A 72,089-nucleotide genomic window follows, 5' to 3' on the forward strand; every position below is an offset into this window, starting at 1 on the left:
CTGCTAGGAAGCCCTGTGGGGCGTTTCTTCCCAGCACGGGGCCCCTGGGCCTCTGCCCCTTCTCCCCGCAACTTGGTCCTGCTGAAGCTGGTTTGCACTGAGATTTTATGAAAGAGGTGGGTGAGGTCCAATCTGTGGCAACTGAACAGAGCCTCGGTAATGGACCAATCAGGGAAATAAATCTGTGAACCAACAGTACCTGCAAACTAAATAGCTAGGATGGATCTCCTACAGAAATCAGTAATGCATGTGTCTTTTCAATAAGAAATAAATATCGAACCCCTAACTTCACTGTTCTCATTCTTTGCAACCTATATAAAAATTCATTCTGCAAAAAGAATCTATTTTTGTACAACTCATGTATACAAAGGAGCTATTACTTTTTACTTTATCTCTCTACAAATTCAGGGAGTGAACTCCTATTTGCAATTAACAGAGTAGAGAAAAACTGCACTCACAAAATGGTTAGCTATTGTTAAATTTAGAATTTTAAATTAAAAGCATATCTTCACAGATAAAGCAATGTTTATTTGTGTATATTTTAATGGCCTAGTAGTTTTAATTGGAATTGTTTTTATTTAGTTTTAATTTTTAAAATTTTCAAAACAACCTTCCTACAACTGTACACTCCATGAAAATGCCTTACATGGAATAACATGCACACATTTATCAACACTTGAAGTCTTCCACATTTCTGTTCTACTAGTTTATTCAGTAAAATTCTCCTCTACGTTTTCATCTTTTGTAAAAGGTCAAGGTTGTGTGTCCCTAGTGGTTGCAAATTTGCACATTCATTTACTGATTCACCCGACATATCCTTACCGTCTGCTATGTCAGTCACTGTTACTAAATGCTGGAAACTCAATACTGAGCAAAACCAGAAATGGCCCCTGCCCTCCTGAAGCTATCAGTTTATTGAGGGAACGTGCAATAATCAAGTAATTAATGACACATGTGTAGAAACTGTAACTGTGACAAGTTCTGTGAAGGAGAGTTCAACATGCCAGGAGAATCTTCAGCAGGATGTTGGAGTGTTGGGGGAGGGGAGTGATCAGGGAAAGCTGCCCTGAGGACGTGATCTAGGGATTAACCAGAGGGAGGGAAGAGCTTTACAGACCAGGAACAGCCTGTGCAAAGTGCAGACGGGGATCAAAGCAAACTCGAGGGCAGAGGAGGAGTGTGGGGGAAGGAGGGAACCCATCCAACCAGGCTGCAGTGGTGGAAGGCAGCCAGACCTGCTGGGCTCTGCAGGGAGAAGTGTTTTGATATGTAGACCAACAGGAAATAATTGAAACTTCGGTAGGTTTTCAGTGTGGGTGGGGTGATAGGACCAGGTTTTGAAAAAAATTACTGGCTTTGCCCTAGGAGTGGATTAGAGGGCAGAGCCAGAATGTGAGGTTTATTGAGATAGATACTTCCTTGGACATATGCATGTAAACATAAACTTCTGAAAACAAATGTTTTAAAAGGATTGGAATTTTCTAAGAAAAGAAACAACTGGTATTTATCTTTTAAATCTTTTGTGTTTATTTGGGAGGGGTTAGGGCAAAACTGCTTCACAGTAAGCGGAGAAAAAGAATGCACTGTACTCCTTCCCAGAAGTCCTGGAAAAACATGTCATCAATGATCAAAGTTACACTTTCCCTCAAAAATGAAAATAGCTGTATTGGGGGTTTTTTGGATTATATTCAATATAAATTATATTCTGAATGTCAGACAGTACAGAAAGTGTATTAATAAAAATTTCTAAAAACTGCACTTCTACTCCAGAGACCATGATTGTCTGCATTCTGAGGAATGTCGCTGGGAAGCACCTTCAGTGCTTGTATTCACATATGCACCTATGCACATGCTCTCGGGACCACAGCTGTTTTGTTCAGCAGCCTATATATGCCCAGTGCTCAACGAAGTAGGTGCTCAATAAAAGTTAATTGGATGAATTAATTATTCCAATTATATATGTTAATATAATGAGCTTTTCACTCAACAGTTAAGTCTTGGACTTAGGTAATGCCACATCAACCTTCTTAATGACCAGTCAGTAATTTGTTATAGGCATGTGCCATGTATGTAAATAACTCCACATTGATGGGAGCCCAAGTGTTTTAGGCTTATAAACAGTGCTACAGTGAACATCCTTGTACAGACATCTTAACATACCTGTCTAGGATAAATTCCTAGAACTGAATGAAATTGCTGGGGGAGTATATATACAGGGTGTCCCCCCAAAGTGTACCGGTTAATAATGCGGATTTTGTAATCAAAGAAAACATGATAATTTCAAGAGAAACATCAAAAGTGCGTTATTCAAAGTAATGTCCATCGCTAGCTACACATTTCCCCCATCTTTCAGGTAATTTGTGGACACCGTCCCAATAGAACTTTTCTTGTTTTGAGGCAAACTATTCAGAGACCCAATTTTCCAATTCTTCGTATGTTTTGAAGTGCTGCTCAGAAAGTGCGTGTGCCATCAATCGGAACAAGTGGTAATCTGAAGGAGCAAGGTCTGGTGAATATGGTGGGTGGGTTAATACTTCCCAGGCAAGATTTTTTAACCTGTCTTTAACTGGTTTTGAAGTGTGTGATGGTGCATTATCATGAAGCAAAATTACTTTGCCATGTCTCCTGGCACATTCTGGTCGTTTCACCATCAAAGCATGGTTCAAATTGATTATTTGTTGTCAGTAGCAATCAGTATTAACAGTTTCACCTGGTTTTAGAAGCTCATAATACACCACACCTTCCTGATTCCACCAAACACATTGTCTTCTTTCTGAAGCGATTTGGCCTTGAAGTCGATGTTGATGGTTGACCTGGATCCACCCATGATTTTGTGCGATTGGATTCTCAAAAAATAAATCCACTTTCCATCACCAGTCACAATTCGATGCAAAAAATACTTTCTTTCGTGCCACTGAAGCAACATTTTATTGATGACTTTTCGGTTTTCCATTTGTCTTTCGTTCAGTTTATGTGGCACCCATTTTCCTTCCTTTAAAATCTTTCCCATTGCTTGTAAATGATCGGAAATTGTTTGCTGAGCAACGTTTAATCTTTCTGCAAGTTGTTTTTCAGTTTAACACACATCTTCATCCAATAATGCTTGTAATTGTTGGTCTTCAAACTTTTTTGGTTGACCTGGGTGTTCTTTGTCTTTCACATCGAAATCATCACTTTTAAAGCGTTTAAACCAGCGTTCACAAGTATCTTGAGATGGAGCATGTTCACCATAAGCTTCCCAAAGTATACAATAACTTTCAGCAGCAGTTTTCTTCAAAATAATGAATTAAAACTTCCCGCAAATGCTCTTTTTTTGGCACGAAATTCGACATTTTTAAGCGTAAAAATATCTATTATGTTAATACCTTCAGCAAATTTGACATATGAAGTTTTGAAGCTTGCTGTCAATACAACAAAATAGCATACATATCAAATTGCATATATATCAACATATGTGTAACTCCAGCTATTGAAAAAATCCGCATTATTAACCAGTATACCTGGTATACACACTTTAGCAGCTGATAGCTCAATTTTGAAAATGAAATGTATTTTAATAAACACCGCCTTTATAATTATTAAAAGTGTATATATACATTTTGGGGGAATATATATATGTATACACACACACACACACACACACACTCACACACACACACACTAGAGGCCCGATGCACAAAATTGGTGCAAGGAGCTTGGCCCTTGCAGCCCGGCTTCGTCGGGAAGGTCATCAGGCCATCCAGTCTAATTAGCATATTATGCTTTTATTATGTGTGTGTGTGTATACAAAATTTCAAATTTTGATGCATATAGCCAGTCTGCCAGAAAAGTTATTCCCATCTGCATTCCCAATTATGTTCATTTTCATATGTTTAACAGTCACTTGTATTCTTTTTATGTGATTTTTCTAATGCATGTCCTTCATGTTTCTCTCCTACCAGGCATGTTTGTCTTGCTGATTTATAGGAGCCCTCTGTACATTGGTGATACTAAACCTTGTCCATTCTATAGATCTGACTTCTTTCTCCTACTTCACTTTAAAAAAACCTTTGTTGCCATAGCTGGTTTGTCTCAGTGGATAGAGCGTTGGGCTGCAGACTGAAGCATCCTGGGTTCAATTCTGGTCAAGGGCACATCCCTGGGTTGCCGGCTCAATCCCCAGTAGGGAGCATGCAGGAGGCAGCCTATCAATGATTCTCTCTCATCATTGATGTTTCTATCTCTCTCTCCCTCTCCCTTCCTCCCTGAAATCAATAAAAAATGTTTTTTTTTAAAAAAAAACACTATTTCAATAAATAAATAAATAAATAAATAAATAAATAAATAAACCTTTGTTGATTCTGTCCTTGAAAAACAAAGTTTTATCATTTATATAATCAGTTCTGTCAACCTTCTCCTTTAAGGTTTCTGGCTTTTGTGTTCTCCGTGGAACTAGGTCTTTCTCTCTCCAGGATAAAAACACCTCCCCAGTAGTATTCTCTTTGGATAGCTTTGACACTTTTTAAAAATTTTGTTGTTGTTGTTAATCCTCACCCAAGGATATTTTTCCATTGATTTTTAGAGAGAGTGGAAGGGAGAGGGAGAGACAGAGAGAGAGAAGCATCAATGTGAGAGACAACTTGATTGGTTGGGGGCCGGAGATTGAACCTGCAGCTGAGTTATGTGCCCTTGACCAGAGTCGAACCCAGGACCCTTCAGTCTGCGGGCCAATGCTCTATCCACTGAGCCAAACCAGCTAGGGTGCTTTGACATGTTTGAAAGTGTTTCTGGAGGGCGATCAGGAAAAACAATTTTTAAAAATATTCATTCCCTTTGCCAGAAATTCCCCTTTTAGAATTTATCCCAAGGAAATAATAGACACAAAGTTTTAGTTTCAAGGATATTCACTAAAGAGTTGTTTATAATGGCAAAAAAAAAAAAAAAAAAAAAAAACCCGCACAAAAAAACCCACCAACCAACCGTTAACAATGAAAAGTTCAAAATGGAATGAAAATTGGTTAAATCAGTTATGGTACATCCACAGCCATTAACATACTAAAAAGACTTAATCATATTAAAACATTAATTACTAAAAACACAAATATGCTTTTAGCACAAATATTCGTAAGATCCAACTTGTGAATACCAAAAAATTTTAACTCGGCACAGAAAGAGAAAAGTGTATTTACTTGATAGTGGTTAGTTCTGGGCATTGGAAATATGGGTGATCTTCTTTTCCTTTTCTTTTACGAGCGTGTTTGAATAATAAAAAGTTTAAAATTTAGTGTAGCCCATAATTATGCAGATATAACATGGTTAAGTGTATCACGCATGTTTTAGTAGCTAGATTAGAGTATTACCTTTGTCTTCAACCTTATAACTTGTGCTTCATCCAATAACCAAGTCAGTTCACCCTTTGTACTTGGCTTTCCTCAGACGTTAAATGAAAATAATAATATCTACTTTGATTTCACTCACAGGAAGATTGCGTTACTGTTTGTAATACACTGTAAGCTACATAGAAAATGGTGCTAATAATATATTATTTACACTCAACTATGACATCATTACTTTTTTTGCTTAAACCCCTTTACTGAGTATGACCGACATACAAAAAGCTGTACGTATTTATTGTGTACAACTAGATGAGTTTGGAGATAAGCATACACCCATGAAACCATCGCTACAGTCTTTGCCATAAACATACCTGTTAGCTTTCAAGGTTTCCTGCTGCCCCTTTATTATTATTTTTTTGTGATAAAGACACTTAAGATCGCCGAAACCGGTTTGGCTCAGTGGATAGAGCGTCGGCCTGCGGACTGAAGGGTCCCGGGTTCGGTTCCGGTCAAGGGCATGTACCTTGGCTGCAGGCACATCCCCAGTGGGGAGTGTGCAGGAGGCAGCTGATCGATATTTCTCTCTCATCGATGTTTCTAACTCTCTGTCCCTCTTCCTTCCTCTCTGTAAAAAAATCAATAAAATATATTAAAAAAAAAAAAAGACACTTAAGATCTACCCTCTTAGCAAAACCGAAGTACACAGGGAGTACTGCTCGCTCCGGGCACTGCTGCGGCGCAGACGCTAGGACTGTGTCTTGCTAACTGAAACTCTGTGCCTTCGACTAATGCCTCCGGCTTCCCTCTCCCCAGCCCCTGGCAACCACCATTGCACTTGCTGCTTCTCTGAGTCTGACAAATTCCTCACATAAGTGGTATCAGGGAGTCTTTTTCCTTTGGTGCTTACACTCCCTTCACACAGCACAAGCCCTCCAGGTGCTGCATGTTGTTACAAATGGCAGGATTTCCTTCTCTTTTTTTAGTTGCTTTCAATGTAAATGCAATGAAAACATTAGCTCAATACCTTAAAAAATATTTTTTAAATTAGCTAAGGAAAATTAAAAAAAGAAAAGTTGCCTACCAAAATAGATTGTAAGAGAAGAGAAAATAGTCAGCAAGCGTTTACTAACTGCCTACTGTGTGCCAGGCTGGGGCTGGGATGCTGTAAGAATGACTAACACACAGTCTGTTCTCAGGTCCTTCACCGTGGAGATGGCACAGGCAGAAGCACAGGCCAGGCTCCCGAGACCCTCGAGAGGCAGAGAGCGAGCCTCTACCAAGGAAGTCAACAACAGGCAAGTGTGACCACCATGGCCAGGGAGCCAGATACAGGAGCTCAGCCTCACCACTGAGGGACGGTGGGACAGGATCAGGGTGGCCTGCAGTAGTTTTACAGCCTACAGTGAAATTAGGGGACAAACTGGTTGGGGATGCACCATTCTTGAGGGGTTCCCCTGGTAAGCATAAGGGGAAATCCCCCTGAATATGGTGTAACCCCAACAGTAAATATAGGGGCCAGAGGGGAGAACAGATCCCTGCTCGCTAGTAGAAGACTGGAAGGGGTGGGGGAATTCTTAAAAACTCCATTTACAGAATAGGAGATCCCCTTCTGGTACTCTAAGTTCCCTCATGTGGGGTACTCCGACACAGCTGTGGTGACTAGCCTCCTGAACTTTATTTCTGAGTCCATCTTCGTTCAGGGTTAGAGGAAGACATGTGAATATATATTAATACATCTAGAATGATAGAAGTAGAAATACACACTCACCACACAAGCACACTGCTTGGCTGCTAGGAGTTCAGTAGTCCCAGAATTTAAGTCATTTATTTGTACCACTGGAATCTAATTGTTGTTCATTTAAATGTAATTCCAAACAGAAGATATGCGTGTGAGAAAAATTCACTCCTGACACAAATGCCATTATGGATTCCAACATTTTGGGTGATTCTGGCGTCAGCAGAAAACAAATATAATAATATTAGTATAAACTTATTTAGTGCCTATCATGTACTAGACACAGATGAAAAGAAGCAGAGATATGGATTTAACAGTTTTGGAATGAAATTAAAATTCTCAAGTCCATTTTCATTTCCCATCACCTTAACCCTAGAGAAGCAATTAACTTCAGGAACTCTTCCTTCTTTATACGGGGGAGGCAGTGCTGGTTAAAATATAATAAACAATGCATTCATTTGCAAAGTGCCTGGAATTTTAAAAATGCATTAAGGACCAAGCACAGTATTATTATTACACTAGAGGCTCGATGCACGAAATTTGTGCAAGGGGCTCGGCCCCTCCCCCGCCCCGCCCCCCCCCCCCCCCAGCCCAGGCTTCCTCCGGAAGGACTCCGGTATAATTAGCATATTACGCTTTTATTATTATAGATTCTCCCATATATTCCATGGAAGCACATACTGAATGCATCCTGACAGGTGGAATTTTCTCATTTCTCCAAGGTACAAAGTAGGTCAACGTCAGAGATTCTACTGCCCTAAGCGTCCCAACTACTAACAGAACAGGACAAATCTTTTTTTTAAACCCACAAACTGCACCAATCTGACCTACATTGGAATTTCGAGCTGGTGATCACTGGTGGCCAGGTGACAATATGATCATTACGGAAAAATAACCCAAAGCCAAAATCTTTTTGTGGCAGGTTGGTAGGATCATTCTTTACATTAAAATTACATTTTGTCTATTATATAGATACTAAAATTTCAGTGAATGAAGTGCAACTTGCTTTGAGTAAATCTATACAATCAATAGTAGTCTGGCTATGCCTGCATGTGTAGCTTGTTTAAAAACACTAAGATAAGTAGCATTTTTAATACCAATGTCCTCCCAAAAATCTGTTTTCTAAAGTTAATCTAAAAAAACATACCATATTCCATATTATATATTCAAAGCTTTACATACTGTTATTTTAAAAATAGAAACTTAACAGAATCATAAAACTAGAGGGCCTAAATATTGTAACACATGCTCTTTATAGAACATATGTAACTTTCCATTAATATATAATATAGAAGATTAAACCCTCTAACAGCCCAGCTGGCATGGCTCAGTGGTTGAGCATCGACCCATGAACCGGGAGGTCACGGTTGGATTCCTGGTCAGGGCATATGCCAGGCTTGCTGGCTCGATCCCAGTGTGGGGCTTGCAGGAGGCAGCCAATCAATGATTCTCTTTCATCATTGATGTTTCTATCTCTTTCTCCCTCTCCCTTCCTCTCTGAAATCAATAAAAATATATTAAAAACAAATAAAACCTCTAACACTAGGTAAACCATACCTGCAAAGAGCCTTTATATATGTCTCATTTTTTTCTGTGCACATCCTAGTACACATATATTAATGTAACAATGTAAATCAACACCCATTTTCCACCCAATAATTATCTTGAATATATTTTATATGTTTGTAAACTTTTAATATATTTCTTAAGAGTAAAAAGCCCCTGTTCATAGTTTGAGAACATCATTTTACCTGAAAGAGGTTTGAATAAAAGTAATTTGAGACTTACTTCACATTTAAAATTACTAAAATGAGTCTATACACTTTAGAATTGGCTAAATTTAGCATACTAAAAATAAATCAGTATGAGGGCTTTAAGCTGGAAAATTTTTTCCTGAATAACTCGACTAAGATTATGAGTTTCATTTCCAGCTCCATCTATTCCTCTGATCATTCTAAATTCCATAGGCAATGTCAACAGTTCAAAAAGCAGTCTTAGAAATGGAGTCTTGTGTCTGAACAGACAGTGATGGGAGCCCCGCACGACGTCCGTGCGAGCAGGCTCCTCCCCACTCCTGGGGAAAACCCTGCCTAATATTTATAACGTTATGACATCGTGTAATACTCACAAGGTGGTTGTAGAAGTATAAACACCACTGCAGTTATCTGATTGGCTGGTGGTGATGTAACACCCATGTCAATACTTCCCAGTGAACGCACGTGTTCGACCTTTTATTTAAATTTCCATTTCATCACAGCAATAAGACACGGGGGCGGTGCGTTTTCAGTGAAACGACTTTCGCCCGGGGCCCGAGGTGCCACCCGGCACCCGCAAGGCGTCGCAGCGGGAGGTGTCCGTGGTCGGAGCCTCCTCGCGCGAAAGGCACCGCCCGGGCCGGCCTTTGTCAAGGAGCAAAATAAAATAAGTTCACTTCCTCGGGCGCCGCCGCCAGCCCCCAGCAAACGGCACGGCCGGAGCGCCGCTCCCACAGTCATTTCAAAGTCCCAGTGCACGCGCGGCGAGGGAAGGAAAATGCGCGTCCCGGGCGCTGGTAGGTGCGAGCGGGCAGCGGGAGGCGGCCACCCCCTGACACTCCAGCTGCCCGTCCCCGCGGAGCCCGGCCGGCCGCACGCGCCCGCCCCTCCCGAGACCCCGGCCCGCCGTCCGGCCCCCGCCCCCCCGCCGGCCGCCGCCGCCGCCGCCGCCGCCGCCGCCGCCGCCGTCCCCGCCCGCCCGGGTCCCGGCGCCCCCACCCCAGCGGCCCGGCCCCAAGCCCAGCCCCCTCCCCGCCCGGCCCCCACCCTTTCCCCTCCAGCGGTGGCTGCTACCCCGGTGCATTGTGGGCGCACGGTCCGTTGTTCATTTGCCATTCGACCTCCGCCGGGGCCTGGTCGGACGGAAGCGCTCCGCCCGCTTCATTGTCGGGCGTTATGTGGCGGGGCCCGGCGCCGTGACCAGCCTCGCGCCCCAGCGCCTCGCACCGGCTGCGACAGGCTCGGCGCTCGGCGGGCGGCGCGGCGGCCGGAGGGCAGCGAGGGGCGCCCGCACTCCGCCCAACTTCCCAGGCCGCACGCGCCCGCCGCGCCTCGCTCCCCGCCGCCCCTTCACCGCGCGGGACGCGGCCCGGAGCGCGGCGGGGCGGGGGCGCAGGGCGCGCAGGCGGCCGGCGGCGGCGGCGGCGGCGGCCCGGGTGGCGAGCGCGGCCGGCGGGAGGGCGAGGCCGGGCCCCGCGAGAGCGCAGCGGGGAGCGCGGGACGCGGCCCGAGGCAGGCCGAGCCGAGCCGGGCGGCGGCGGCGCGCGCCATGTCGTTCAGTGAGATGAACCGCAGGACGCTGGCGTTCCGGGGCGGCGGGCTGCTCGCCGGCGGCGGCTCCGCGAACAATAACGCCGGCGGGGAGGCCTCGGCTTGGCCCCAGCAGCCCCCGCCGCGCCAGCCCCGGCCGCCCGCGCCGCCGCAGCCCAACGGGCGGGGGGCAGACGAGGAAGCGGACCCGGAGGGCCCGGAGTCCCAGGACCCCGAGGCCGCGGCCGCAGAGGAGGCGCCGGAGCCGCCGCTGCCCCCGGACGCGGGCGGCCCCGGCTCATTGGGCGGCGGCGCGGGGGGCCCCCTGCTCGCTGAGAGGAACCGTCGGACTCTGGCCTTCCGCGGCGGCGGCGGCGGCGGGGGTCTCGGCAACAATGGCAGCAGCCGCGGCCGGCCCGACCCCCCGGCGTGGCCCCCGAAGCATTTGTACGGGCGAGGGCCGGCCGCGGCGGAGCTGGAGCTGGACGCGCTGGAGGGGAAGGACTCGGTGCCGGACGGCGCGTCCCTGAGCGACAGCACCGAGGAGGACGAAGAGGGGGCGAGCCTGGGCGACGGCAGCGGAGCGGAAGGCAGCGGCCGGCGGTCGGGCGGCGACGGCGGGGACGAGGCGGAGGGCGGCGCGGGGCCCGGCGACGGCGAGACTGTCCAGCACCTCCCGCTCGCGCGGCCCAAGTCCCTGATGCAGAAGCTGCAGAGCTCCTTCCAGGCGGCCTGGCTGCGGGACTTCCCCTGGCTGCGCTACTCCAAGGACACCGGCCTCATGTCCTGCGGGTGGTGCCAGAAGACCCCCGCGGACAGCGGCAGCGGGGACCTCGCACCCGTGGGACACGACGAGCTGTCGCGAGGGACCCGCAACTACAAGAAAACCCTTCTCCTGAGGCACCACGTCTCCACGGAGCACAAACTCCACGAAGCCAACGCCCAGGTACCGTAGAATCCTGCTCCTGCCTTCCCAGGTCCTTTCCGGGAAGGGTCATGAGCTCCACGCGCCGCTCTCCTGGGGGAAGCATCGTTTCGGTCGGGAGAGGTGTGGGCCACTTAGGCGTGGGAGGTTGGAAAGCCTAGGAACAAGTTTTCAGAAGTTAATTTGTGAGTTGGGGAGGGCGAGGGAATGACAATTTATCAATCGTAGCGCTGAATTTACTTCGTTGTTTTATGACTCATTTCTTTGCCCATCAGATTGAATAAAAAAAGAAAACTTAGTAAAGCAAGGTTGAAGGTTTTAACCCGAAAAGGTTGACTTTGCGGTCACAGTTTCATTGCCTGTGATTTTTGAAAAGCTCCTTCGGTTCAGAGTTTTATAGCATGCTGGTGGAAGTCAAACCTGGGAACTCTTTGAAGAATGAATTAAACTATTTCCTTAACCTTTGACGCTACCCGTTTTAGGAAAACATCCAGCCAAGGAAATTCTTTACATCAAGTCAGAATAGTTTGAAATATGAGAGCAGTATGTAAATGTAGTGGAAGCTATTTGCTTAACACTCCTTTCTCTTATACCTAGTTTTACTAAATTCATCTTCTTTGAACTTGTTGAACTTTGCTTTGGGTAAATTACTGTAGTTTTTGCCTGTTTCTTCTACCCAGATTTCTGTGTTGAGATTTTATATAATCCGCCTTTTTCAAAAGTTGATTTGACTGGTAGAGTACATATTTACCAAACTCCTTGAAAGCAAGTCCTTAGTTACAAAACAAGTAAAGCTGCACGCTAGTTCTTCCTTTTTTGTTTTATATTTCCATTCTAGAGAGAGTAGTCCTGACCGTTTTGATAATCCCCTTTCAGGCCCAGCAGATGTTGATCAGTTCTCCTTTAAGACTTTTTGGACAACCTGTGCTGGTGGGTGGAATTCGCTCTTGTACTAGTAGCCCCCCTGTTTATTGGAATGATCTTGCTGCTCGGAACACTTACACTGGAGTTAATTAAGCAGCATCTAGTAATGCCATAGCCCAGAACCTTCTCAGAAGTTAAGGCTTGAACTTTAAAGCGTAGGTTTATTTGTCCCAGGGGACAGTGGCAATAGTTTTTGCACATATTTTAACTGCCTAGCCCAGAAGGAAGGTTATTTAAAGATATAAGGCCAGAAAGGTTAAGTAAATTGTCCTGAGCCTTAGAGCCCTTGGTGATAACTGAGACTAGAGCCTGTAAGGAATGTTGTAATGGGGAAAGAATGGGTTTTGGAGTAAATCTGGGTTCAGATCTCAGCTTTCTGCAATTATTAGCTTTGTGAGCTTGGGCAATGGAGTGAAATAGAACTAACATTTCCTTGTTTTTCCATATGCCAAATATCCATTTACCTTAACTCTGCAAAATAATCATCTTCCTCAAATTTTACAGAAGAGGAGTCCAAGGCTTTAAAGGGTTAAGTATGTATTTCTGAAGTTAATTAGTAAAATGATGGAGGTGGGAAACTTGTGAAAATGAAAGTAGACTTTTCTAAATAATGGTAGGTTGGTTATTCAGAAAAATTAAAATAGACAATTAGAAAGAACGTTCTTAATATACTAGTACAATGGGCCAGTTACTCCTCTTATCAGCATAGTCTCTCCCTATAGGCAAAGCTGAATGGAAATGCAAATTATAATTAGCTGCTTAGTGAACCTGAAATCAGAGGAAGGGGAATTAGTTGGATCACCTTATGACTGATTTGGTGTGGTGCATGTATTCTCCCCCCAGGCATGCATCCGGATCAGGGAATTCACTCCTAGGTAAAATCATTATTTATTAAACTTGATCTCTGAATCATCCCTCCCTTCCTGTCTCCTTTGCCCCCTTGCAACTCTCTTTTTATAGATCTTATATGCAGCCCATATTCTTTCTCTTGGGACATTCTGTCATCAGACCGAGGGGATACAGTTTACTTGGAGGCTATATATTGGTTCTCTTGGTTGGATTTTGGATGTTTCCACTCTGAACTGATCCTAATCATTTGTCTATTTTAATTCTAGCTAATCTTAGTTTGGGATGTTAATTTGCTATTGTGTGTGCCTTGTAGGTACCACCTACATTTCTCCTTGTTAATGTGAGTGACAGGTTCAAGAACTGACTTACCCTGTGGACTGAGTTCCTTTTTTTCCATTGTTCTGCAGTCTTTGATTACCAGTAGGAGGCAGTATAACACAGACTGTAAGAGCATTTTCGGGTTTAAGGTTAGAGGGACCTGAATCCTAATTCTCTTTATTGGCAAGCAAAACATAGCTTTCTCATGGATGCAAAGTATATATGCCAGCACATAATCACTTAGTAAATGAAAACTATGTTTTTCATCATTCCTATTTTCTTTGCAGATAAGTGTAACAAGATGCTTTTTGTGGCCTGGTGTCTCTCATGTCTCACTGTTACCAGTTTTATCAGTTTGGAGGCCACTTTATCTCACGCAATCACACTGATTCTAGAGAGCAAGCCAGTTCCCTTTACATACCTTCTGAGACCTTGGCCATTCAGTTCTTTGAACATTCTGAGATTTCTCATCACACGTGCCATTTTTCTCAGCTTCATAAAAAATGCCTTGCATTAATTTTCTCCTATCTTAAAAACATTGAAATGAGAGTTTTAGAGTTCTTCAGGCAAGAATTCAGTTGGAGGTTGGGGTAGTTCACTCCCTTTATTACACACACACACACACACACACACACACACACACACACACTTTTTTTGTTGTTTTAAGGAGGCCTGTTTTTTTAGAGGAGTTTGGCCAAATCTTAGTATGTCCCTAAGGGTTACTTTTCTTTCTTATTTTTCCTGTAAGTAAGAAAAGTTCTTTTTCATTAATTTCATGGTAGTGACTAAAACATTATAGCACCTTCTTAAAAAGTTTGATATTCTTGTTAACTGGATGTTAGTTAAGGACTCCTCATGGAAGAGTCTGTAAATAAGCTTTCAGAATCTGTTCTGGGCCTTCTATTTCAAAGAGAAGCCTGTAATTCTTTATAAGCATATGTGAGGTATAACATGTAAGGGACAGCATATAGTGAGGAAGGGAGAGGGAGAGAGAAACATCAATGATGAGAATCATCTATTGGCTGCCTCCTGCACGCCCCCTACTGGGGATCGAGCCTGCAACCCCAGGAATGTGCCCTTACCAGGAATCTAACTGTGACCTCCTGGTTCATAGGTTGACCCTCAATCACAGAGTCACACGGGCCAGGCTATACCTTGTATTTTGAGTAACAACTGAGTACGTCTTTATAGAATCAAGTTCAATAATTAGCTCATACAGGAATTGACCATTTGGCCTAGAGGACTTTAAAATTGTTTTAACAGTGATTATACCACTGTCTGTTGGTTCAGGTCACTTTCTATCCACTTGTGAAATTTCATAGCTTACATCACACATTCTGCCAACCCGTTCCAGTTTACTAACCCTGAAACAAGCACTCAGATGTATAGGTGTTATGCATTTACTTAGCCTTTCCAGAAAGTAAATACTGAATTCAGATCTGGTCTGGTTGACATTAATAAGTGGACTATGTTGAGGTCATCACTAAAGCAAAGGTGAAACAAAGCTACCAGCCTTCTTTGAATTTGGCAAAAATATGGCTCAAGGATTATTGTTTTTATCAATTTAGGAGGAAAATCTGAAAACCCTCTCACTAAGAAATATTAAAGATGAACCTATGCCCATTAAAGAACCACTTTGTAGAATATTGTTTGTATAGGTCCTAACATTGTGTTTGAATCCGTAATCATTTTTTGAAAGGGGACTATAATTCTGGGCAGGGAAGTAAATCTTAATTGCTTGTTGGTTTTTAGCTAAATAGCATTTTCTTATTTATTGATTAACTACAGATGAGTTCACTGCTTGCAACTGAAGTTATCGCTATCAGAAGGGTGGTGTAGATTTCCCTACAAATTGGTGGCATTATCTAGCTCCTCAAGCTAGAATGCCGAGGACCCTGTGATTCTTTTCTCCCCAATCCCCACAATCTAATCACTCAGTTCTGATTTTTACCTCCCAAATATGTTTTCAAACTCTGCCTCACCACCTCTCCCCCTATTAACATTATCCATCTTCCCTAGTTAAGGTCCTGATTATTGCAAGGACTGTTAACTGTTACACAGTAGCTTCCGCTGGTCAGAGTATCTCCAGTCCTAGTCCCCCAGTATTAATCCTCTACTTAGCTGCCGGTCATCTCTTCTACTAATCCAATCAGATCACTCTGCTTCTAAAGTTCTGGCACCTATAGAAGTGATTCTTAATCTCTTAATAATCTGATAAAAGCTATAGAAACTTTAAAGTGTTAGTAAGTGCACATTTGCATATCTTGGGTTTTTGGATCACCCTGGAGTATTTTAAGAAATCTGGAATTGTGAGGATATTGTAGCGATCTTGGTTCTTTTTCTCCCGCTATCTACTTTGCTGAGAATGCACATCCTTCCATCCTTTTCTTGCATCTTCTCAGGCCCTGCTCAAATCTTTCCTCCAAACCCCTCCACCCCCCACCTCCGAGAAACCTGGATTACATGCACCTCCTGTGTGTTCTCATAACACCCTTGCCATATTCCTCAGTCCTTTAGGAGTCTTGATCACTAGTGATAACTTTTTGCCTTTAGTATAAGAATTTCTTAATTTATTTGGTTCAGCAAATAATAATGGCCATTTATTTTAGCTATGTTTCACCCAAATCCTCAAGTAATACTCCCCTTGGAAAGCAACATGCACTTGACTTGTAAACCATTTGCTGTCAAGGGCACATTTAATAGGTGCTCTGATCAGTAGTGGAAAAGAAGTTGCTAGTGTTGCTTGTAAAAGCAGGGAACATCACTGTCACACAATAGTAATGAGAGAAAACCATGGTTGAAGAACTGCTTGATTTGTGTAGTTTGTGTTTCAAATAGAATGGGCAAATGTTTTGGTGTACAGGCTTTTGTCCGAGTTATTTTTAAAAATTAGGCTATTTGGTCTGATAATGGCGGAGAATTTCAGAACTTGGACTAGCCCAGGAAATTGAGGACACAATAACCAGAGCCTGAAATGATCACTACAGTTAGACGTAGCCATGGCCTTCCTGCAGTGCCAGCTGCGTAATGTGCAGACTTTGAAGCAGTTCTTGATTTGCAAATGCACTGCAGAGTGTTTTATTTTAACCTAAGTAATTCTTAATTCATGTCCTTATTTTATTTTCAAGAATGACATGATACATGTTACTCTGTAAATGAAACCCTGCTGATGCTCATTCAGGTGTTTGATTTTTCTTACACTGAGTGGCCAGATTATTATGATCTCTGAACACATAATAATCTGGCCACTCAGAGTATATCCTATATAATAAAAGGCTAATATGCAAATCGTCCCCTCGACCAGGAGTTCGACCAGCAGGCAGGCTGGCCAACCACCCATATCCCCGCCCCCTGGCCAGGCTGGCTGGACCCTACCCATGCACGAATTCATGCACCAGGCCTCATATATATATATACACATATATATATATACATACACACATATATATATATGTACTGAGTGGCCAGATTATTATGCGTTCAGAGATCATAATAATCTGGCCACTCAGTGTATATTAGCCATGGCTTGCACCAAGCTGTTCACGCTTTCCTCTCAGTACTTGGGATGTGAGCACTTCGTGGTGATTACTAACATTAGTGTACATTCAGTCCTCTGCACCTGCAGGCTCTGCATCCACCCATTCAACCAACCGCAGGTCAAACATGTTGGGAAAAAACATTACATTGTTGCTGACATGTATTGTGGAGTTAGGCCTGCTATGGTTGAGCCTGTACTGAAGATGTGCGGACTTTTTTCTTGTCATTATTCCCTGAACAACACAGTATAACAACTATTTACACAGCATTTCCATTGTAGTGGGTATTATAAGTAATGTAGAGATTATTTAAAGTACACAGGAGGATATGCAAGTACTACCCATTTTATGTGAGGAACTTGAGTTTAACATTTATGTTTTCCATTCACTTACAGGAATCAGAAATACCTTCAGAAGAGGGATACTGTGACTTTAATAGTAGGCCAAATGAAAACTCTTATTGCTATCAACTTCTTCGACAATTAAATGAGCAGAGAAAGAAAGGTATTCTTTGTGATGTCAGCATTGTGGTGAGCGGAAAAATCTTTAAAGCTCATAAGAACATCCTGGTTGCAGGCAGCCGTTTCTTTAAGACTTTATATTGCTTTTCCAACAAAGAAAGCCCTAACCAAAACAATACTACCCACTTAGATATTGCTGCAGTTCAAGGTTTCTCCGTCATCTTGGACTTCCTGTACTCTGGTAACCTGGTGCTCACAAGCCAAAATGCCATTGAAGTGATGACCGTGGCCAGCTATCTGCAAATGAGCGAAGTTGTTCAGACTTGCCGAAATTTTATTAAAGATGCCTTAAATATAAGCATTAAATCTGAAGCTCCGGAGTCTGTGGTTGTGGACTATAACAATAGAAAACCAGTTAATAGGGATGGTCTGTCTTCATCCCGGGATCAAAAAATTGCCAGTTTCTGGGCAACACGGAATCTTACCAATTTGGCAAGTAATGTAAAAACTGAAAATGATGGTTGTAATGTCGATGAGGGCCAAATAGAGAACTACCAAATGAGTGACAGTGGTTGGGTCCAGGATGGTTCACCTGAATTGGCTGAAAGTGAAGCCCCGGGTCAAACAAAAGTGTTTATTTGGAATAATATGGGCTCCCAGGGAATTCAAGAAACTGGCAACAAAACAAGGAGGAAAAACCAAACTGCAAAGAGATTTATTTATAATATACCACCTAATAATGAAACAAGTTTGGAAGATTGCTCCGTGATGCAACCACCTGTTGCCTATCCAGAAGAAGATATGTCATTCATTAAGGAAGAACCAGGTAAATATTGTGCATACAAAGTTATTTCAGTTTTCATTATAATTCTAGTTGGCTACAATGTTGAAGTATGCTTTTTAAAGTTTTTTGTCATTATAAAATACACGTAACTAATAATAAATTTAAAATAGAAGGGTGAAATTATTCAAGCACATAATTTTGGTATCTTAGTATTTTCTCTAGGCCTGTGGATGTGGGTTAATGCAAAGGCTGTGTTAATAATCAGGCATTTGCCTATACTGTTGTGTGGCATGTGGACGCCACTCATTGTTTAGTAATTTGACTTTCCTGCTTTGGACTCTGATCATCTTTTTTGCACTCAGTGCTGGGAACGATAAATTCTTTAGTTGTAATATGTAGTTTGTCATTTCATAACATTTTTGAGACCTAGTTAATATTCTTTACTCTTTTAAAAATATTTTTTTATTGACTTCAGAGAAGGAGAAACATCAATGATGAGAGAGAAGCATTGATTGGCTGCCTCCTACATGCCCCTACTGGGATTGAGCCTGCAACCCAGGCTTGTGCCCTGACCAGAATTGAATTCTAACCTCCTGGTTCATGGGTTGATGCTCAACCACTGAGCCACATTGCCCGGGCAGTATCCTTTACTCTTTAATGTTTTGGGTAAATTAAACATTTATAAGTGCTTATAGAATTTGCAAATGATAATAGGGTTATTCTCATTTGTGTAGAGCTGCTGTTCTTAAAATAAATATTACAGAAGCTGGAATATTTTAAATTTGTCCCACTCTCACGTCATTTTCCTTAGTTAAGAGAGGCCTCTGAAATTTTTCTTTGAGACTTTTCAATATATCCAGAGGAGTATGTACAAGAATCTTAGCATATCACATTTGTTGTGTGGGTTTTCAAAAAAATGGGATGGAGGGCATTATTGAGGAGTGGAAATAGATTGGAACTTTTCCTTAACGTAACTTAACTGCCTCTGTCTAACTTTTTATTGGAAGCAACAGCCCGGTGGGTTGGAGGTTTTCTCTGCAGACCCCACACTTGTCCAGTGCCGCACGTGTGATGTAATGCTTGCTTTGCCCTGAAGCTCTGTAGCTGTTCAGTGTCTGATTTCCATGATGGTGATCATGTGGGGGTGGAGTACTTTCTGTTAAAAAGAATTACTGTTTTTATTTCCTTTTCCCTTTGGGAAAGGGAAAAATGTCATAGTAATCCTGTGAAATGGTTCCACTGGCTTTTTAGGTTCGGGTTTAATTTTCATCAGTCGAAATTTTGCTTGTTTGAATATCAGGTGTGTATAGTGAACACTGTTTGCTGGTCTTCTCCATCCGGTCTATAAGAGGACATAATTGATACAGAGCCAGGGATTGGCAAATTTTTACTGTAAAGGGCCAAACAGTAGTAACTATTTTGGCTTTGCTGCTCATAAGGTCAGTAACTTAGCCATTGTAGCATGAAAGCAGTCATGCAGTCATACAGGATGGAAACATGCACATGAATGCATTCCAAGAAAGCTGGATTGCAGACCCTTGGTATATAGAACAGTGGCTGTCAGTCGTGCCTGTATGTTGGCATCACTTGGGTCTCTCCATTAGTTATTCTAGTTAATTGCTCTGGGATGTGGCCTGGTTGGTGGCATTATTATAAGGTATACAGGTGATTATAATGTGAGCCAATGATGAGAACCACTCAGAGGAGAGAACCCAAATAGATTCAGGATTTGAAAAGGAGCTCTTCTCCTTACCCTCAATTTCCTCATCTTAAAAATATGCATAAAACCACAACAGCAATCATGGTCATTTTAATCCCTCTTGAAGTTGGGAGACCATTGAAGTTATTTAAAATCGGTTTTCCAGTACAGTGCAATTCCCACCAAATTCTGTATAAAATGGTCTTACAGCTTCAGCTTGACTTTCTGTTTGAATACTTAGAATACTTTTATAAGCAGCCTATTCCAATATAGGATAATTAACTATGATTATTGGGAAGTTATTTTATATTGAGCCAAAAATTGCTTTGCTTTAACTACTTAATTCTGTCATTTGGGTAGTATAATATGAGTCCAGCCTCTAACCTCTAATCTGCCTGATGATAACTCTTCAGATATTAGCATTTAAAGAATTTCCCTGAAGTCTTCTGGGCTAAGTGCTATACCTCCCACTTTGTGGATTCTTCCAGTCATAGACATGACCTGGCTTGTTTCACCTGCAAGTTTTGGTGGACAGAATAGACTACACCTCTTAGGCAAGTTCTGACCAGTAGAGAACACAGTGGGTCTGTGTTTACCGAGGGTCAGGCCTTGCTCAAGGTCATTCAGCTAGGAGATAATAGAGGCAGGTCTCATGTTTTGTTGAGACTGTCTAGTATAAGCATGTCAAACTCAGAGGCTATCACGGGCCAAATAAATAAGGTTTAAGTTTGTGTGGGACACAAAAAAACAAAAGCTTCAATTTGCATAGAAGCGTGGGTTTATTTCTATAGGGTGGTGGTTCTCGACCTTCCTAACGCCGCGACCCGTTAATACAGCTCCTCATGTTGTGGTGACCCCCAACCATAAAATTATTTTCGTTGCTACTTCATAACTGTAATTTTGCTACTGTTATGAATCATAAATGTAAATATCTGTGTTTTCCGATGGTCTTAGGCGACCCCTGTAAAGGGGTCGTTCGACCCCCAAAGGCGTTGCAACCCACAGGTTGAGAACCGCTGCTATAGAGACATGCTGAATACAAAGGGCTGAAATAAATGAGTCATTGTTAACATAAAATAATAGAACATTTTAATAAAAATTAATATTTTTTCCTGAATATTAACTTACCAGACACTGAATAACTGCACAAATTAACAAGCGTAACGCAAATAAACCTATTTTTCTTCTTCAAAAGCGGAATACTTCCTGTTGTGCACACCGAACAAGTCAGTACAAGACTAATGATGTGGCAATCGGCTGCTAAAATATTCGCTGCTAGTATTAGTGGAGAGAAATGGTGCGCCTACGCGTAGGGTGAATAAGGGAAATGAATGCAACACTATTATAGTAGTCAGTCATTAGCGAATGTTGTAGCTCATTATTAACAATTATGTATAACAGGATATTGTAAAAATGAAGTTAGGAAGTTTTTATTAAAACGTTTTTTATATACCGTTATATTGGCTGGGCCACAAAAATTTTGTTGTGGGTCGCATGTGGCCTGTGGCCACGAGTTTGACATGCTTGGTCTAGAAGACCCATTCTTTTTAAAAAATGAGCCCCTTTTAAAACTTCAAACATTTTATGACCCCACAACATTGATTATACTTTCATTTTATTAAGGAAATAGAGGAAGTTTCCAGTGAAATGAATGCTTTTAAGATAATTTAGGTTCTATACCTAAATGTCTGGAGAGTGGTGAGCTCTTCACTTTTTCTGCAAGCATTGCTTGGCACATTGGGTTTCTTAAGCCTACAGTTTGTGTAGCACAGCTCTCCTTTTGCCGCATGATCTTGGAGCTGGTGTTTGGATCCCTCAAAGAAATGTTGTAAGATATTGAGAAGACAACACACCCATAGTATCACGAACTTGATTAAATCGGAGGCTAGCATGTCTGTTATTGGACTCACTACTCAAAGTTAGGTCCGCTTTGAACTAACATCAAGACTAGTTCCACTGCCCAAAAAGTCCCATGTGCCACCTCTTCACCCCTCCCTCCCTGTCCTCAGACTCCTGGCAGCAGTTGGGCCTTTCACATCTCTGTTTTGCCTTTTCCAAAGTGCCATATCGTCTAAGCAGCTTCCTTCAAAGGGGGACAGCCGTCCTGCAGGGTGACAGACTTCTGGCACTGAATTCTGAAAGGAATCTTCAGTGCGGTTTTGTCGAGTTGACACCAACCAGTATGACAGACAGCGTCCTCAAAAGCATTCTCTAGTAATGCAGCAGTAGACTATGTAATTGATTTCTATCTTTCATAGAAGCTGACAGAATCCTATACTGATGACTAGATTTTTCTTAATACTGTACAAATACTTGGGGACAAGGTGGTCTTGGTCAAGGGATACAGAGTTAATCTAAAAGCTCCTTTCTCTCATCTGTATTTTCTGATGGGAAAACAGCTGCACAACATTTGTGAGTTGAGTTGAATTGGATTTAAGCTTTATATTTTCAATTTTTATAATTGCCTTCTGTCTAAAAAACATAATTTGAGTATTTATTTGTTTTGAGAAAAGAAGGCTCAAACTCGGTATTTTTAAGATACCTTAATGTGGCACATACTTGAAATGAATTACTTCCTCTAATTAGAGTAAACTCTGTAATTATTTACCTGCTGACCACCACTCTGCCCTGTTGTGTTTTGGGTGGTATTTGGTACTTGGCATTATTTTCATGTGCTTTCTAAGTGACCATAGTTTTTAAGTTATTAAACATTTTTACACTTGAAAAATGGCCATATGATTTGAGACTTCTAATATTTTGACCATGTCACATATGTTTGCTGTATGAACATATTTAAAATATGTTTAAAAACCATGGAGCTTGGGCTTTGGACTCAGTTTTGTCACTTAACTAGCCCTGAGTTTATCCCACATAATGTCCCTAATGGAAAGGAAGGAAGGAAAATGTCATAATTCTAAAATCATGAAAGCTGTAAAACTACCTGAAGCTTTTTCTTAATCATTTTTATAACAAAACCTGATACCTAGTTGGCAGCAAAACCAGCTATCGATAGTCTTACTCCCTTACATGTGCGTCTCTGTGTGTTTTGTTGCGGAAGTGCTGTTTTGATTACAGGATGCTACGTAAACCCCGCCGGGTGTGCTGTAGTTAAGTACTTTCTAAACCCTGAAATGTCTGCCTTCTGTACCTCACCTCAGGGGTTTCAGGTAACAGGTGATGGGCCTGGATCTTGGGCTAGTTTTCTTCCTCTAAGGATTCTAGATGTTCTTCCTCACTTTCCCAGCATCCTTTTGGTTGAGTATAATTTAAGTGATGATGTTATTATTTTTTAAATAAACTGTTATAATTGGGTTTTAAATAGTAGTTTGAAAGTCTGGTGCTCATTAAAAAACTTTTTTTTTTTTTTTTTAGGATATGTTTACTGATTTGAGAGAGGAAGAGAGAAACATTGATCGGTTGCCTCCCATATATGCCCCAACCAGGGATCTAAACTGAAACCTAAGTATGTGCCCTGACTGGGAATCGAACCTGCAACCTTTTGGTGTATGGGATGATGCTCCAACCAACTGAGCCAACCTGGCCAGGGCCCTGACACTCATTAAAAAAATAAAAAAGTCCACCAGTAGTTAATAGGTTATAAAATATAGTAATGCCTAAGACTCTTCAATATTTAATATTGAAAGAATGCTAGTGGGCATCTATATGGTGGTAAGCCTGTTCTGCCATCTCGTTCCCCTTGTTTATCTTTCCTCCACCTGTGTTCCTTTCCTCTCCTATCTGCCGTATTTGTTTGACCCAAAAGATGGCTGTGCTAACCTAAGTGAGAGCCCCTGAGGACACAGACGGTGTGGCCAGACCCCGGCTGGGTGCTGAGGAGGCTTGTGTGGACCTGGGAGAAGGCCGTCTTTGTGGTTTCCACCTGCCAAGGGCATTACGTTTTCTAAACCCGGAAAACGTCAAATCGGAGTTTCTGTAACACTGAATGTTTGATTTCTGACACAACTTGAATATTCTGGGTGACCAGATTTAAATTTTCAAAGGTTTCCTTTCCAGAAAAGTTGTTATATCCAAATATTACATTTCTGGGACTCCAAAGTAGTTTTCCATATCATAACATGAGGAAATTTGGTAATAAAAGATTTATTTAAAACCCCAAGAAACTAAGCACCATGCCCGATGATGTTGATGTAAGACTGAGCACCCGTGTTCACAGCGGGTGGCCGTGGCACCCAGTGCAGTGTGATAGGTGTCAGGAAGAAGCATGGGGAGAGCTCACTGAAGAGGAGCGGTGGGGTTGGCCCTCAGATCGTGGAGTTTGCAGGAGAGGAAGGAGGACGTGACCCACTGCAGCTGACAAGTTGGAATAGTGGGTAAAAAAATAGAAAGGGACTGTCGCAGGGACATGAGGTTGGTGGGTAGGTTAGGGCCAGACTGTGATTCTCTGTTTGACGCCGTAACTGCGAATTTTTTTTAGATTCTGAGAAGAGAGGTTTTAACTAGAGATTCGATCTGTTTATATTTGCCTTTAACACAAAGCATTTGCAGGGTGTTGTTCATGGAGCGGGCAGTGACCCGGGGACCCAGTGAGGTCTGGTCATGGCAGAAATGCCCGCCCTGAGTAGTGCGAGGAAACGGGAGAGCCCCGGCTGGGAGGCGCAGCTCCGCATGGAGGGGACTGAAAAACATGCTCTTTCCATGGCTGGTGAACCAGATTTTTTATAAGCCCATGACCAACAAGAGGTCATGTTTTAAAAATGCAATACATGTTAATCAAATTATTTTAAAAATGAATTCTGAGGAGGAGGTTGCTTTATATTATTGATTTCAGAGAGGGAGGGAGAGGGAGAGAGAGATAGAAACATCAATAATGAGAGAGAATCATTGATCAGCTGCCTCCCACACCCCCCTACTAGGGATCCAGCCCACAATCCAGGCATGTGTCCTCATGGTTCATAGATTGAGGCTCAACCACTGAGCAACACTGGCTGGGCTGGAGGATGCTTCAAAGATGACAATGTATAACTGCAAAGAGCAATGATAGCTGACATGTAAGGTCCACTTAAGGTTTTGAAATGGTTGTATTAAATAAAGGGAAGTTAATAAAGTTGAGTGCTGGTTTAGCAGAGTGTAGGTGAGGTTTATCTTTGCTCGTTTCGCAGAACAGTATATCAAGTATCACTAGAAAGTGAGTTTAAGATGGACAGCATTGCAAATTGAGCCCTTTTTGGTCGCTTGCTGTGTACCAGGCCACACGCCTGGTGCTTGTAACACATTACCAGGAGTTCAATGCAGCTCTCTGCCTCTAGCTTAACCTTAGCTCCCTCATACAACAAGGATAAGAACATTCTTACTATTGTGACATACACATAGAAAGTTTGAGTGAGAAAGCATATACAAAAGGACTTACTGCTTGATGCATAAACTCTGTTCTTTGTCTTCTTTGGGGGAGGGGTCTGCTATTACCTGTTCATGGGAGAAAGACATTTGTAAAAATAGAAGAAATTATACATGGCTTATCATTTAACTCTGATGATTTGAATCATATTACACAGCACACATAATACCTGCTACCATTCAGAAAGAGCTGTTATCTTATGAAACTAATGTTTTAATAGTTATTTAAAGGGTCTGACAGTTGTAGAGAGATCTTAGCCCTTTTTGCTAAGTTTAAGTGAAGTGAAAGATTTCCATAGCGAAGTCATGAATGTTAGAAAAGCAAATATGTTAGAGTTTACTTTTTAATCTTACAGTTTTAGAGAAAAAGATGGTGAGGAAGACTTACTGCCTTTGCTTCCCAGCGAAGCAAATTCGTCCCTAGATCAAGTGAACAGTTGGTGGCCTGGCTTCTCTCCCACTCACATCAACGAAACTGATGAGAAATGAGTTGCTAGGCAGTCTGGCTGGTGTCACATAAGGTCCAGAAGTGATGTGATGTATTGCTTCATGCATTAAGCATGCTACTTAGGAAAGCTGTTGTCAGCCTGGCAGAGCTCACCTGTGTTGAGGTTTGTTTTTAATACCAAGAACCAAGTAGCTGGTACCTCGCCAAAGAGATTGACTGTCCAGCACGGGTGTGGTTTTGTGTGGAGAGGAAACATGCACACAGGAAGACTACACTAGCCATCTCTTGTTGCTGTTTTGTACTTAGTGTCCATGTAGGATTAAAGATTACAAATTAAATTCTAATACTTCGAGATGGGGCAGAAGACGGGAGATGTCTCTTTTAAGAACCAGCAGAGGAAAGCCTTCAACAAATCACTATAGAACGTTACATAAATGGAAATACCCCATATTTACAAACCCATGTGGGAATTTGACAAAGCGCCCTCTAAACAGACTACACTTTAGAATTACTGTTTTTAAAAGATAGTGAGAAACTTAATAACATTGTTTGGATAATGATTTGAATTTTATTTTTGAATTTCAGAATACATCTAACTTTTCATAGGAAAACAAAGCTACTGAATTTCACTTATTTTTCAGTGTTTGGATGTGTTTTAGTGCAATTATACACCTGAAAACTGAGAAATTATTCTTCAAACACTATTAATTACAACTAAACTAGTAATGTTGCAAAGGGCAGATTATTTAAGTAGCATTTAACATTTCTCGGAAAGCTTTTTATTTGTTATGCATTTTTTATACATATACACATGTGATAAATAATTTTATTCTAATAAACAAGAATATTTCATTATGGACTTCCCCCTTAGTTATATTTTAATATCAGTTTTTTTTCAACTTAATCACTTTTTTTTTAAAAAGGATACATATTGACTATAAACAATCCAGACAATGAATAAATACAAAATACAAAAATGAAAGAAAAAAAGCCAAATTGCTCACTCAGAAATTACCATCATTAACATTAGGTGAACATCATTTGCAACATTTTTCTATGCATGTAGAAAAACAATAATTCCTTCATAAAACTGGAATCATACTATAGATGCTGCTTTTAATATAAAAGTATTCATTAATTTTACTTTAAGAAAAAGGAAAATTGAAATGGAAGAGAATTAGTAGTTTAATACATACTCTTATACATATGAATATACATATACACCTCAGGAGATACAATTTTCTCAAAAATTATGCTAAGGCTTAAAAATAACAATAATTCAAAGTTGGTATTGTCATGATTTTTTTTCTTTATTGATTAAGGTATTACATATGTGTCCTTATCCCCCCATTGCCCTTCCACCCCCCCCCCCCTCATGCCCTCACCCTCCTGTTTTCTGTGTCCTTGTGTTATGCATTTTGATAAATATTGGGAAAATAAGACCCAAACAGTGTTCTGCTCTGAAGGACCAGGTGAAGGGGGGTGGTCTGTTTACTTCTCCGTCATCCTCCTGATGTCCCGCCCATTTCCTCTGGGCATCACCCTCCCGTCTACTGGACAGAAAAGTCCTGAGTGCTGCCTTCGAACTCCTCTCTGGACAGATGTTCCTTGCTCTCTCTCCTGTTACCCAGACAGACAGACTCCCTGGGAACCTGACAGATCTGACCATTTCTTTTTGTGGCATTTCTTCCATAGCTTTAACTTCTCCCCTTCTTAGTGACTTCTTCCTTTCAGCACTTAAATATGTTTATTACTTTCACCTTAAAAACAGCAAAACTCTTACTCTATTTGGCACTCTTCCCTTGTACAGCCAAATTTCTCAAATTGTGTTACCTTCTAATTCATTATCTCTCATTCTTAACACAGGCCATTGTTACTCTTCCTGCCTGCCCCACCCACCCACTGGGGTGCTCAGGATTCTTGGATGAAATGAAAGTGACGCGTATTTCAGGCTTCATCTTGAATTCTTGACAGCACTGTCACAATGGAGTACTTCTGGAAATACTTATCTGAAAACCTTTTTTACCCTTCGGTAGATTACTAAATGCTAGGATTCCTCAAGGCCTCATCTGTTTACTTCCATAGCTTTATTGGCCATGTGTATTCTAACGACTCAAACGTTTTTGTCCCCAGCTCAAGCACCAAACCTATAGTTTTTGGTACTAAATTTCTCCACCTGGAAGAAAAAAATAGTTAAAATGTTGAATGTTTGTATAGCAGGCAGAGATAATAAGCACTTTTCATTCGTTGCAGTAATGTTAAATGAAAAGTGCTTAGCTATTTGCCTGGTAGTTCCCCATTTTATAATAAAACAGCTCTAAGTCTTCCCCTAGAGGGCTTACTAACTCCAGGTTGCTGGGCCCCACCTCCACAGTCTCTGAGTAGGTCTGTGGCGGGCCTGAAAATGCACATTTCTAGGAAGTTCCCAGATAGCACTGCTGCTGGGTTAGGGACTGCACGAGCAGCTGTGGCGTGGTCCGCAATCACAGAAGCAAAGTAGCCTGCTTCACAGCGGGGCCGTGGCAGAGCTGGTTCCAGGAGTTCTAGTTCTTCACCCACCGTCCCCATCCCAAGCATATTATTAAACCTTTTTTCTGAAGTATGTTTCACTCACTAAAGTTCACAATTGAACTTCCTACAGCTCCTGTTCCCTCCAGAATGGGCTCTTTCCTAAGGTTCCCAGCTGCCAGTAGCAATAGTCTGGAAACGTACTCATGACCTTCGCCCCCCGCCCCCCAACAACCAGTCTGTCACCAAACCCTGTCAGTTTTGCCCCACAAACTTTCTCAGATTCATCCACTTTTCTCCATTTGCCATGGCCATTCAACCATCACAAGCCACCACCAGTTCTCACTTGTATTAAAATAGCTTTCTAACTGGTCTCCCTGTATCTCCTCTTGCCCTCCTTTAATTCACTCCTACAACACCAGGAATCGTTTATTTTTTTTAAAAGACAAATGAGACCAACAGCCTGTTTAAAACCTTTTACTGCTTTTAGCAAAAAAAAAGGCCAAATTCTTCACTGAAGCCTGCAGGAGTCTACATGACTATTTGTGTCTACTTGGGATCAATTAAACTATTCTTCTCTCAGTCATTATGGAAGTATGTTATCCTACTGGCCTCTTAGTATGATAGCACCAGATCTGGTGCGTGGTTTGGGGTTTATAGCTGCACTAGAACCACTGCTGGGTAGCATTTCATTGTATGATGATATTTTCCCACCATAAACTTTTTAACCTTTAGTATTGGGAATCGGAGCAGTACGGAATGGGGATATCAAGGGTGGGTCTTGAATAGAAGGCAGAGGAGAGACAGTCCATAGTAAGCGGCATTTTAACACTGTCTTCAGAAATGTGTGATTCATTTGGGAGAGTAGATAGTGCCAGTGGCTGAGTCTGGATTCCTAAGCAGGCACCTGAAACATTACCTTGGACTCTAAACTGAGGAGTTTGAAGATTATCGTAAAAGCTGTGGTTAACCATGGGCAATCTTAAGTAAAGGAGCAACTTAAAGATTGATGTTTTTGGAACATCTCTCCGGCAGTGTGTGGGAAGAGAGTGGTGGTGGGAGCACTATATTTGGGAAGCAAGGAAGTGTTTGAGTTATTTACTCACTAATCAGGAGAGGAAAGACAAGTGCCAGTTGAAGGCAGTGGTAGAGAAACGGAAGGGATGGAACAGATTTTAAAGGGATTAACACGTTAGTGTGCTTTTCTTTTTTATGCTTTTATGCTTCCTATCACATCCTTTCCGTAGTTCACTATGAACTCGGGAATGACCTCTTCTCTGATAGCTTCCTTTTTATTTTAGCTTTAAACGGTCCTTCCCACCTCTGAGCCATACGATGTTTTATACATCTAGTACTTAGTACCAGCAGTAGTCATCATCTGTTGGGTGCCAGACATCATAATTATAACAGTTGGTTTGCATTAACCTAATTTCTCTATCAAATCTGATACAAGTAGATGCATGTGAGGAAACTGACATGTGCTCATGTAGCCAGTAGCAAATGGAGCTGGAGTACCAATTCACCCGGGCTCTGCGGCTCATGCCTCTCCAGTACACTGTGCTTGCTGCTGAGCGTGCACTGAACACTTGTGGTTGAAAATCACGTCTTGCCCTTCCGTGCCTTGCGGTGTTGAGCAGGTGTTCAGCACTTGCAGATAGCCGCTCTGTGTGCCCAAGAAACAGTTCCAGAAGGGAGTGGTGGTGGGTGGCAGCTGTGGTGTGGCTGTAATAACAGATTATTCTCCATCTCTTTCAGATCTGGATGGTGCTCTGCTCTCGGGGCCAAACTGTGACAGGAATGTGAACGCAAACGTGCTGGCAGAAGCCAGCTTGGGGCAGGATGGAGGCGATGCTGGTAGGCACAGCAGGACTTGTTGTCGACAGTATTACAGTGTCCCTTTAACCCCCCTCCGTCCCATGCAGTAGGAATTTAAAAAGAATACATTTAAAAGGATTTGAGGCTTGGGAAGTAGTGTTTGTGTACATGTTTACTAAGGACCTCCTGCAGTTTCTTTTTCTTAAAGGAGAGGATTATATGTAAGTACTTTGATCTGTGGTGTCTATGATTATGATGGACTTTGGAAGCCTGGTAAATAAAAATAGATAGGCATTTCTCCTTTGTTGGGTGGACATTTTAAAGCTCTCAGTATCAAAAGGAATTATGATGACTTCTGTTAAAGTATAGATGGCATGAGAATGGTAATTATTAGAATGATTAATGCATTTGAATTAGCTTTGATATAAAATAATTGGTTGTTGCTGGCTATAGAAAATATTAATTCTAAATAGTAATATTTACCTGGTATATCAGTTGTACTTTGGGGAACAAAGAATTCATGAACATTCCACAGAATTACATGAATACATTATGAGTCAATTAGAAAGGGAAAGCTTTCTTTATAGAATGACAAGCTCATAAATATAGAAGAACTAGGGGCCCGGTGCTCGAAATTCATGCACTGGGGAGGGGTCCCTCAGCCAAGCCTGCCCCCTCTCACATACTGGGAGCCCTCGGGATGTCCTACTGATGGCTTAGGCTCGCTCCCCATTGGGAGCGGACCTAAGCTGCAGTCTGGCCCGGGCTGATCAGGGGAAGGCACCAGCCCCATCACCCCGCTGCTGCAGCTGCCAAGGTATTTTCATCAACACGGACTCCAGTCCCTTCACCATGAAAAAATGATAACTTTTTTTTTTTTTTAATATATTTTATTGTTTTTTTACAGAGAGGAAGGGATAGGGATAGAGAGTTAGAAACATCGATGAGAGAGAAGCATCGATCAGCTGCCTCCTTGCACACTCCCTACTGAGGATGTGCCTGCAACCAAGGTACATGCCCTTGACCGGAATCGAACCTGGGACCTTTCAGTCCACAGGCCGACGCTCTATCCACTGAGCCAAACTGGTCAGGGCAAAAATGATAACTTTCTTTAGGCATTTTCAAGATGTGTCTTTCATAGGATATGACATTTCTTTCTTTATTTTTCTTTTTATCCTCACCTGAGGATATGTTTCCATTGATTTTTTTTTTTCCCCCTTCCCTCCGATCCCAGGCTCGGCCCCTTCCCAAGCCTAAAGCCTCCCCTCCCCCTCCCCCCCCCCCCCGGCACCTCTGATTGCAGGCTTGGCCCCTTCCCGCCCCCCCCCCCCCTTCCCCCCATGGCCGGCTGGGAGTGACCTGGGTGCCGAGGAGGTTCCCGGGACCCAGGTATGTATGCAAATTAACCACCATCTTTGTTAGGTTAATTTGCATACTCTGATTGGCTGTGGGCATAGCGGAGGTATGGTCAATTTACATGTTTCTCTGTTATTAGGTAAGATGATATTTTTGCACCCCCACAGGAAATAATTCAAGAACGTCACTCTGTGGTGACATTGTTGATGAGCTTCTAGGACTGAGCCACAGGGGTGTGGGAATGAAAGGTTTACAGGGTGATGGCATCTTCCATTACAAAGAGGAAAAGAGATCTGTACAATAAAGAGGTCTGATGAGTGACCATAAATGACTGATCCAACATAGTGCTATGGTGAAAGGAACCGGAACACGGGCCTCCTGATGCGGTGGGCAAGCTGATGCACAGGGTCTATGGTGTTCTTGCCCCAGATCTAATCACACAGGAAATGAGGTAGATGGACGTAAGTCCAGCTAGTCCAGATTCTGAAGGTCTGGTGCCAGGAAAGACACGCAGAGGGACCATGGATTGAAGGGGACCAACCAAGCGCACAGTGTCTGTCATGATTATATCATGAGTCCCAACAAGGACTGAAGGGGCATTTTGGGAACAGCTGGATATTTGACTCTGTCATTGATTAAATGACAGGTGTTGAACAAAGGTGCTGTGGTTATGTGGGAGAAAGTTCTAGAAGATGTACGCTGTGTTTAGGGGTGAAGTGATGGTTGTACAGCTTGCTTTCAAATAGACATCCAAGGTGTGTATATGAATTGCAGAGCACATTCGGCAAAATGAACATTTGTTGAATGTACATAAAGGGATATAGATGGTCATTGTTTCAGCTTCTGTAGCCCAGAAATTTTTTAAAGAATTGATGGGGAGGGACTGTTAGGGGTTCTTCTTACCAAAAGCTATTGGGCTTCTGAATTCAGTATACACTGACAAAAAACGAAGCCAAAACTTGGAAGAAGCTCCCTTAAGGTGGTTTCTCCTAACTATTGAAAGAATTTACAAAAAAGGTTTTGAAATTAGTAGTTTACAGATTATTTGAGTTATATTTTGAAGACTTTTTGCTTGTACAGAGAATCGCTGAGTACAGGAATGTTTTCTTGCCCTTGCATTTGGTTTAGAAATCTGTTTCAAGAATGGGCTGGTTCAGATGGGCTGTGTGCATTCATACGTAGTTTTAAATTTGCACATACACATTTTCAGTAGGTAATGGTCTCTCTTTCTCAGAAAAAGAAACACCTTGATTTAGAGTCACTTGTCTTTAGGGGACACTTAGATCCATTGGATTTTTTGCAACTGAGACCAGCCTTTATCTTACAATTTTGACTATAAAAACATTGATTTCTTCTTAGTTTGTCATTATGGAATCATAAGCACAATTTTTCAGTGACCTTAATGATCCTTCAGCGGGTTAAATTACAAAGGGACCTTTCTTCAAGCTGCTCTTAGGTGTCCTACAAGATACCCCATTGTTGTAAGAATTGGGAGAGATGACTAAGTTTGGGATAAGCCTTCCTTAATTTGAATTATTTTGAATTTCACCATGCTCTCGCCTATTATCATAAACGCTTTTTATTATGTCTTTACTGTAGGTTATTTAGAAAAACATGGAATTTCAAGTATTAAAAATCTTCAATTCTGACTCTTGGATTATCAATTCATGTTTTAGGCTATTCTGTCTGTTCCTTTATGTAATGAATAATATTTAGTTGATATCAACATATTTAACATGATTTCTTATGTTAATTTTTCAAGTATTTTGAGCATGTCAGAAATACCATTTGCCAGATACATTTATTCAACAAATAACTGAAGAGTATGTTTTGGACATTAAAAATACAAAGGCAAGATAGGCATTGATTTGGACAAGAACTGTGAGTCACAACGCTCAAACTTTAGGAATGTGAAGGTGATCTATTCCTTCGTACACATAGACAAGGTGCCTCACTAGGATTCTGAAAACTTTCCCCCGAACAGCAATACATTATAGTTAAATTATGTAATTATGGATTTGGGATTTCCTTCCTTTTCTCTTTTATTCCTTTGTTTTTTGTTTTTGAGAGGGCTTTCCTAACATTTAACAAAATGGGTGGTTTTCTAAGCACAAAACAGTTTACATTGTTAGCAATGAAATGCGATTTTAAATCTCTGAGAGGCCTTTGTGCACTGTTGGGTATTGAGACTCACCAAAGAAGATGTCTTAAGTTCTTTAAAAAATTTTTTTAAATATTTTTTTATTGATTTCAGAGAGGAAGGGAGAAGGAGAGGAGAGGGAAAGAGAGATAGAAACATCAGTGATGAAAGAGAATCACTGATTGGCTACTTCCTGCACGCCCCCCACTTGGGGATCGAGCCCATAACCCGGGTATGTGCCCCTGACTGGAACTGAACTTGGGACCCTTCAGTCTGCAGGCTAATGCTCTATCCACTGAACCAAACCAGCTAGGGCAGTTATTTTAATTTTTAAGAAAATTAATGTATCTGCAAATAGATGCAGTATAGGGAAATGAATTTTTAATTTTTATTTTTTATTAATCTTCACTGGGGATATTTTTCCACTGATTTTTAGAGAGAGTGAAAGGGAGGGGGAGAGGGAGAAATCGATGTGAGAGAGACATCGATTGGTTACCTCCCACGTGCTCCCTGACTAACTGGGGCCAGGGCCTGCAACCCAGGTACATGCCCTTGACCAGAATCGAACCCGTGACCTTTCAGTCTGCAGGCCAACACTCTGTCTACTGAGCCAACCAGCTAGGGCTGGGAAATGAATTCTTAGAAAACCCATTTTTTGACAAGCATTCCTTTATTATATCCATGGTGTACATGGGAGGAAACTTAATCAGTTGCTGCAGGGTGAGCTGTGCACAGCCTGGAAAGGGGAGTCCTAGGCAGAGACCTTGAAGGTAGGACCATCTCCCCACAGAGGACAGCACCGAGGGGTCTGCTTGGAGCAGAGCGGCCAGGAGGGCGGTTGGAAGCGGTACTGCTCTGTAGGCAATGGGGAGTCCTTGGCTTCTACTCTGTGAGATGGGTAGTCCTGGCAGGCTTTTGAGCAGAGGGCCAGGCTCTGACTGAAAGTTTAAAAAAGAACCTGATTGTTGCGTTGAACTAACTTGAGGGAGGCCGATAAACGGATGGCTACTGAAAATAATCCAGAGGCTAGAGGTGATGGTGGATTGGATCTGGGGGCAATAGCCATGAGGATTCTGGATTCACATTGCCCAAGGATTCCCAGTACAAGGAATAGTCAAGATGGGACCAAGTTCAGAGGAGAGAATTCCTATTTTAGCTAATCTGAAGATCCTACGGGACTTCGACTATTCTATTTTGATTCTACCTTCTTGATTTTCATTTGTTTAAGGATGAAACAAATGGTTTTAGAAAGAGGTTTTGGTGAAGCCCCCAAAGGGCATTCAGTTACCTTGGCCCAGTGTGTCTAAAACCACAAACAAGAGTCTAATAATACAAGAACTTGATATTTGCAGTTTACCTGTCTATATTTTTCATCCTTCATCCATTTCTCTAAACCAGTTAGTCTTAAAACAAGACTATGTGATTGTTTGTGGGACAGAAGGAGACTGTCTAGTTCCACAGCTGGGCTTTGGGGTGAAGGTCTCGAGTGACAGAATAATTAGGAAGAGTAACTATTTTAAGACAGGGTTCTGTGTTGAATATGTTTGAAAGATAGTATTTTCATTGTGGCCTCCACACACCATTAAATAGTATTTAGATTAACTTCACTGAATTTTCCCCTGTTTGAATTGTATTTTAAACTTTAGTTTGTTTTCTGTTTAAGATGTCTGCCAATCAGGATATTATAATTAGGTAATAAAGTATGAAGACATGTCAGTTTTAGATTAAAATGTAGAGGTTTTTTTATTTAGCTATTTTAAATTAAGCTCTTCTATCTTAATGCTCATTTATCATGTTTTTTTTTATTCTAGCAAAAGACAGATCTTTATTACCATTATTACATCGAAATCACTTTTCAATTGTATTAGGTACTTCACATGATTTCAAGTATGGCCTGATGCCTGGCCCATCAAGTGAATTCAAGTATGGATTGCTACCAGGTACTTCAAACGATTTCAAGTATGGATTGCTACCAGGTGCTGCAAACGATTTCAAGTATGGATTGTTGCCTGAATCTTGGCCAAAACAAGAAACTTGGGAAAATGGCAAGTATTAGTCAACTAAACATCTACAGAATTATTCTGAGTTGTGGTTTTTTTGTTTGTTTATTTTTTAATCATGACAGTAGTAGCCCTGTAATAGTCCCTGTTCTCAGGGATAGGTAAGCTTTTGAGAGCAAGTTGTCTGTTTATATATAAGTGCTTTTCTGTGTGTTTTTTTATTCTCAAAGGTGAATCATCTCTAAACATGAACAAGTTAAAATGCCCTCATTGTACCTATGTAGCCAAATACAGACGAACACTAAAAAGGCATTTGCTCATTCATACGGGAGTCCGATCCTTTAGCTGTGATATTTGTGGAAAACTGTTTACTCGCAGAGAGCATGTAAAAAGACATTCCCTGGTAAGTAACTTTAAATATAACTGATCTTTGAGCTAAACTATGTTAATGTCAGTAAAATTTAAGGCATTTTAACACTGTTACCTGCAGTTTTAAGGAAGGCTGATTATTAAATAGCTTTAAATAAAGAATATGATTTATGGTCTGATACTGAGCCTCATACAGCAAAAAATGGTATATTCACTCATGGTTCAACTGGTGATTTGAGTGGTTCAAATGCATTCAATTGTTTATACCGTCCTTATTGGATTTTTCCCCCCTTCAATTAGGTGCATAAAAAGGATAAAAAATACAAATGTATGGTGTGTAAGAAGATCTTCATATTAGCTGCCAGTGTTGGAATAAGACATGGATCTCGACGCTATGGTATTTGTGTAGAATGTGCAGATAAACCACGGCCAGGAAGGCAAGAAGGTGTAGATCAGGGACAGGATACAGATTTCCCTCGGGATGAAGAGTACGAGGAGAACGAAGGGGGAGAAGCTGAAGAAGAGCTGGCTGACGATGGAGAAGATCAGAACCACCCCTCACGATGGGACGAGTTGGGAGACGTCTGTATGTCTCAGGATGATTAACTGGCCTACTCTACTCCTCAAGGATGCTGCATTGGGACATAATATGAAGCGACAATTTGAATTGTTGAACTTGAAGGCTTGCAAAATATGGTACATGCTGGATGGTAGTTAAGTTGCTGTGAAAACTGTAGGGTCAAAGCCTTATAGCAAAATTTTTTTATATTTGCACAGGACTGGACAGCAACCAACCTTGTGGTTGGATTACATGGAGTCCCCACATCTTCAGTCAGTTATCAAAGTAAAAATATTTTTTATTTATAGGATATACAGTAACTCTTTGGGTCCTAATGAAAATGGATTACCGGTCTGTAAAGAGCTGACGTTTACGTACCAGTTAACCGGAAGGAAGAAAATCCAGTTGTGAGAATACAGTGACAGCTGGCCCAACCACTCTGTCCACCAAACCACTCAGGCTAGTTTGTACTAGTAGAGTTTCGTTTCTATTTTTATTTTTATTAATTTTATTTTTTTTAATACAGATTTTCAGTGAGGGGCCTTTTCAACCCCATTGGTTGTACTTTTCTGTATTTTCCATTTTGATTTGCTTCATAAGTTAAACCAAGTCTCTTCTAGTCTTAGGTATTATTTCTCAGTTTTGTGCTGATGGGCATGTTTATAAGAACTGGAGAGGTAATTTATTGGAATGAACTAATTGACTTCCTCCATTCCCCCTTCCTTTTTGACATGAATTTTACTACTTCACAAATGAAGAATGATGTTGCAAAGTTACCGTGACGAAGTTGACAAATACCACTAAATGATTATGATTTAGAAGTCACTTCCTCTTGCTGCTCTAATCTGATAAAATGGTTCTATATGACGTTTTCTGACATGGTATTCGGTTTTGGGTATCTGTTACTTCGGCACTATTCTTGTTTGCCTTTTTTTATTTTTGCCAGTGTACTATACCTCAGTCCTATTTGAAAAGACAGAAATCTGATCGAAAGAAGAGTCCTAGAAACAATAAGTAAAATGATTTGTTTTATGATTTATCCTCCATGTCCAGTTTGGTTAGCTTGTTATGCAATATAAGTGAACTATCAGGTTTTTACTCTTGTGCCCTTTTACCATTAAAATTAACACAAAAATTGCATTCTCTTTTGTTTCATATTTACTGGGATATTCAGTGTTTTAAAATTATGATAGACAATTATTTTTTTCAATTCCTTAGTCACTACACCTTGGTATTCAGTCTTTCTAGTAGTCACCTTGATTCAGTGTTCTGCAAAAGTCTTACAAATAAAATATTGAGGCTTTACAATTTATGATTAACTGAATTTTTCAGGATACAAGGGGTGATATATTATAAAGGAGAAATTTTCAGGTTTATTTAGCCTGATGATAGATGAATTAGCTAATTGTAAGACAGCAAGATGTCACATAATTAATATTAAGATGCACAACATTATCAGGAACATATTGTATATTATATCAAGTGAGGGATATCAAACTTTCAACTTTCTTTTAAATAGAGATTGAGCATATTTTCCTGCTGTGTGGTGCTCCATTTGATCAAGGCCGAAACACTGATACTTTTCTAAGAGACACGCTTTCTCATTTTCTTTGATTTCAGTAAAATGATGCTTAAATGTTAGACATCGATGTTTCTGCCTGGATAAATCAAAGATATAAAGTACAGTTACATGGTCAGATGCATCTTTCATTATCTAAACTTTATTATAGTTTCTACATAACTATAAAACTGACACGAATAGTTTTGGTTTGGTTTTTAAGACTGAAGAGTACATCTTATTCTCAATGTTCTAGGTAAATGAGTAAAATGTAGTTCTGGTGGGGTCCAAAGTAGACGTTAGCTGGGTAAAGATACTATGAATGAAAAAGTATTTTAAACATAAAATGTTCTGCATTGTGAATATGTAAGTATAGTATAAAGATTTCTTTCATCCCATTTATCCCCCTCCTTTAAAATAAACCATAGTTTACAATCGGTAGATCTGTCTATATATAAATATATATTAAAGAGAAAAGATATATATCTGAAAGTTGCTAAATCTGCTTTATTAGACTGCAGGTCACTTATTGCATAGAAACTGGACTGGGCTTTACACTCTAATGTACTTTTTACTTTTCCCAAGTATGAACTTACTCTCTGTAAGTTGAATTTTCTTTGCTACGTAAACCATTTATGTGTATCTGGTAAGCTGTGCCCAAATCTCTGTTAGATCGCATACAGTAAATTGGAATACACATGTGGTGCACTACGGATTGTTGTGCTTTCGCTTGGTTTAGCTGGAAGCAAGGTTTGATGTAGATGGCTTGTTACTGTTAATTTAAGATGTTCTATGGTTGTCCATTGCCTTTGATGTTGTGTTATGACAGATCAGACTATATTTACTTTACCATATTGTTTTTAGAAAGGCAATCCAAAGGAAAAATGTTTATACTCTTGAATATATTAGCCTCAGCCTATATAAAAGTTTCTTCTTTAAAGTAAGCGTTTCACAAGAAACAGAACTGACAAACTTTTCTACTTGCTGACTCCCTAATTTATTTTGTTCCATAATCTTGAGGGACTGCCTTTACCCTTCTAGATCATTTTTAAAAACTAGTTTTAGTACTAAGGTATACTACTGGATGTTTCTATTTTTTTAAGTATGTTCTTTTTCTGACTTACAGTACAACTTCAGGAAGTTGAGATACTAAGAACTTAGGGTTGGTCTCAGAGGTAACACGGAATACCCATGGTTTGGTCTGTGGGGCCCTGGCAGAATTGTGTGTTACACATTTGCTGAATTTTTCTCTTAGAACTTAAAAATGTTTCAGAGCTTTTAATTTTAATGAAGGGGAAGAGCATGAACTGCCTCTTTCCTGTTCACTGTAGTACAGACCCTCTCAGATAAATCAAGGTCATGCACTGTTTCTTAGGCTTCTGACAGTCACCGCCACACGGTCCCTACACTGTCGGTCAGAGTTCGGCCCTCATTTTTCATAGTCACTGGATGTTTTGCTAAATTTTAGTACCACAGAAACTAAGAGCTGAAAAAAGAAGAGATGTTACAGGAAGGGAAACTGAACTGTCATGAGTAGCTTTGAAATTTGGGAGAAAACATTCACCGGTTTGGGTAGAGCCATCCTGATGAGAAGAATGAGGTGAGGCATAGACTCGTGTCAGATGCTTAGAACACTGGCAGTTGTTCAGCAATAGACGGGAACCAAGAGGAAAAGAAGGAACGAGGAAGGGGGAGAGAGAAAATCGGGAAAGGACCAGGGCTTGGAAACTCGATCACTACAATATAGTGTCAAAGGCCTGAAAAGAACTGGAGCAGTATAATCATGGGGAAAGGATGATGAGATGGGTTTTTAAAATCACAAATTTTAAAACTTTGATAAGCTTTACTTATATTTTTAGGACTTTGTCAACATAGAATGAAGAGTTTATTTTTCTGAATAATGATTCCAAAAGCTACCATTTTTTAGTGCCTACACGTGCCGTTGCGCTTTATTTGATCTGTTCTCTCTAAGGTAGGTGCTATTGTCTCCATTTTATAGACAGGAAAGGCTCCCAGTGGCCACCTGCCCGCTGTAGCAGCCTCAGGGCCAGGGCCAGGGCCAGGGCCAGGGCCAGGGCCAGGCCGAGCTGCTCCCACCGCCTCCTCCGAGCCCGGCCCTTCTGGAGGCTCCACTGGGCCTCATGCAACAACTTTTGTAGTTCACCCTTTTAAGGAATCCCCTGTGGAGACACATTTCCCTTAGAACAGCTGTTAGGAATCTAGCGTCTATGCCTTTCTCCCCACTGTCCCCAGGTGCACGTCCTCCCTACCTTCCTCCTGTGCAGCAATTGCTGCACCACCTGCCTGCAAACCAGACACCCAGCCTCAGTGCGGCATTTTCATTTTTAAATGAGAAAAGAAACATGAACCCCAGGTTTTGTGCCGTTCAGTCACCCAGATCCTTAAACTTAACTATGGTACAGGCTTCTCTGAGTCCCTTTCGGGTGTGAAGGGAAGCTTTGCTCCTGCTGTGGCCCTGCCTCCCGGCGGCTGCGGGGCAGCTCTAGGCGGCCAGGCTGTGTGGGGAGAAGCAATGGTAAGCCCTGCCTTGGGACACTGGGGACTTAGATTTGGAGTACACTGGCTATTGGAAACACCGTTTGGGGTTGAGGAGAGGGGTGGTTGAGGCCATTATGAAATGGGAGAATCAGCATTTAACACTGTAAACATAAAAAGAACACTTTCTCTGCCTGCTGTTTGTAAAAGCTCTTTGGGAAGATCTTTTACGAAGACCAATTTTTAAATGTAATTTACCTACCTAGTATAAGTGTCCTAAGACATGTATGTAAACTTCCAAGACTGTTTGTCCGTGTATTTAGAAAATACACAAGAATCTTTATCAAACCTAAAAATATAAACTTGTGAGCACTAAACTGCTTCTGGCTTGTGAATTTTGTTGACTCTTGATTTTTTTCATTGTTTTTTTTTTTTTTTTTGCATTCAAAGTGTACACAATTAGGCTAATTGGGGTGGGGGAACACCTTTGTAAACTTTGACTTATGTATAATTCAGTTATCTTTGTAGTTGAGGTTTACAAGTTTGAATTATATACTATTTTAAGGGTTTTTGCTTGTGTATTTTTATATGAAGAGAAGTGCATAAGCGCCTCCAACTACCTCCTCGTGCTGCGTGGAGAGCTGCTCTGGAGCACAGAGGGGCTCTAACCAGCACGTGTCCCATCATGGTCCCATCATGATGACTTGAAGGTTTCTCTACAGGTTTTAGAAACATTAAAGTATTTCCTCTGTAATTTACACTTATAATTTGGGGAATGGGTTGAAAAGCAAAGCTCAATCACTTTATCCCATATTTACTGCATATTAGATTAATGGATTATAAGTAACTATATAAATTTCATGTCTTTAAAACTTGAGTAATATGAGAAAACATACTAACTAGTTATTTAGGTTTTTGTGGTGGTAACAGAACAAAGGAGATCACAGAAAGGACCGGATGGTCAGGCTTGACTAAGGGATAAGAGTCACAATTTAGTTTGGAGAATGGCGAGTTAAAGGCGGGGTGGATGCCCATGTAGCATGTAATGCCCCACCGCTTTAACTGTCATGAGGCAGAAGAATTGGGTGCATTCTGTGTGGTTCCAGGGGTTAAGTTGAGACCACTTCCCAAGATGAAAAGGCAGTTTTTAATAATTACCCAAAGATGAAATGGGATTGCTTCAGAAGTCCCCATGTGCACTGGAGCTGTTCTGGATGAAGGGGGGCACTCGCTGGTGGCCTCTGCTTCGGCAGTATTGGCCAGTATTTCTATGGAAGGGTGCTGTGCTTTAAACTTCTCAGACTGTTACAGTTGCCAGTTGTTTGCTTTGCTTTACTAAAAACAAAATATCTCATGGAGGATATTCTGACACCAAAAAGGGTACAGTTAACATTTAGAAATCATGTTTCACTTTATGGAAAAAATTGCTGCTTGAACTTTTTTTCTTTTTAACTACATGTCATCACAGACCAATGTGTGGGAGCTGGTATAAGAAATGGAATTCCTGGATCGGTGGTTAGATAAGAAGCAGAGGTCCTTCAGGCTCAGTCTCTGTCTTAACTATCTGATTTCTGTACTGAAGATGGAAAGAAAAAGTACACCACAGATCTCTATTACGTGAATTAAAGGGAAGGAAACTGCTTCCTCGCTGCCCTGTGCTATACTTGCTGTGAACCCGACCTGACCTTCAGCCAGACACTTTTCTTTTTTCCAACACAACCAGTTTGGCAATATGAAAGCATCGATCTTCCCGCATAATTAGGTGTGTGTTAGAATCTTAGTGAAAGACTCATACTTCTTGGCACATGTCCCAACAGCTGGTGAGAGAAAACCATATAACATGGTTTCAAGGTAATTGTGGATTTTTTTTTTTTTTTTTAGGTTGAAAGAAACTTTAGGAGTAATAATGAATTGATTCCCAGACAGGTTGCTATAGTGACTTTGCCATGAATTTTAGGACCCAAGGCCCCTGAACTTCCATTGTAATATTCTTCCCCTACATCAAACATATATTCAGTAAGTACTTTAGGTTAGGGAAAACTTTGAAATTAGAGACTACAAAGTATATTCAAATACAGTACCTGGCACATAGTCTGAGCTTAATATTAAGTGAATGATTATTTAAAAGATATCGGTAACTTCAGGATTTTGCCTGCTAGTATCTAATGGCTGGTAGCTGTCAAGCTATATTTTGTTTAGAAGTAGTTTGTGTTGTCAAGCACAGGATATGTGGGGTCACACATCTGGACCCTTGGGACCTTTTTCCCCAATACACCCGTAGGTGACCATAGCCAAAGACAATGACCAAACCCAGTCTAGCAAATATTTAGAGATCTCAATGCAAGAGTCTTAAATGTGCACCATCTCCATAACTCAGAATACTTAGTGACAAGATTATTGGTTGTTTGCTGCAAAATACTTGTTTTGAAATGACTAGTGTGGCCAACACTAATGCAAATGTCAGAACTCTGTATGTGAGGAAGATGTGGAGCTGGTTCCTGATGCAGCGTAGAGTGCACAGCGCATCATGAAGGTGCTGGGTCGAAGGTTTTAGTTGCCATATTGTGAAGAGGCATGTGAGGTGATGGCATTTACATTTTACCACATGAGACAAGCGTTCGTGTGAAAGATTTGTGGAGCTTAGTACTTGTCACCCTGCCCCCCATCTTGACTCACCCACTTGGGTTACTAAACTGGGATGGTGGTATTTACATAGAGACACGGGCAATTCTCCAAAGTAGGTTACACACTAATTGTCAAGTAATTGTCCTCTAAATCATTAGATAAAACAGCTAGCTCATTTCAAAGAATAGCAATTACAAAATCGGATCAGCCTCCGAGAGGCCTAGTCCACGGCTGCATCTTCATTATAGCAAAGGAAATTGAAGACATTATTTAAAGACAACATAAACGGCTAGTTTTATATGTGTGTAGTTTCTCTCATTGGTGATCATAAATGTGCCTCCATGTAAGATTTTATTGCATAAGTTTAAAGGTGTTGGTTAGAATCCTGCAGTTGCCTTCTGGAAGCCGGGACGCCCTAGGCTGTCTGTCAGCTCCGCTGCTGTTGGTGACACAGCACACTCAGGGAGCTCGCCTTTCAGTCTGTGGGCACACATGTATTCAACAGACGCATGTTCAGTGCCTGTGATGGAGAATGAGGTCACACTGACCACTGCTCTCAGTTATTCTACAAGCCTGGGGATGGGAAAAGATGCAAGTTTAGCTACGCAAGGAACTTGATCAAAAAGGCCCTTCATTTCAGAGGTTTTGGAAAGTAGCAGTAATTGGGAGGAGTGGACAGGTAGGATGACTAAAAATAGAACTGTGCAGATGGACGTAAGCTAGTGCACACACAGCACTTTGCATTCATTGTTTCCCCTACAACATAATAAAAAGACTTTCACCTTGAAAACATACCTTGAGTCTTTGGGGGAAAATATTTCTTACCCATAAAATTCTTGCATGGACCGTAATAATTTTGACTTAACTGGCCAACAGAAGTGTTACATTACCCATTTGCATCTTTTTCTGGGACAGGAATATATTACTTTCTAGGTGCCTCTTCGTTCTCTCGCTCTGCTGGGCCACTCTTTAGGGTTAGACAAACTTTTTCGGAACCAGTGAGGACTTGGGGAAGCTGACACTTCGTGGGGTCGGCCTGGATGAAGGGCCTTTGACCTCGCAGAGCTTTCCTGTCCAACAAAGCGGTGCAGTGAGAGCGTGTTTGTTCCACGTAGGTGCCAGTTAGGAAAAGAACGGCACCTCCTCTCAAAGGGTGAAGCCAAGCTGAGTCCCCCTCCAGGTGGTTATTAAGGAAAGGGTAGCTTAAGTACCTTTCCTCAATTTTCATGTGTTTTTTTAGCAAAGCATATTTTCACATTACCAAAAATCTCTTATTAGCACACATCTGAGTGTTCAAAATCCCACTCATCTCGTGTTGTGTGTGGGGGCGGTGTATGTGTGGTGTTTTACAGTTTGCTTTCAGTGGGATTCTAAGTCAGCTGACTTGTTCTGAGAGGACCAGAGAATAAATACTTTTGCTTTGTGGACGACAAGGTCTCTATCACAACTAGTCAGCTTTGCTGGTGTACCACAAAAGCAGCCAGAAACAGTGTACCTGAGCAGCATGGCTGTGTTCTGATAAGGCTTCCCTTAGGACAGTGGTCAGCAAACTGTGGCTCGTGAGCCACATGCGGCTCTTTGGCCCCTTGAGTGTGGCTCTTCCACAAAATACCACGTGCGGGCGCGCACATACAGTGCGATTGAAACTTCGTGGCCCATGCTCAGAAGTTGGTTTTCGGCTCTCAAAAGAAATTTCAATCGTTGTACTGTTGATATTTGGTTCTGTTGACTTATGAGTTTGCCGACCACTGCCTTAGGACATGAGGCTGCGAGCTATAGGCTGCAGGCTGCTGGCCCCTATCCTTAACTTCTTCCTGCACCATCTCCCCACCTTTCTGTCCTGTCCAGAGTTACAGATCTAGAGGTGCAGCAAGAATTAACACTGGTGGCATCCTTTTAGCCGAGAAGGGGACTCTGATTAAACAGTAAGACCTTCCATAAGAATTCCATTAAACCCCACATCCCAATACACAAGGTGCCCCTCCATATTCCCTGGTGCCTAAATAATAAATAAGAGTCTTAAGAAGAAGAGACTTTCACTTGCCAATAAAACACTGTCTTTCTAATTCTAGACCCTTTATTGCCAGTGTACCCTGTGTTAAACAATATCCTGGCAATAAAGAAGCCCTTCAACCCTGATTGCACACCATGACATTGACTCTCCAGGCTGTGGGAGTCTCACTGATGCCTGCATTTATAAAAGGTGTCAGTACAGTGGACTGTCAGTTACTCGGCCACAGCCTGAAAATGCTGAGCTTGTGAGCAACTGACCAGCGTATCTGGCCTGAACAAGGCTCTGCTGAAATGAGTTCCCAAGACCAAAGACTAGCCAACGGACCTGGGAGCCTGTGGCATTGTTTCAAGCACGTGACTCCCCGTTGTGACCCACTGAGGACAACCTGGTGGCCTTTGTGTCACTCAGTCTCTCGCAATAGGAGGCTCTCAGTCACACGTCACATTTCTATGTGGAGCAGGGTTGAGATCTTACTCCACAGCCTGTGTCGCCAGTTGGACTCACATAAACTCTAAAAAATTTCTCAAAGAAAAAAATTTCTATTCAAAACCATTTAAATGTTGATCTAAAATAGTTTCAATAGTTTTTCAGGTTAAGATTGAAATTAATGAGAACAGATGGTCCGATCCTAAGGGATTAGACAAGTTTTGTTGTTCTAACGGGATACTGCACCGTCGGGAGTGTCAGGTCTATTCGGAAAGGACACGTGATGGGACTCAGAAGCACCATGTGCAGCCCATTCACCCCTGTACACTGCAGTACAGACCGAGCTTCAGTGTCTGAAGGAACTACCCTCTTAAAGGCCATCGGTGACTTAGCTGACTCCTCACCTCTTCGGCGTTTGGCACTGTTCATGACCGATTTCCTTCGACTCCTCTTTTGTCCCCATAAGCATTCTTTGAGGGGCACTCTCCCAGCGTTCTTTCCATTGGTGTTCTCATTCAGTCCCAAGTGACCACAGTGACTTCAACCTTGCTGACGTCCATCACTGACCACTCTTCAGAGTTTACGAATATTTGTGTAATAACACCATGCTCTGTTTGATGCACAAAGGAGTTTTAGTCACAATCCTAATTAGGGTCTTGGTTCTTTCATGAGCAGAAGGGTCTTTACATTTACATTCTGCTGTATGGAGTCTCACCATGAGTTGAGACGGCCTGGCAAAGTCACCGTTAGAAGAATTAAAACAGTGATTTTAATTCTTTCTCCAGCCACGTCCACACTGTTTGATGAGGTGGTGTCTGGCTGCCTTATTCTGTCATATCAGCACGTATGTATCTCTGCTAACTACACAGACTCATGGAATGTTTGGACAGAAGGATCTTAGAAACAAGGACAGCGTGTGTTTATCCCGCCTCTGAACTCATTCTGTTAACGTTCATAAAGCAGGTCTTCTGAGCTTGAGACTCTCCTCCTCCTCCTCGCTCTGAGCTGCGTTGAGTTGAAATCTTCCTCCATCGCAGTGCCAGAGATTCATATCCTTCCACATACTGGTCTGTGTGACAGTGGACACTGGGAGGGCGTACACTGTATTTGAGCAGAGTTTAGGGCCTTAAATTTTTTTCATTCATAGTAGATAGTATTCTGTGTCTTCATTTCTGTAGAATAATATCAGAATCCATACTTGTCTACCCTTTTCCAGTTTAATGTTTCACTTTTCATTTTAAGGCTAATACTAATATGGAAAACTAATGCCCAAAGAGAGATTTTTAAAGAAAAGCATCCAGAAATATTTCTTAAAAGTAAAATGTTAATTTGCCTGCACTACACTTAACATGAGATTAAACTTGCTTCTCCAAGATAAGATTTTGTTTGCAGCTTGATATAAAAATTTTAATGTTGCTTAATCCTAGGCTTTTAAGAATTTCATAATTAATTTATTTTTATGCAGTATAATTTTAGCATATATAAATTTAATGACTCAGTTCCCTTTAGAAAGTGTATTACAAGGAAGATGAGAGTTTTTTCTTCTAATTGCATTTTAGATCATATTCTGAAAGATGTGAGAAATATTTCGTTTCTATAAAATTCTTATAAAACTTCAGGTCCCTCGGCCCAAGCCACTCCTCTCCTTTATGCATCAAGACAGATGTATGTTATGGCTGCATGGTATTGCTTATCCTTGTTTTGAAAAAGTACAGAGCCCAGTGCTGGAGCCCGTCCTGTCCCAGAGATGGACAGTGTCCTCTTCAGGAGGCCAGTTTAAGTCCTAACAATTATTAAATGCTCGTCAGCGTAGTATTTTGTTCTCAATGTTTGAACTTGAAAAAATATGAGCGAGGGAATTTCATAAAAATAGCTACCAAAATGCTTTCTGTAAGGCTTACTGCATGCTGTGTGACAGTTACCACAACACCCTTGCTGTCTCACCACAGCCGGAGCGTGGGCCTCCCACACTGTGCCCCAGGGGACCGACGGCACTGCCACTCCAGCCGCTGGCCCATGAGAGCAGAGGGGATGGCTTTGCTCTTTAAGCACTTACCGCTCACTGACACCAGGGCATTTTAGATCATATTCTGAGAGATTAGTTATAACTTTTAGGTTGAATGGAAGCAATTTCTTTATAATATGATTGTGACTCTAATCCAGACCTCAGAACGGCCATTTTGGGGGAAATAAGCATAAATGAGACAGACATAGTATTTTTTTGCAAGCAAAAAGTGACTAAGTTGCATTAGCTGGTTTTCCACTGTAAAAGTCCATTTTCTGCACATATAACGGAAGTGACTTGAAAAATCAGATTTGAGAATTTTTCCAATATATCATACTGTCATTGATGTCCTACTTTTTAATAGAACCTTTTTTCTTATATTCCAGCCTTTATTAACATGATTCGTTGTTGGAGATGATTAATGAGGCAACTGCAAAGGCAAAATCCAGCGTTTTGTATGTCCTAAGAGACTGTCAGCGTTATTTTTGTAGCCACATGTGCACACAGAAAGCAAACTTAACCCTGCCATTAAGGAGAAATCTTAAGCCAGTGAAACAAAAGATTAATAGACTGTAATTGAGTACCATCATAATCGTTAAGGTTTAAGTTTCCTTTGTGGGATGAATTTTGGACTACGGGACATATTTAGGCCTTTGTATTTTAGTTTCAGAGTTGAGAGCCAGGCTTGGTGAGAAGTAAAGTGTTATGACTCCTCAGAGCCATGGGGAAGGCACTTCTGTAAGTTTGATGCACAATCTATTGACAAGAGTATTGATCTGCAAACAAGTTTTCATGATATATAGATGCAACTTAGAAAGTTTAAGAATAAACTACCAAATTTCATATGAACTTTACTTACTTGAGCAGGTATATTTGTTGAGTAACTGAAGAATGTGTCCAGACAAATGGGGCATTATTTTTTCTGGCCGAATTTTATATCTATCTGTATAAAAACCTAGGCAACCGGGCAACCGGAATGACCAGTGACCAGTTGCTATGACGTGCACTGACCGGGGGGCAGATGATGAAAACAGGAGCTGCCCCCAGCTGTTCAGTGCGCTCCCACAGCCAACCTCCCGGCCCTGACGGGGACTGAGCCAGATGTCTCCAATCGGCCCTGATCACCAGCCATGCCGAGGAACCCCACCCGTGCACAAATTTGTGCACCAGGCCTCTAGTGTATATATATTGATTTCAGAGAGGAATGGAGGAGAGGGAGAGAGAGAAACACCAATGATGAGAGGGAATCATTGATCGGCTGCCTCCTGCATACACCCCACTGGGGATCAAGCCACCAACCCTGGCCAGAACCAAACCCAGGACCCTTCAGTCTGCATGTGGACGCTCTATCCACTGAGCCAAAGTTGGTTAGGGCTCTGGCTAAATTCTTTTAACTAAATCTAGCCATGTTTTAGATATAAATACAAAGCTAAAGTAAGGATCCATTTTATCCTCAAGTTAACCTGAAGTGAATTTTAATCCTATTTTATTTGCCAAAAATAATCTCGATGTAAACATTTTTATTCTAAGGTAACCATGTGAATTTACTGCCTGCTTTTGAGTACCTTACTTCCAGGGGCACATTCTTCACTGTGTTTTTCTCTCTGCTTTAAATGCAGCCGTTTCGCCCTGACTATGACCTTTCTTATTTAAGCCTTACTGGCTAACAAATGCAGAGCAAACCTCAAAAGAGGGGCATTGTTTTCACTTGTAAATAACATTCTTCAGGGATTTTCAAAATGTGCTCTGGGATCCTAGGGGTTCTTTGAAGATGCCTCCTGGGTGTGGGGTTTGCTGGCAGAGCAGGTGGGGCCCTGGGCCTCGGCCAGACCTCCGCAGCTCCCCTTTCATCTCCTAGCTGTCAGGGCCCGTACTTGAAAAAATGTTTTAACCACCAACTTAATTTAAAAACAGTCGTGGAAGATGACAACAACAACAGTAATCGTAGCTTTTGAGTGCTTATCAAGTGCCAGACGGTGCTTTAAATACTAACATTAATCCTTAAGAAAAAAACCCTTAAGGTCAAGCATTTTTATGATCCCCGCCTTACAAATGAGGAAACTGAGACTTAAGGAGATTAAGGAATTTGGCCAAGAGGTCACAACTACTTTGGACTCAAATCTGGGTGTGCCAGTTAGTGTCTTAGTTGAAGTCAGGAATGGCACATCCAAGGTAAGTGTGCGCCACCCGGGTCGGCATTCGAGGCCTATTTACTGCCCCTACTCTAAGGTGAGACATCTGTGACCTCACACTTCTGATTAGGACGTCTCCCCAAGTCTAAAGTATTGCCAAGTGGTTGTTTGGAGATTGGTAGTAGAAAACCACCAAATTAGCATAGATCCTAGATGCACGTTTTCATGATGAAGCTATTCTATGGACAAAAATCCCTAACTGTAACATCCTCATTCTCACCCACTACTAAGAGAGGATTTTTGTTTCTGTATTTATATATTTGTAATTTGTATACATTTATAAGCAGGTAATTATAAACACGATACAGTCCTCATAATCAGGGCAGTTAGGATTTTAAGTTTCTCTTTGCATGCCTCCTGGAACAGAAACCTACCATTGCAGGCGTGGGTGCAGGCGGAGAAGGAGTGGGGGGCGGGGGGTGGGAGCCCGAGGCCTGGGGCACGTCTGCTAGTTTCCACTGGAGCAGAGAGAGCTCAGCGGTCTGAAGAACCTTCGCTATTCCCACTGCCAGTATCCCTGCCAGGAACGGCACAGCCATAGGGCTGGGTGGATGCCCAAACTTTTAAAAAAGGAACCCCCCCTCCCAGCTGATTGTTCAGGTGCTCTTGCCAGGAGGTGGCCAGCAGTTCCTGGGCTGTGCCCGTCCTTACCAGGGAAAGCCGGTGCAATTAAAGTGTTTCCTGTTAGGTGCCAGACTTCAAGTGACTCAGTAGTTCCTGCTTAAGACACGTCAGAGGCCTAAGGCTCTATTTAGGAACTTGCTATGAAATTACCAGGCAGTTCCAACCAATTTTTCCAATACAGTATATATGGAGAGTTAATAGCAAGTAATTTATAATATTCAATACATGAAAAAAATCTTGTCCTCTTTGTTGTCAACTGGTATTGAAATCTAGATTTCCTTAAATGGTTGGACATCCCTTTTGTGAAATTATTTAACATTCATTCAGCAGACACATTAGTGTACAGTATTGAAATGATCTTCATATGACCATTATCATGGAACCCATTAAATCTTTTTTATAAAAATGTTTGAATATGACCTAAAATGTTCTGTATACGAATAAAAAGTTTCTTCCTAAAAGTATTTCTGACGCATTCTCTGTTCAGTTGTTTGTGAAATGAGACATTGCTGGCAGTGGGAAGGGGAATGGATCTTGGTGCCAGCCCAGTGCCACTGGGTAGAAAGTGCTTTGCAGAGAGTGTCAGACCCCCTCCTGCTGATGAGGGTGTGGACAGGTCCCTGGTCAGTGGACGGTGAGCGCCACGTGCCTCTTTTCTCCTGGTTTTTGCTTTTGTGAGATGAGAGAACAGAATAGCCCGTTTTATGTTGTTCTGTTGCTAGCTCTCAGGGCTTGCTAAAAAAGACAACCAAAGCCATTGATTCAATTACATGAATGAGTTTAATTAGGGTTAGCAGCCCACATGAAGTGGAAATAGAAAAACCAACCGAAGAACTCTGTGAATCCAAGATAAGATTCCCCGAAATGGAGAAGGGAACATTGAGACTGGAGATTACACCAGGGTTATCACACGGTGACTGGTAGCAGGTGAGATTTGGTGAGAAAGGTTAGTTATGTGTGTTTGTTTTAAAAGCTTGACATTTCTAAGTCATTTTATTAAAGCATCTAACCCTAAACATTAAAAGTTAAAGTTTTGGATTTTGTTTTTTTAAAGTAAACATGCCACTGCCATTACTTGATGCTACCACATACACAATGCATGAAAAATACCCACAGAAATAAGTCCTTTTTTTGTTTGTTTTATGTTTTTTTTTTTTTTAATATATTTTATTGATTTCAGAGAGGAAGGAAGAGAGCAAGAGAGATAGGAACATCAATGATGAGAGCAAATCACTGATCGGCTGCCTCCTGCATGCCCCTACTGGGGATTGAGCCTGAAACCTGGGCATGTACCCTGACCGGGAATCGAACCATGACCTCCTGGTTCATAGGTAGATGCTAACCACGGAGCCATGCAGTGGGCTCGCTGGCAATGTATTTTAAGGGTCGTTAAAATGTTCATGCCCCACAATGCATTCCTAGGACACTGTCCCACAGCAGAGAGGATTTTCATACAAGGATATTTTTGAGTGTTATTTATAAGAGACAAATAAAAAGTAATGTAATTTCCAATTATGTAGGAATAAATAATGACAGTCCCATTATATTAGGTACCCATTAATATTTTGAAAGAGTGTTTGATAATATATTATCTTCTGTAAGCATATATATATTTATATTTGTTAATCCTCACCTGAGGATATTTTTCTAATGATTTTTAGAGAGGGTGGGAGGGAGGGGGAGAGACAGAGAGAAATATTGATGTGAGAGCAACACATCGGTTGGTTGCCTCCCGCACACTCCCCAGCCAGGACCAGAGATGGAGCCTGCAATCGAGGTATGTGCCCTTGACTGGAATCGAACCTGGGATCTTTCAGTCCATGGGCTGATGCTCTGTCCACTAAGCCAAACTGGCTAGGGCTATCTTGTGTAAATGTTAAGAAAAAAGACACAAATTGTAAAAAAGTAAGTACACCAAAATGCTAACTTTTAGGATAATTTATTTTTTTATCCTTTAGTGTATTTTCCACTGCAACAAGCAGTTTTTTAAATTAGAAAATTATACGATAAAAATTAAGAATCAAAGTATTTCTTATTAGTTTAGAAAACATAGTTCCATTTCATGATTTATGGGAATGGTGTTATTTAGTTGATTTGGTTGCTATCTTCTCCTTTGCTTTATTTTATTGTCCAAATATACGTATATAGCTTTTCTTCTGATTTTAAGAGTAATAATGCTGTTAGTTTAAAAATATCTGAGCCCTGCCGGTGTGACTCAGTGGTTGAGCGTCAACCTATGAACAAGGAGGTCACAGTTTGATTCTCAGCGCACATTCCCGGGTTGTGGGCTCAATCCCCAGTGTGGGACATGCAGGAAGCAGCCGATCAATGATTCTTTCTCATCATTGATGTTTCTCTCTCTCCTTCTCCCTTCCTCTCTGAAATAAATTATATATCTGAAAATACATAAAATTATGAGTAAATAAAAAAGAGACATGAAAAATTCCACCAGAGACAGTCATTGTTAACATCTATTGTGTAATTCTTCAAATAATGTTGGCGCATGGATGTGGCGTCAGGGCTGGTCTCAGGGATCTACACTGATAACGAACCACATTCAGTATTTGCAACTAGCAACTGTTCTGGTGGCCCAGGGTCCATGCCTACTGGTGGCAAAATATGTTGACTATCACCCTTTTCCGATCTATCAATTGATAAATTGGTTGATCTAGTTTTTTATTTTTAAAAATGTGATCATATTATGCCTTTTTTATTTAGCAATATAGTAACACCCTTTTATGTGAGTGAGTGTGGGTCCATTTCATCATTTTAATAGCTGCACTGTGTTTGTGTGCTTAGAAACACCTTCTCCACTTCTAAGTTAAGACAGCCATCTATTTTGTTTTCCAGTTAAGCTTATTTCCAGCTCAGTGGTCAGTATTTTTCTGTAAAGGGTCAGATAGTAAATATTTTCAGCTTGTGGACCAGCCAGTCTCCATGACAACTACTCAAGTCTGCCCTGGCAGTGGAAAAGCAGCAAGAAGATACCTAGCAAGTGGGTGTGGCTATGCCCCACGAGAACTTTATTGTGCACACTGAAATCTGGTTTCCTATTATGTTCACGTGTCATTGTCAACCATTTAAAAATGTACAACCATTTTCCTCCTCTTGGCGCGCCAATCACACAGAAATGGGCAGGTCTGATTGGGCCGCACGCCCGACTCCTCCTCGAGCCCCACGCTTCCCTTCAGAGCTGCATGTCTTGCTGTGAAGTATGTCACATCACAACTAAGTTTCCTTCTGTTAGATGCTGACCTTCTTGGAAAATATTCTTTTGACGGTATAGAGAATCCCAAAGGAATAAAGCAAAAACTCATACCTCTGACCCAGTTTGCTGTTTCTATCACAGGTTTCCAACCCAAGTCCTAAAACTAAAATTGAGAGGCGGGTTGAACCCCTTCATTTCCATTTTAGAATCACAACTCTCCCACTTCTCCAGAACCTGAATGCACTCCCCAAATGCCTGGCATGTTTTACCACTTCGCTTCTTTCTTTCTCTGTAAAGTTTCCCCACGGTTTTTATATCTTACCGAGACAAAACTGACTTGATATTGGAGGAGGAGGCCTGGCCTTACTGTTGTCTTCTGGAAGCCATATCCCAAGCCTCATAGGTGCTTCTTTTTTTATAGTTTGTGCTGCTTAAGTATTGCTGTGTTTTCCTAATTGACGACCACGCCAAGGAGTACAGAGTACCAACAGTGACCATGTATTTAGACATGTTTTGTTTGCCAAGTACTCTTCCAAGAACCTAATATAAATTATCTCATTTAATCATCATGTGAACCTTGTGTAGTAGGCACGTAGGTCCACTGCACAGGTTAAAAAACAATGTGTCAGGAAGGTAGGGGACCTGCAGCTCCCCCGGGCCAGGTGGGAAGTGAAGCCGCTCTGTGAGCCTCACAGCCACAGAGCTCTGAGCAGAGCGCGCCTGCAGCCCTGTCATTTTTGTTGTTGTTAATCGTTACCCGAGGATATTTTTCCACTGATTTTTTTAGAGAGAGTGGAGGAGAGAGGGAAAGACAGAGAGAAACATCCATGTGAGAGAAACACATTGATTGGTTGCCTCCTGCATGCGCCCCGACCAGGGCCCAGCCTGGGGAGGAGCCTGCAACCAAGGTACAAGACTTGGCCAGAACTGACCCAGGGACCCTTTGGTCTGCAGGCCGACGCTCTATCCACTGAGCCAAACCGGCTAGGGCTGCAGCCTGTCATTTATTTGCCACCCGATGAGGTATAATTTTTGTTGTCAAGAAAACCCTGTGAGAGGTTATTTTAATATAATTACTAAGGCCCATATCCCACCCAAAAGAAATTACAAGCTGGTTGGCAGCATGGTCAGGGCTTAGAATGAATTCAGCCCAACAAACTAATTAAAAACAAAACAAACAGCCCTAGCCGGTTAGGCTCAGTGGATAAAGCGTCGGCCTGAGGACTGCAAGGTCCTGGGTTCAATTCCTGAGGTCAGGGCACATGCCCGGGTTTTGGGCTCGATCCCCAGTAGGGGGCATGCAGGAGGCAGCCAACCAATTATTCTCTCATCATTGATGTTTCTGTCTCCCTCTCTCTGAAACCAATAAAAATATATTTAAAAAAACAACCCTGCAGTGTGATACCATACCACATGCAGACATTTTCAAGCACTGTTTTATGTATTATCCTTTTCTGTATAGATTTTTGTATGTAAATATATAGATATTTTTTAGCACGGTCAAATCATTTTTATTTTCTGTATGGTTTCTGCCTTTGGTGTCTTGTATAGAAAGACCTTCCCCAACACAAAATTATTTTAAAAGGCATCTATATTCCTTTCAACGTTCCTCTTAAAGGAAACTGACCTCCAGGTCATTGGTGAGACTGCTTGGTCATTTGTCAGGAAGAAATCCATGTCAGAGAACCCAAGTTTAGTACACCTTCGCCTTGATTTCAGTCCCAGCAAGTTGGACAATTTTACTGTCACATTCTCTTCTCCGTTACAGGTCTTGCCATCTGAATTTATCATGTCCAAATTTAACTTCACGTTTGAACAGATTCAGTTCCCTTTGAAACTGCCTCGTGTTTGTAACTGCAGAGAAGCCCGGAAGTGTGGAAGCTGCTCCTGCTCCTAGAGATTAATCTCGATTACCATCTAAATAATTAGCTCACATCTTAAATGAGCTCTTCAATGGTCTCATTAATTTCCCAGGAGAGGAAGTTTAATTCAGAAATTGCCTGCTGTGTGGCTTTCTGTGCACGTGCGACACACAATGGCTGTTCCACGTGTTGCTTACGGGGAATTGGCCAAAATTTCAGCCTCTCCCCAAGAGCCCCTGAATTCTCAGCTGCTGCTGTGAGGAAATCCACCGTCCACCCAGTGAGCTCACTGGTTTGCAGCTGGGAGGGCCGGGGCACTCACAGGCCCTCTTCCCTCGTGTTTTCCGGCTCCACAGAGGTTCTGTGTGGAGCTGCACAGCCTTCCTCTTCTGAAATGCTACTGAGTAGCGTGTGGGTTTCATTCCTCTCACATTTCTCATGGTGTTGTTTTCTGCTTGGACATGTCAAGCCATGCGGTTCTAAAGGTGAGTGGGAAAGGCAGTATGCTCACGGACGGGGGTATGGACTTTGTGCGAAAGAAACGCAGCGTCCACAGAAGAAGGAAGCCTGCAAAGAGCATCGTGTGCGCGTGAATCCTCCCGAGCGGAGGACTTATGGATGGCTTCCAGTTCCTTTACACTTTCTTGGGTTATTTTCAAAGTTTTGACATGAACTTTTACATTAGAAAATATTTATTCGGAAAAGAAAACATACATTCCCTTTTACTAAAATATATAGGAATAGATGTTATTTGATATAATTTTATTTCTGAATTAAAAAGTAAAACAGCAAAATATAAAAAATAATTATCAAGCCATTGACTTATTCTATAGCAGCGGTCGGCAAACTAGTCAACAGAGCGGCAAACCGCAGCTCGCGAGCTGCATGTGGCTCGCGAGCCACAGTTTGCCAACCACTGTTCTATAGCACTGTAGGGAATAGGAAGTGAAGAAAACCGCAGAACACGGGAAGGGAAAGCGCCTGGGTGACTGATAAATGAAGGGAAGACATATAGGTTCTGGGTATTGTTTCACATCCTTTTTCTTCCATTGATTTTTAGAGAGAGTGGAAGGGAGGAGGAGAGACAGAGAGAGAAACATCGATGTGAGAGAGACACATCGATTCGTTGCCTCCCACACATACCCGGACCAGGGCTGGGGATAGAGCCTGCAACTGAGACACATGCCCTTGACCAAAAATTGAACCCGGGACCCTTCAGTCCAAGGACCAATGCTCTGTCCGCTGAGCCAAACTGGCTAGGGCCCTTTTTCTTTTAATTTCTTTCATTAATGGAAATGTTTCTTAGAATAGGAAAAAAATCTTGGAAACCAAAAGATTTCTGTATTTATTATTTGGAGGATTGAGTTAGCTCTTCGATCACAAGCGTGGGTGATTATAATTTTGCCATTTTGAGAAAACTTATTTATTGAGTTAGCATATAGAGAACACTGCCCCAAGAGAGGCTCAAATGAAGCCAGTTAAGACTTAAGTGAACTTGAAAACAAATTCAAATGGTATGTTTCATTTCTTGATCTTGGTGATAGTTATATGGGTGTTTTCACTTTACAAACATTCCTGAAACGCTATACTTGAAATTTATGTACTTTTCTGTGTGTATTACATTTAAATTAAAATTTTTTCCTGTGAAAAAAATCTCACCCCAGCTCTGCTTCGGTCTTTCTGCAGGGCATTGGGGTAACCCCTGTGTTTGTTTCCCCAGAACACTTCCTTCACATCGCCCAACTCAAGATCTGGCCAATCATAGCCGCCCATCTCCTGGGCTCAGTGATTGGTGAGTATGTTCTCAAGCAGGGCCAATCAGAGTCCTTCCCTGTGCCCCTTTGTGTTTTGTGGGAGGGACTCCAGGTGGTGGAGTAGGTGTCAGAGGGTATGTTAATTTCTGTATATAATTTAGAAATGCATTCTGCTACATTCTGTGTGGGTATAATCAGCACATCTGGTCTGGCTGCCTCCCATGAGCACCCACCTGCCTCTAACTTGGAGCAAAGCTGGATTGTTTTAAAGTATGGAGATAGGACTGGTGCATTTTAATATTTCCCTAAATTCCTGTCCACTCTTTTTTTTTTTTTCGTGGTATTGTGCTACTTACAAATGTAATGATCCAGAGAGTCAGGAAGTGATTCCTCGCTATCTCATCCGTCCTCTATCAGCCAGCCTGTCCCGTGGAAAGGACAGCTGATAGTCTTTCATATCTTGCTGCTTTTCTTGGTTACACCGGATTCCCTACCCCGAGGATAAGGAAAATGTACCCCTCTTGCTTTATGGAATCCATGTGAGAGAAAGAAATCCATGTCTTACAAAGAAAAAGGAGCAAGATAAAAATTAGTTTTTACTGCTCCATTTTCAAGTGCCCAAACAAAACACTAGTCGCTAAATGTCATCTGTGTTTGTAGAATCACTTGCTTTAGGCACAATGGAATTAAGTAACAGGTCTGAGCGGGTTCTGAAGCCTTGGTCCCTCCCACCCAGCCTTTTCTGAAGCTTTCTTTTCTAACCCCAGTCCCTGCCTTCCTGCGCAGAAGGCCAGCCTGGGACTGGCTTATGAGAAGAGGCCACCAGACAGGCCGCGGGCAGGGGCACTGCTGCAGGCAGGCAATGGGCTGGCTCACCGAGGCTGTTCTTTTGTGCTTTTCTGGATCCTCTTCCAAGGATTCATATCACATTCAAAAAATATACCAGACAGCACGTGACTGACTCAGTTCCCACTGCTTTGGCCAGAGGAAAGAAAAAAGGAGTAAAGAAGATAATAGACATAGAGCTACATGAGTCTAATTTTATTTATTGCAATTGTATTTAATATTATTTTCTCCTACACATAAGCATCCTTTCTGGTCTTAGAAAAAGTATTCATACATTTCTTAGGCTTCCTTCACATTTACATTGCTGTAGCTTGAATAAGTATAAGCGTGGAATATTTTGTTGATGTATTGTGAAAGCACGTTACATCATTTATCTCAGTAAATGGCTTACTTAAATATTTTAACACCAGAATGCCTGATACATGTATGTAAAAGCATACTCAAGATTGGGAAATATTCAAAAATTAAGAATTATGTTGATTTATACATATGTCTCTAAACATTAAAATTTAATTATATAAATATATGTGACTTTATTTCTGGCTTTTGTATACTCTGTATATCTTTCTAATATCTCGACATCTAGCCCTCCATGGATGGGGTTCAAAGAAATTCTGTGTACATATAAATGCATTTCTCCCAAATCACCAGGAATGCATGCCATGAATAATTTCAAAGAGCATCAGAAATCATTCAGTCCATATAAACCTTAAAGCTTCTAAATGTATGAAAAGCCATCATAAAAGAAAAAATTACAAATTATGGCAAATAAAAATGTACTACTCTTTGTGTATAAAGAATTCTTACAAAACAGTAAGGAAAATCCAAATAGACTAATAGAAAAATGGGTATGGGCCATGAACTTGCAATTTACAAAAGAAGAAATACAAGTGGCAATGATATCAAGAATGCTGGGAAGCAAGCCCTCCCACACGCTGTCAATATGCAGGAAATGCTGGAAACGGCCAGGAAGGCAGTCAAGTTCATGCCTTTGGCCAAGCGATGCTGCATCCAGTAATCACTTCTAAGTAGCCATAGGTTATGAGCATACAGATACTGACCACAGCGTTGTACACACTGTGAGAACAAAAACCTCGGTGTCCACTAATCACAAATAGAGAACCCAGGCTGAGGAGTTAAGCAAATTTTCCAAACGCACATCGAAGTGCAGGGTTGAATTCATACCCAGGTCTGTGCCTCCAGTCCCTCTCAGAGCCCTAAACCAGTGGCTCACTTGGAACTTTCCGGAGGTGCCTCTCATATTCCGGGATTAAGAGTTTGTTTCTGTGGTTTTCTGTCCCTCCCATGGCTCAGCCTCAGTGCCCTGGGCTCCAAGTAAGATTTTTTTCAACTACAGTTGACATTCATTATTACTTTATATTAGTTTCAGACGTACAACCTAGTGGTCAGGCATTTATAAAATTTACAAAATGATCCCCCGATAACTCAAGTACCCACCTGGCCCCTACATAGTTATTACAATATTATTGACTGTGTTCCCTATGCTGTACTTCACATCCCTGTGACTATTCCGTAACTGCCCATTTGCACATCTTATCCCTTCACTTTTTCCACCCAGACCCCCAACAACCCTCCCATCTGGCAACTGCCAGTCTGTTCTCTGTATCTACGAGTCTTTTGTGTGCTCATTTATTTTGTTCTTTAGATTCCACCTGTGAGTGAAATCACATGGTGTTTGTCTTCCTCTGTCTGACTTATTTCACTGAGCTTAATACCCTCTAGGTCCATCCATGTTGCAAAGGGTAAGACTCATGTACAACTTCTTGGGGGTGGGGGGTGGGGGGGGCAGTGGCGCTGAACACAGAGCCTCTGACTGACGCCCTCCCTCCATGGCCTCCACGCCACTCAGCACCCAGGCGGGCGGGCACGCTGCAGAAGCCTCAGCCCAGTGCGTCACCAAGACCAACTAAATTTCATTGCCTTAAGCCAGTGGTTTTCAAAGAGTGCATCATCACCTGAAACTTGTTCTGTATACAAGATAGACAAGATTCTGGGCCCCACCCAGAATCCACTGGGTGCACTGGGACAAGGGGCAAGAGGGTGGGGCCCCCAGTCTGTGCTGTAACAGGCCCTCGGGGACTCTGGTGCGCTGAGACAGATGGCTGCGCTGAGCTTGCAGTATACAGTCCAGTACGTGGTTTCCACAGCCACGGATTCCACCAACCACAGATGGAAAATACTCAGAAAAAATGTTACGCTGTTGCTGACCTGCACTAGGTAGCTGGGCAACATGGCTGTGCCTGTACTGACCATGCACAGATGTTTTTCTTGTCATTATTCCCCAAACAACGCAGCATGACCACTATTTACACAGCACTGATTACATTGTATTGGGTATTGTCCGCTGCCTAGAGATGATGTAAAGTACACGGAAGGATGCATAGGTTGTATGCCAGTACTGCCCATTTTATATGAGGGACCTGAGCACCTGTGGATGTCGGTATGGACAGGGGCCCTGGAATCACTCCCCCATGGGTACCGAGGGACGACTGTCTCCTTTCGTGTCACCAGACCACACGCAATATCTGCACCATACACTGACCCGTTGAGAGTCTTTTTTTAAAGTTCTATTTCTAACAAGCCCCAACCAAGTGTCCTGCAGAGTTCCAGGTGAAGCCAAGTAAGCTTCTACTTTACTCCTAGGTCAGTGGTCAGCGAACTCAGTCAACAGAGCCAAATATCAAAAGTAAAGTGATTGAAATTTCTTTTGAGAGCCAAATTTTTTAAACTTAAACTTCTTCTAACGCCACTTCTTCAAAACAGACTCGCCCAGGCCGTGGTATTTTGTGGAAGAGCCACACTCAAGGGGCCAAAGAGCCGCATGCGTCTCGCGAGCCGCAGTTTGCCAACCACGGTCCTAGGTGATGGCGTGAGCAGCCATGTGAGATTAGCTAGTAGGTAAAGCACAGAGACTGCCATCAACCACGGGGTGTGACTAGTGGCCAAGTGAATGCTGTGGAGGAGGAGGAGGAGGAGGGGTAAACACGGACTGCAGACTCCTGTGCCAGCCTCAGGCTTGCGGGGCCACCCGAGGAAGCTGGAGAAGGTCATCGGTGTGTGTACCCCTCTTCTCCGCTGCTCATGGTGTAGACAGGAATTGATGTCTGCAGACTCCTGATAACCTGTCAGTGCATGTGACTGCATTTTCGCAGAATATGTATGTTGGTGGGTGGAGCACTCAGTACTGGAGTCAAACAATGACGGATGCTGTCTTGATACTGTTTCCACATGATTGAAAGCGAGCGTCACTGACATTTTTCTACCCTTGGTCCCTGTACACTGCTATCCCTGGGCTGAGACGCCCTCTTTCAGGCCTGAACCTCCCGATGCGGTGAGTAAGTGCTGAAGACAGGAAGTGGTGGGCAGAGGAGATCTGGTCCTGGAGGCAGCGGTGGTGAAGCTCCAGGTAAGGGACCGGAACTGGTGTGGGAACGTGCTTCCCGGCTTGCCAACACCTCCTTTCTATCAGGACCCCCTTCTGCCCACAATGATGTTCCAAAGATGTGCGTGCGCGTGCACACACACAAGTCAATGAAACATCACATGGTGTAATGCATGATGTATTTCTTTTTTCTGTTGCTTAGTTTTTATTTCATAATCATCAATTTAACTCTGCAATCCAGCTAGACTGGGAAGGGGTGAGGAAAATATGAACCGAATGAACTGTGGCGAGAGCACGAAGGTGACAGAACATTCCAAGCAGGTGGGGTGCAGGGGTTACTCCTAAGCGACAGAAGGAATGGTCTGGTGGTTAAGATAAAACGCACGTCAGAGTTCTTAGAGTTGTCCACAGTCAGCAGTGGTGATCTTCGGTTGGTCTTGCCATTCCTGGACCCAGCTCCATGGCTGCCACAATATCCAGGCCTTCTTTCACCTGGCAAAGGCCACATGCTTACCGCCCACCCACTCAGGCTTGGCGGTGCAGAGGAGAGCGGGGAGCCTTGTGCTGGGTGCAGCATTTGCCAAGACCTGTATGTTTCAGGATGAAATTCTCATCCTCAAATTTCTCCCCATAGACGGACTTGCTGCTTGTGCCATCATGGGTGTGAGGTCAACACCTGGCACATAAATCGTAATGTTCTGTGGGAGCAGGAGCCTTTGTAACCAGATCCTTTCTCCCCAGCGCTGAGAGCACGGAGTGTTCTGCTGTCTTTGGAACTTTGTCTGCAAACAGCTCGAAGATGATGTGGCCTAAGGGCTCGCCATCCATGGTGTTATTGAAGGACATGGTGGGGTTAACCAAGGCTGGGCACAGTGACTCTGGGCATCGTTGTCTGCAAAGCCTATAATGCATTTCAAGTGCCTGCTACAGTGCCTGGTACATGACAGGTCCTAATTTTATTATTACTAGGGGTCCAGTGCACGAATTCATGCACCTTAAAAGGAACTGTGGACTGAGAGGCTGTGGTAGGCACAGGAGCAGATCTCGGCCCATCTTCTGTACCCCCACCCAGCCCCTCCTGCCGCGGCCCCTGGTCCCCTGTCTGCTGGCAGCACCGTTCCTGCCGCCGCTCCCACGCACTGACGGCACCCAGTGAGCGATGGCTCCAGTGCCGGCTGCGGGTGCAAACGGGGCCAGCGCCAGCAGCAGGTGAGAGCAGGGCCATCACTGGCAGTGGTTGTGAGTGGCAGCTGCTGCCCCTATCGCCCCTCAGGAGCAGGAGGAGGTGGAGAAGCCCTCAGGGGTGATTGGAGCCGGTGCCAGGTGCCTGCTAGTAGGTGCGAATGGCAGCTCCGGTGCCGGCAGTGGGTGTGAGCGGGGTTGGCGCCAGCAGCAGGTGTGAGCGCTGGGCGGGACTGCGGCGCACTGGAGCAAAGAATTTTCTGTAACCACCAGAAGCTTGCCCCGATGACAGCGACCGGCACCTTGCCTTAGGCTGGTGTCCCCGTTCACCTGCTCCACCATCCCACCGTGGCCGACGCCCACCATGTCCCGTGCACTGCTGCCTGCTGTCAACGCCTGCCATGTTCCGCACGCGCCCCCTGGTGGTCAGCGCATGCCATAGCGACCGGTTGTTCAGTTCCACCATTTGGTCTATTTGCATATTAGAATTTTATATATATAGATTATTAACATTATTACTATTTTATTTTAAAATAATATTTTTTCTTTTCCCTCTCATTTATCTTTCTTTTCTGCTATTTAGTTATCTGCCTGACAAACACCCACTCTCATTCTCTGGGAAGCCCTTGCCATGCCTTCCGCCCCTCACACCCTCCTCTGTGTGGCCAGCCACACCGCGCTCTGTCCTGCTGTGCTGTGTCGCCATCACATTATGCGACTTCGTTGTCGTCAGCACTCCCCTCTGTGAGACCTTCAGTGACAAGCTGGGCTTCGCAGGGCTCCCATCTTCAGGGCAGGCCGGCCTGGCCCTCAGGAAGTGTGTCAGTGCGTCCTGAGCAAGTTGAGCCACAGAGGAACGGGAAGCCTGAGACCCTGAGACCGCTGCCTTTGTGCAAGAACAGCCAACAGCCAGCCTATGCTCCCCGACCCCGCGCGCCCCGGGGCCCCCTACCCCCGTCCCCTTGTATGACCTTTCACAGGTTTCACCATCTTTCTTATTGAGTCCACATTTTTTGCAACAGTTTCCTCATGTGTAATATCTGAGGCTACGATTTGTTCCAATTTTGTCAGTTTTCTCACATTTTCCATGGAAACCTTTTTTTTCTTTCAGAAATATAAGACATTGTCAACTAACATTTACTGAGCCCTTACTATTCATTTAGTTGACAGGTATGTATTGGATATCGACTACATGCCAAGCACTGCTCTGCATATGTTATAAAATAGCAGAGGCAGAGATTGGCCCATCTGGCTCTGTGTGGGATGTTCTCTACATGTACCATCATTAGACCACGTTGTGACAATGAACTTCCCAGTGTCCTGGCGCTCTGGACCCAGAGCACTGGGGAGTTTCCAGTTTCCAGTAATCTCTTTACTCCATGCTGAGTGGCAAGAGGCCGACCAGGGCTCGCTGACTGTGGCGCCTCACTTTATGGAGTCTACACATCCTTCTCTGCCCAGCCCGCCCTGGTCAGCGCTGGGGAGGCGCCCACGAGAACTGCCCGCTACCCACGGGGCATCCGGCTCCCACTGTGCCGGGGAGGGACTCGGAGCACTTTGCAGCTGGCAGCTTGGCCAGGACCATGAGAGCTGTGTGCTGGTCTTACAGCCATCATTACTACTGGGGTGACAACCACATGGCACGGGACTTGGAGGCACCTGGTTTGATTTGTAATCCCTTGTTGAATGGAGGACTATTGAAGAGTAAAGAGAAGAGGGCTGATCAAATTTTCCTACTTACACGGTATTTAAAAACATGCACAACGACAGACTGTTTTACCCTGGCAAAAAAGACATGAACTCTCCCGTCTGAACCATCCTAACTCTGGGCCACTGGTGTTCCGCATATTCTCATGGCTGTGGAGCAGACCTCCAGAACTTTCTCACCTTGCAAATCTGCAATGCTGTGGCCAGTAAACAACGCCCCCCTCCCTCCTGAAGTATGTGTATGTGGCTTTCGTCACGAAGCTCTAGAGTCCACTCTGGCTCCCGCATGGGCCCCCTAAAGCCCAGGAGAGAGGGAAAGGTCCAGACTGCTGTCCGTGTCTGCTTGGGGGGCATGCGTCCACTGGGACCAGTGGCTGTCCGAGAGCCTTTAACAGGGGCTCTGACCCGAGCAGCACCAAGAGTTGGGACACCTTTTGCTCGTTTGTGTGCTTTGGAAGAACTTCTAGAAACTGTTCTAGGAGAGAAAAGGGCCTCGGAGCTGTGGGATCGCTCCCTGCCCCCAGTGCTGGCATTCTCTGTGTCCAGCTCAGACAATAACCATGGTCTGTATGCACACAGCTCTGATGACATGTCTCACCCACCTGAGTTCCTGCTCTGTCCTTACCGCCGCCTGCCACAGCTGCTCTCTGCTGACCTGTGCACGTTTGGGCTCCATGTCAAGTCCGGTTCCGGGCTGGACTGTTTCGGGCTGGCGTCCACCCCTCCTGAGCGCCAGCTGGATTGAGGAAATACGAAGAGACTATTTTAATAGACAGAATACCAGCATGAGGCAGCTTAGCCTCCCACATCGGTGCAGCTCACTCTGCATCCCAGTCAGCAGTTCAGAGAGCAGCTGACTGTGGGGTGCAGCCTGGGAGCAGGGTACCCTACTGGGAACACCCTCTCTTCTGTTTGGTCATTTCTTTGTCACAAAATAAATCAAAATCTCTGATGCCATCCTTCCTCCCATTCTTAGTCCACCTGGCTCTGCCCGACCACGGCGATGATGAGAGCCACCAGGTCACCCCCGTCTGCTGCTGCGGCTCTGGGAATGGCTTTGTGCACACACGCATGTCCAGAGCAAGCTCCAGTACCGGGTGCTACGATGTAACTTTCACCTCCAGTGTAACATGGTCAGAGAGAATCGAAGTGACCAGATCACAGTGAAGGTCACCAGCCCAATCTGATGGGAAGGATGGCTAGGAAATGAGATCTATTAAAGAATCTATATATATTAAAGCCTAATATGCAAATTGTCCCCTTGGGAGTTTGACTGGGAGACTGGGAGTTCGATCGCTCACTATGACGTGCACTGACTACCAGGAGGCAGCACAGAATGAAGGAAGGCATGGGCTGGCAGCCAGAAGGCCCCAATCGGCCCTGATCGCTGGCCAGGCCTAGGGACCCTACCCGTGCACGAATTTCATGCACCGGGCCTCTAGTCTGACAATAAAATGAGAGTTCATTAAGAAACTGCTAATAAATTTGGAAAACGTAAAGGCAGACCCAATCCTGAGAACAGTTTGAGAATTGAGCCAAGTAAAAATATTCCTAAACTATATTAAATGTCATATATGTATATCTGAAATATACCAAAATTTATTTTTACAAAGACAAAAAGTAGCACATGATATTTCCACACTAAACCCTGTATAAAGTATTTTTAAAACATTGGTACATTAATATATTCTCTACAGAGAGTTGATTTATCCATTTCCTATTTCAAAAAGTTTCCAGACAGTTCAAGTGAACTGTGCCTCTGAGTTGAAGATTAACTTAACTTGTGTAAAAGACTTTGTGCTGCAAAAAAAAAACAAAAGGTTACAAAAATAATAAAGAAATAAGCAGCTCACACTTTGCTGATCATTACAATAACCTAATTTCTCTCATGGCTATCTACCTACTAACACTCCAAAAAACAGGTTTTTAAGTGTGTGTGTGTGTGTGTGTGTGTGTGTGTGTGTGTGTGTGTGAAAAAGTTTTATGAAATGTTGCTTTTCTTTTTAAAAAAAATATATTTTATTGATCTTTTACAGAGAGGAAGGGAGAGGGATCAAGAGTTAGAAACATTGATGAGAGAAAAACATCGATCAGCTGCTTCCTGCACACCCCCTACTGGGGATGTGCCCGCAACCAAGGTACATGCGCTTGGCTGGAATCGAACCTGGGACCCTTCAGTCCGCAGGCTGAGGCTCTATCCACTGAGCCAAACCGGTTAGGGTTGTTGCTTTTCGTTACAACTATTTTTCCCCCATTTCATTCCACTCCACTCCCTCCCATTGTATTCTATTCCTCTACCTGTTCTGTTCTGTCCTAGTCCATTTCACTTTAAAATGTCAATTGTGGCTCACAAAGTTGACCTCACAATGTGCTAATTGATCTGTGGAGCAGTTTGAAGAACACTGCTCTAGTCTAGGGTGCAGAATGGACAACAAGGAATGTCTTCTCTCTTTACCAGCCCCAAGAACGTTGCCCATCTATGTAAGGCTCACTTCCACACTCCTTTTTCATTCATTCATTTATTCCTTCATTTATCAGAGGAATAGCTATGAAACCCTGCCATGAGCTGGGTGCCTGGCCGGTTACTGAGAATGCAGTGATGTCAGGAGAGATTCTGGCTCTTATGAGACCAGCGGCTCTAAGGGAACTTGAGTCAGAGACATCCAACCCCCATGGGAGGGGCAGTCAAGTGAGGAAGGAGGTGGGATGTGCTCTTGCGTCACAGCACCCAGCGTCCGGGAGTCATTTACTCAGAGCTTCCTGGTGCTAACAATGAGTGCAGCTTTCTGAAAGGAAGGCATTGCACTGGGCTCTGCTGAGGTGAAGATGAGTAAGCAGAATCCCTTCACTGCTGGTAGCCTGACAGTTGGGGTGGGCGACACAGGAGTAATTACAATCCTCTCTAATAAAAGTAATATGCAAATTGACTGTCACTCCAACACACAAGATGGCTGACCCCATGTTGACACAGGATGGCTGCCACAATATGGCCAGCAGGGGAGGGCAGTTGGGAGGGACCAGGCCTGCAGGGGAGAGCAGTTGAGGGGTACTAGGCCTGCAGGGGAGGGCAGTTAGGGGTGACCAGGCCTGCAGGGGAGGGCAGTTAGGGGCAATCAGGCTGGCAGGGGAGCAGTTAGGCATCAATCAGGCTGGCAGGGGAGTGGTTAGGGGGTGATCAGGCTGGCAGGCAAAAGCGGTTAGGGGCAATTGGGCAGACAGGCAAGCAGTTGGGAGCCAGCAGTCCTGGATTGTGAGAGGGCAGCCGGACATCCCTCGAGGAGTCCCAGATTGGAGAGGGTGCAGGCTGGGCTGAGGGACACCCCTCCCCCCCCCCACATGAATTTCGTGCACCGGACCTCTAGTACATATAATAATGCATCAGACCAACGTAACCACTTCAGAGCTGCACAGAGTTGAGGAATAGTTAAAAACAGAGGAAATGGAGACTGCAAGCAGGGGAGGAAATGACTGATGAGGGCAAACTTTAGGGAAGGAGCCCGGTGTGGGGACAGGTTTTCTGGAATAGGAAGAGATCTGAAAACTTTTTACAGGTTGAGGGAAAGATGGAGAGGCAAAGACAGGGCATGATTAACTCATGCAGAAGGTGTTGATGGATTTGGGGGTGGGAATTGGGGGGGGGGGTCAAGTACACAGGTGGAGGGACCCACCTGGGAAAAGTGACTAACATAGTGACCACTTTATGGATAAAACAAAGGAATAATAGTCAAAGCCTGCAATAGTATTACATTTATTATGAAAAGTAAACATATTGTTTGACATGGTGGGAACTGTGTCATTAGGTACCTTTCCTGTTTTTTTTTTTTTTTTTTTAAGAGAACATTTATTGGGTAAATTACAGAGGAAGAAGAAGTAATTCCTAGGAGAAATGGGCTTATGGAAACAAGTTATGGAGGAAAAGGAAGGGCCCTTGGAGCTTGGGAGTAAGGAAACTAATGGTAACGTGCCTGGGGGTGGGGGACGCACACTGGGTTCTCCACCCTAAGGATTTTGGGAAGGTCCCCAGGAAAGATCTTAATAGAATATTTAGTAACTTTCCAGGTGCAACCATTCAGGGTTGTGGTCTCCACTGATTGATTGGCCGGCCTTCAATGCAGCTGGTCCTGATGTCGGCCATGGCTGGTTCAGTTGCTCATCTGGGCCTGGAGCTGAAATACAACTGAGGCCTAGATGTCATCTCTAGGGAGGAAAGGTCAGGGGGTCCCAACCACACGACCAGCATATGCTAGGGGAGGAAAAGCCACCCTGGGAGCGAGGTTCTGCCCTACAATTAATTGTCCACTGCTAGGCACCTGGGGCTTTCCATCCTGGTGACCTTCTGTACCTGGCCCATCGTCCTTGCTCGGCTCATGTCTACCGGTATCTAACTGCCTACAGCATCCCTCCTCAAGGATCTTGGCTCTGAAATCTTCCGGAGACTCATTTTCTTGAATGATGTGTAGCTAGCATTTTGTCCTGAAAGTACTCCTCATGTTACAAGTCTCACTCCTCAGCCCTTTATTTCATTGATTTCTTTGGGAACTGCCAAAATGACATAATCTTTCACACCATGGCCTTTTGTTAACTGTGATTAAAGAATAACATGCATACAGCGGAGTACAGGAAACGAAAGTGCAGAGCTTGACGTCCTCATCAGTGAGCACCTCTGTGTGTGACTTGTACCACTCCTAAGAAACAACACTGCCCGTACCCCAGAAGTCTGCCGGGATAGGGATCCCTACCAGGGACTTTCTCCACCCAAGAGTGACCCCTGTCCCGACTTCTAACAAGGGGGTTCCTTTTCAACAAGAATCTAAGCTCTCCGACAGATCAATCCATATACAAGAAAGTATTTCTTTAAACGTTATCCAAATAAGGATACTATTTCCAACCCAACTGTTTATTCAAAATGTTTCTCTCACTCCTAGTTTGCTTAGTTGGAGTAAAGTGGAATGAAGAATAGAACAATCATGATATTACACTATGTTAGTATAGTTTGGGTAATATTTTTTTTTTAAAAAAAAAGAATAGGCCAATCAGAAGACATTTTTTTCTGGAAGGCTCCCTTCAGAAAACAAGTATTTTAAAATGAAATGGGAAGAATTAAAAAGCCATAAGAACCATGGATTTATAAGTAACCTGTCTCTGGCTATCTTATGCATTTGATTCATTGTTGTATTTCTATTTTTTTTAAAAAAAGATATGTTTTTATTGATTTGAAAGAGAGGAAGGGAGAGGGAGAAACATCTATCAGTCGCCTCCTGCACGCCGCCTCCTGGGGATCAAGCCCACAACCCGGGCACGTGACCTGACTAGGAATCTAACAGGTGACTTCTCAGGGCACAGGACAATGCTCAACGAACTGTGCCTCACTGGTCAGGCGCATTGGTGTCCTTTTAAAAACCAACATATGTTTTCATTACTGCTTACAAAATGAAATTTTGGAGAGAAAAAAAGGCAAGCCAGTCCGCAGTCCATCACCAGAGATGCCACTGTGTGTGATAGGGGAACACTGTCATGTCCACAGGAGGGAATGGTTAGGTCACGGCACACACTTACTAGGACTCCTGTATGTTTAAGTGACAAAAAAGGAAGTAGAGCTACAGAACTGACATGGGAAATATCCACCATCCACCTGTAAGTAAAACGTCTCAGAACTATATGCATAAAATGATGTCTCTCATGTTAAAAATGCACACATGAAAAAGGATTTGAATGTATTTTTTTTATCCAAAAACACCTTCTTTGGTCTCACACAGACATGCCTTGTTTGTGTCCGGAGTCATCAAGTAACACTGGATACTCCTCGAGACAATGCTATTTGAGGACAATGACAAATGGCTATTTAATCACTTATTCAATGCATATTTTTCGGTAAATAATGGTTTGGAAACCAATACAAAGTATCTTGTAGAAATGTCAGGTATTTACAATGATCACATTGATAGCACTTCCGTTAGGTATTAATCCATGATTTCTAGCATGTCATTCTCTTTCGTGAGACGGTAAAGTCATCGAGCCAAGTACGGTTTGTTCAGATATATTATGTGGGAAGCTAACTTCGAGATGCAACCAGGATACTCCAAGGACAAGACTGTTGGTTGCCGATTGCCTTGAAGTTGGTTCCTCATCAGAAACCCAGCTTCTGGGCACCCTGCTGCCACCACTGCCAATGGCTCCCTCCCCTGCTTTTTAGGACACTTCCCCAGAGCCCGCCACCGGCTCCTCTGCACAGGCCCGTTTCACCAGGGGCAGCGCGATATAGTTTTCTTTTCACTTTATTACTAATCTGCACGGCTGCGTTTTCACATATAATTGTAATTATTTCCTTCAGGGTCTCTCCCAGTAGATGACACACCCTCAAAGGCAAGGGTGGTGCCGTATTCTTCTTCAGAAGCCTCGCCACAGTGCTCAGGTCCTGCCAGTGTTTAGATTATGGTACTTACATAGCAACGGTAGTATCTAACAAGCAGGTCCTCTTTTTTTCAATTTTTATTTATTTTTTAAAAATATATTTTTATTGATTTCAGAGAGGGAGAGGGAGAGATAGAAACATCAGTGATGAGAGAGAATCACTGATCGGCTGCCTCCTGCACGCCCTCTACTGGGATTGAGCCCTCAACCTGGGCATGTGCCCTGACCGGGAACGGAGCTGTGATCTCCTGGTTCATAGATCGACGCTCAACCACTGAGCCACGTCGGCTGAGCAGATCCTCTTTTAAATGAATATTTCCATCTGAACAGTTCAGCACCTGTGCAAGATTTTATTTTCCAAAATGGTCATCACAGAATGTCCCGTCCAATGGGAAGGTGACACTCCTCCCATGAAGTAGTGTGGCCTAGGTCCCCTCCTCTTGCACCTGGGCAGACCTCTGTGACTGCGCCACCCAGTCAGCACAGGTGCAAGTGATGCCACATGACTTCCAAAGGTAGGTCTTAAAATCTATGCGCCTCTGCTTTGTGCCCTGGGCACTTGCTCTTGCAACCCAGCAACTGTGCGAGGAAGCCACACGGGCCCAGGGACCGCCTCATACAGGTGTTCCAGCTGAAGTCCCAGCTCTCAGCCCCATCAAGGTAGACATGCGGGTGAGTCTTCGGAAGATGGATCCAGCCCCTAGCTGTTGTCACTTGCTGTTGCTGCAGGAAGAAGAAAAAGGCTGTCCCCGTGGAGTGCTGTCCGAATTACAGACCCATGAGCAGAACAAGCAGTGGTTGCTGTGTGAAGCCGCTGAGTATGGGGAGGCAGGGTTACACCCAAGGGCACCCATTGGCTCACCTGCAGGCAGGCTCAGCCCCGGAGCCCTCTCTTCTGTTTCCCGTTCTCATTCCGGGCGCATGAGAGGCAGCATGGTTCAAAGGAAGGAGGATTAGAACCGGCAGGATGACCCCAAACTAGGACAAAGTCCCTGGAAAATCAAGGGCCCATTAACTTTCAAACAGAAACACTGAAATGTATTTGTGATGCCTGGGTTTGTTTTATGAAAAGGCAGAGAAAAATATGTTAAGTGACTACAGAATGCCTGTGGCACACTCGTAAAATCTCACTGAGGTGTTAAAATCCTGTTAGAAGTATGGGAACTTGATTCTCGAAAGCTGGTGTTTTGTGATGAAGAGCCTGTTACTTGCTGCGGGACACTGCGGGACGCTGCGAGATCTGCCCCAAGTCACTGAGCAGTGGGCAGGAGCAGTGTGGTTGCGGACCTTGTCAACGCTTTGACATGTTAAGCCACATCATGATGAAAAAATCACACAGGAGTGAGTGTGCAATGCAGACAAGTTAACTGCCTGGCCCACAGGCTTTCTTCCCTGG

The 72,089-nt window shown here is 42.9% G+C and overlaps 1 protein-coding gene across 1 annotated transcript; it reads left to right on the forward strand.

Annotated features, from left to right (window-relative positions):
* The first annotated feature begins 10,295 nt into the window (after positions 1-10,295).
* ZBTB10 (zinc finger and BTB domain containing 10) lies at positions 10,296-37,686 on the forward strand. Its single transcript, XM_080646912.1, has 6 exons — positions 10,296-11,280; positions 17,282-18,173; positions 29,897-29,995; positions 35,321-35,497; positions 35,683-35,855; positions 36,122-37,686. The coding sequence occupies exons 1-6, from the start codon at positions 10,354-10,356 to the stop codon at positions 36,425-36,427; spliced, it is 2,574 nt and encodes an 857-aa protein (XP_080503038.1). The 5' UTR covers positions 10,296-10,353; the 3' UTR covers positions 36,428-37,686.
* The last annotated feature ends 34,403 nt before the right edge of the window (positions 37,687-72,089 follow it).

This window comes from Plecotus auritus (genome assembly GCF_963455305.1).
Source record: "Plecotus auritus genome assembly, chromosome: 11".
Taxonomy (NCBI): domain Eukaryota; kingdom Metazoa; phylum Chordata; class Mammalia; order Chiroptera; family Vespertilionidae; genus Plecotus; species Plecotus auritus.

Excerpts from the sequence above, each read along its gene's own strand:
- ZBTB10 (XM_080646912.1), top strand. The coding sequence starts at position 10,354 with ATGTCGTTCAGTGAGATGAACCGCAGGACGCTGGCGTTCCGGGGCGGC. Across the intron at positions 18,174-29,896 it reads ATTCATTAAGGAAGAACCAG|ATCTGGATGGTGCTCTGCTC; the intron begins GTAAATATTGTG and ends CATCTCTTTCAG. Across the intron at positions 35,856-36,121 it reads ATGTAAAAAGACATTCCCTG|GTGCATAAAAAGGATAAAAA; the intron begins GTAAGTAACTTT and ends CCCTTCAATTAG.